The 72,089-nt window shown below is 43.5% G+C and overlaps 1 protein-coding gene and 1 long non-coding RNA gene across 3 annotated transcripts; one reads left to right on the forward strand and one right to left on the reverse strand.

Moving 5' to 3' along the window:
* Positions 1-248: 248 nt before the first annotated feature.
* LOC140499803 (uncharacterized) lies at positions 249-3,003 on the forward strand. The gene is made up of 2 exons (XR_011965544.1): positions 249-772; positions 1,420-3,003. It is a non-coding gene; the product is annotated as an uncharacterized lncRNA (long non-coding RNA).
* CCDC124 (coiled-coil domain containing 124) lies at positions 1,748-42,311 on the reverse strand. Of its 2 annotated transcripts, none has more exons than XM_072601684.1 (5): positions 42,222-42,311; positions 25,708-25,879; positions 5,947-6,133; positions 4,286-4,400; positions 1,748-4,102 (listed from the first exon to the last, which is right to left on the reverse strand). In XM_072601684.1, exons 2-5 carry the CDS (start codon positions 25,864-25,866, stop codon positions 3,898-3,900), a joined length of 666 nt encoding a protein of 221 aa, XP_072457785.1. In that variant the 5' UTR covers positions 25,867-25,879; positions 42,222-42,311; the 3' UTR covers positions 1,748-3,897. The 2 variants fall into 2 exon arrangements, with proteins under 2 accessions (XP_072457785.1, XP_072457784.1); XM_072601683.1 differs by lacking the exon at positions 42,222-42,311 and adding an exon at positions 41,604-41,808.
* Between the last annotated feature and the right edge of the window lie 29,778 nt (positions 42,312-72,089).

Genomic DNA, 72,089 nt, shown 5'->3' on the forward strand with positions numbered 1-72,089 from the left:
AGGATGCCGCAGTGCGGGGGGTGGGGGGCAGGGACTCCGTGCTAGTGCTGGTGCCGCGGAGGCCCCCTCAGGTTTGCAAGGGCGCCCCCAAAGCCTCTTCCCTAGCCAGACATCCCCGACGCACGTGTTCGGCCGTGAATCTCCGTTCCTCCCCCTCCTGCCGGGCTGGGCTCCTGGGGAGCAGTGCCGTATCTCCTGCTCCATCCTGGGCCTCTCCCTCACGTCTCCTCCTCCGGGGGCCCCGCCTGCGCCCCTCCCCCGCCCCTCCAGCCTCGTGCCTCCCTCCTGCCTCCTCGGGAGCTCTCTCCTGTCTCCCCCCGCCACAGCCCCAGCTACCCCTTTCCCGTGCTCGTGTGTCTCCCTCCGCCATGTCTCCCCTTCCTTTGTCCCTGGATCCCCCCCTCCTCTCCGTCTCCCCTCTCCCCGTTGGCCCTCGGAGCCCCGCAGTCCCCGCCACGTCACCGCGGTCCCTCCCCCTCCCCCTCCTCGGCAGGCCAGCACGAAGGGAAGCCCCGGCTCGTGAGCGGAGCGCCTCGCGCAGGCGCCCTGCGACGCTGGCTTTCCCCGACTTCAGCCGCCCCCGCCAGCGGGCCGAGGCGCCCCATCGCCATGGCAACGGGCAGGCCTGCGGAGACGAAAGGGGGTTGCCTAGCTTTCCCTTAAGCTCACTTCACAGCATCCCCCACCCCACCCGCGGGGATCAATAATTCATCGTTGCTCCGGTTTGAGCCGGTTTCCCTAACCACCTTCGCCGACCGACAGCAAAGAGGGGGTGTGTGGGGGGATTCCCCCGTCCGGAGCGGCGCATGCGCAGCAACCGGGGATTCCGCTGAAGGATGCCGCAGTGCGCGAGGAGGGGGTGGGGCGCCTCGTGCTGCTGCTGCGGCCACGAGCCTCGAGAGCTTCCTGGGACTTCCCCAAAGGCTTTCCTGGCCCCCACCCCCAACGTGCTGCCGGGCTTGGAGGGAGGCCTTCATCCTCCCGACGGCCTGGGGTGGTGGGTGCTGTTATCATCCCTGTCTTAGATTAGGAAACAGAGGCTGAGCCGAAGGGCCCCGCCCAGCGGCACCCCCTTAACGTTTAAGGCAGGAGCTGAACTCGGCTCTGGATTACAGGTCCGGACGCCATGCACGGCACCACCTCGCTGCCCCCGTGGGCGGGGCTGCCCCCGTGGGCGGGGCTGCCCCCGTGGGCGGGGCTGCCCCCGTGGGCGGGGCTGCCCCCGTGGGCGGGGCTGCCCCCGTGGGCGGGGCTGCCCCCGTGGGCGGGGCTGCCCCCGTGGGCGGGGCTGCCCCCGTGGGCGGGGCCCCCACCAAGGTCGGCCCGTAGGGTCAGAGAAGGCCAGGGATAACACCTGTCAGGCGCTGCTTACGAACGTTAAATCATTTGGTCCTCACCATTGAGACCCCCATTTTACAGGTGAGGAAACTTGAGACCAATAGGACACAGCCAGTACGTGTGTGAGCCCGCATCTGAGCCCAGGACCACCAGCCAGCCGCCTCTGGAAAGGCCTTTTGCCCACCTCATCCGGACATGAGGTCAGCTTCCCTCTCACAGGCTGTAAAATCACCCACTTGTCCATGTCAGGCTGTATCTATGTTGCTTTCCCCATGGGAGAGGAATCGCCCTGCCTGAAATCTGACGCTCAGACCAGGGCTCTTGCAGAAACAGCCATCTGCCTCTTTCTGGAGTTCAGCTGTTAAGCAACAGGTCAACATGGGACACATAACCAGACATCTACACAGGGTTGGGACCCAGTTGTTTATTTAATGAATGGATTGCACACTGAGCACCTACTGTGTGCGGGAACCTGTTACGGGCTACATAGTGAGGGGAAGAGAGAGAGAATGGATGACCCTCCACCGTGAGTCCTCGGGTGAGCACCCAAACTAGCTGGGAAAAGACAGGGGCGCATGTAAAAACTACAACAAAGATGGGATAAAGATCACAGGAAGGGCAAGACATGAGCTGGGGATCTAGTTTACTTCTTGTTGGGGAGTGGGGTAATTGGAGAACTTCCTAGGCATGGACCTTGCAGGATGGATAGGATTTCAGCATGGAAGAAAGAAATCTCCTGGGTGTGGAGAACAGGTTTCCCCACTCAAACCAAAAGGCTTTTAAAAATTTTTTTTTACCCCTTCTACCCTTCCAGTTTCCCCTGGGGACCCTCTAGTCCCTCTCAGCCTGGGGAGTAAAAGGTTTGCTCCAAATTCCCTGGTTCTTTCAGGGTTAAGCCTCCAAACAGTCTACGTCCTTCTCAGTGGGAGCCAAAAGGGGAGGAGTCTCCTGACACTAAGCAGGGTAGGCTTCGGCCTTGTCCTTTAGTGGTGTTCAATTGTCTGCAAGTTAAAACCAAAAAGACAAACGTTTTTATGCCTCTGATGAGGGGAAAGGGAGAAAAGTTGAGATGGAGTCTGAGGGCTATGCAGAGTGGTCACCCCACCTTTACCTACTTGCTTAGCTCCCTAGTGGCCTTCTGCTGCTGCTGGAGGTGACCTTGCAAGAAGAGTGAGAGAGTCTGATGCCCTTAAAAACTTGAGGATCCCAAAGTGCAAATGCTTTTTAGAAGCAGCAGCCATAGCCTTCTACAGCCCCAAACACACACACCAAGCCCTTGAGAAAGGAGGAAGCCCTTGCTGGGAGCAGGATCTCTCTAGTGCCAGGGAGGTCCTGGTACTACCTAGGCCCAAACCAGAACAGGAAAACTCTAGGTGGGGGCTATCCCTTGGCAAGTGGTGGACACTGGACTATGCCCAGGACTGTGTCCCTTAGGTTTTGGTGGGGAGGTGGGAGGTGGAAGGGGAAGGCAGTCAGTTAAGTCAGTAACTCAGTGCTGCCAAGAACTGGGAATTTTGGACCATCACTAGGGGTGGTAGGGGGGTTGGGTAGAGGACGTACTTTTACCTCTAAGATTTTAGTCTCTGGTTACTGATATTGGAGTGGGAATTATGCAAAATTAAGTTAAAATCACTTGTTATGAAAAAAATTAAATTAAAATACCCCCCCAAATCTTTTCTTGGCTAGAGTAGTTCAGCTCACAACCCCACAGTGGGAATAAGTGAGCCCCACGATGAAGGTCTTTGGAGGCAAGCTTCACCTATTACTGAACCTGCTCAGGAGGAATTGGGCATGAGTCAAGTTGGCAGAAATCCTGTGGAAAGTGGATGACCAGAGTGAAGGGGATGTGGGGTGTGCTGGTAACTGGTCCATCCAACTAGTTTGAAGGGGCCTTATGGAGGAGGAGCAGGTGCCCAACTGCTGAGAGGGAGAATTAGGATCTAGACCTCAGCTCTGGTAGAGGCCCTGATCACCTGGGACAGACTCAACCTCCCAGTTTAAGAAGAGAGGAAGAAGGCCCCTTAACTGCCTTGCCAAAGTCATTGAGGCCTGAGAAATTGATGCTGAGTTGTAGGGCCCTGCAGATGAAAGCTAAAGCTGTATATTCCCACTCCACTCCCAAAATGGGGGATGGGGAGGAGAGAGAGAGAGAGAGAGAGAGAGGGAGGGGAAGAGAGAGAGAGGGAGAGACTCTGTGTGTGTGTGTGTGTGTGTGTGTGTGTGTGTGTGTGTGTGTGTGTGTGACCAGTGCTGCCATGCTGGGTCAGGGAAGCTGGGATGGGGACTTTCTGCCTTGAAGTCAGAGAAGGGCAGGGCCTCGTTTCTAGGGAGGCAGCAGGAGAGGCCAGATAGCAGGAACCTTGGACGGGTGGTGACTCCTCTTTTAATCAGTAGTGCTGAAAACAGGGGAGGGAAATGTGTTTAAAAAAAAATTCCACTGGTTCTATCTGGGGCTGTTCTTCTCTGTCCCCCAAACCCTGAATTTGAGGGTCTGGGAGCCAGTGGTACAGAGTAGGATGGGTCCCCTCTCTTCCCCTGCCTGTTTCCATTCCCCAAGTTCTATTTCTGGGCATTATAGGCCATGGTCCGCTGGTTCATGGGGTTGTCAGGGGACCTCATCCACTCCTTCTTCAACAGCTGTTTCAGCTGGGACAGACGCATGTTGGGGTTCTCCTTCTTCAGTCTTGGCAGGTGCAGCTCCTCAAAGGCAGTAAAAGCAGCTTTCATGCGGCGCTCAGGGTGGCGGTCAGAGTCGTCATTAACACTGCAAGGGAGATGTGGCAGGGTGACGGCCATGCCCAGAGGAAGTCCACCAGTGCAGGTGGGCATCTCTCCAGGGAGGAACCCAAGGGCAAAGATGTCTGCAACAGCTCTTGGGGACAGGGAGGTACTTGCTTCCCACCTCCACTCCTCTCCAACCCACTCCCCTCAGAATCCCATGAGGTACCTGAGGACAGCTATGGCATCTTCAATCGTTCTGGCTTCCACACTCCCCTCCTCAGGGATGCGGCGGTTGACATTCTCCTCTAAAGGTACTTCAAGGTGACTTTTTGGTTTGTCCACTGTCATAGAAAGAATGGATGGAGAGGGGGGCATTTTAAAAAGGAGATTACGGACAAAAGAGTCACAGTACATTAAGTTGGCAGTTCTGAGGGAGCCCGGAAACTGCCCAGAGCAGCACAGCCTGGTACTCTCCTGAAGCCTCAGTGTTGGTGCCACACTCCCCCACGAAGGATGTGAGGTCCTTGAGGGAGGTTCTCACCACAGCACCTGGCACATAACACATACTTAATGAGAGATTTTGCTGAGTTGAAATAAAAGCTGCTAAGTTGTGTCTGTCTCCAAGAGGTGGATGTATGAGAGGCTAAGTGCACTTAGTCTCCCAGGCTCTCTGCCTGCATCGACCGCCCTCCCGTCTGGGGCGCCTGGCTCAGCCAGGCTCGATGACGAAGGCAGACCTCCTCCTCCCCCGCTCTGGGCAGCCAGCTGCATCCAGTCTAGTCCCAGAGGCAAAGATCTAAGCTATCTAGTGGGCCTAGAGGGGAGGAAAACTGCTCATGTGGGACTATGATCCCTGGGAGCTGCTGCTGCACAATCCTTGGAAGGCAGATGTTGGAGCTTCTGTGGCCAGACCCCTCTGGGCAGTGCCCGCTGCTGGCTCTTATGGGCACACTTTTCAGCAGACCTCTAGGGAACACTCTAGCACTTCTTGGGGAGGAGGCATGGTGCAGTGGAAAGATAAATGAATTTAGAATCCAAAGAACTGGGTTCAAATCATACCCATCAACTTATTAGCCCTGTGGCCTTGGGCTAAACACTCTGTCTTGCTAGGCCTTAATTTTCTCTTCTATAAAGTGGAGGAGCTGGACTCGATGGTCTCTGAAGTGTCTGTCTGTACTACCATTAAGGTCCCCTAGTCCATGGCACACTTTTGGCCTGCCTTTTGTGACTTTCTACCACACATTCTACACCCCAGTGACTCTATCTCCTGACTCTGTCCTCCATGCCTGAAAGGCTCTCCCTCCTGGCTTCCCTGGTTTCTTTGAAGCTAAAATCCCACCTTCTGCAGGAAGCCTTTCTTTCTTTTTGGTGGTGGTGGTGGTGGGCAGTTGAGGTTAGGTGATTTGCCCAGGGTCACACAGCCAGTATCAAGTGCCTGAAGCCAGATTTGAATTTGGGTCCTCTTGACTCCAAGGCAGGTGCTCTATCCACTGCACCCCCAGGCTGTCCCTACAGGAAGCTTTTCTGACACCCTGCAAGGTTAGTGACTTCTCTCCTTGGATTATCTCCAATCTATCCTGTCTCTGTCTTGTTTGTACAGTTGTTTGTAAGTTTTCTCCCCCATTAGATGGTGAGTGTCATGAAAGCAGGGACTATCATGTTTTTCTTCATACCTCCAGCATTCAGTGCAGTATCTGGTACCTAGTCGGCGCTGAATGATTTACCCAACATGGGGGCAGTGGGCCCAGGAAGAACGTGTCCCAACCAAACCATGGGCTAGAGGAAGAGCAAAGAAGGAGAGAAGGAGGCCTCCTTCCCTCCCTCCCTGGGGGGGTTGGCAGGCCCCTCCAGGACCACAGCGAGCAGGCTCTTGGACCAGGAGCCTACCTGTCTCCTCATTTTCCTTCTGTTGCTGGTCTCGGCGGAGCGTCTCCTCTATTTGGGCCCGGGTCACTTTGCCGGGGGTCAGGGGCTTGGGCGACTTCCCCTTCAGCTTGGAGTCTTCTTCTTCCAGCAGCCTCTGCAACTCTTTCTTCCGTTCCAGTTGCTCTAGACGGCGCTTCTCCTTCTCCTCCTGTGGGAAGAGAAGATAGGCCCTGGTTAATCCCTGCGTGCTCTGCTTCTGTCAGATCAAGCCTGTGTGGTGTCCTGGGCTCAGACCGACTGGGTACGACATTTTATAAAGGACACTGATCAGCCAGAGAATGTCCAGAGGGAGATGGAAAACCATGGCACAGAAGCATCGGTTCAAGAAAGGGCACGTATGGCCCAGAGATGACTGAGCTGACTGATGTCCATGGCCATTGAAGAAGGAGATCTGGTCTGTCCTCAGGGACAGAAGGACTAATGGTAGAAGAACACTTAGGTTTGATGGAAATAAGAACTTTTAACTATTTCAAGAACAGAATGTTATCTTAAGAGGGGCCAAGTTCCTTTTACTCTGTGATACTAATAGGTCCATACCTCAAAGAGATCACAGGGAGAGAAGGGCCCCATGTACAAAAATATTTATAGCAGCTTTTTTTTTTTTTTTGGTGCCAAAGACCTGGGAGCTAAGGGAGAGCCCCTCTCTAGGGAAAGGCTGTACAACCTGTGGTATGGGAATGGAACAGAAGAGGGCCATGCCACTGGAGATGAGGGAGGGCCAGGATCATTTCAGAGAAACCAGGTCAGTCTTTTATCAACTGACACAGAGTGAAGCTAAAGCAAAACCAGAACAATTTATACCACAACGTGACCATGCTGTAAAAGACAAACAATTCTAAAGGATTTCAGAACTCTGCTTGAGGCCAATGATCAGTCCTAACTGCAGAGGACCTACAATGTTCCCCACCCCGTGACAGAGAGTCAGCAGACTTGGAGTATCAATGGAGATAAAGCTCTTAGACATGACCAAGGCAGACATTTGTTTTGCTTGTTTCTGCATGCTTGTTAAAAGAGTTCTGTTTTACTTTTTTCAGTGTGTGGAGGGAGGAAGGGGGGAATGTGTGAGAGTAAACTGATTTTTGTTAATTAAAATACATTTTTAAAAAGAGGTAATGGGCAGCTGTTCAAGCAAAGGAGGCAGGAACAGGTTGGAGATCAACCAATAAGTAAGTATCAAGTGCCTACTATGTGCCAGGTTCTGTGCTAGGTACTGGCGATACCTGTACAAAGAATAAAATAATCCCTACTCACAGTTCCAAGGAATTTACATTCTAGTGGGGGAGAAAATAGGTACACACACACACACACACACACACACACACACACACATACATATGCAAAATAAATACAAACACAGGGAACCTGGTTATTCTAGAAAAGGAATTAGGGTTAGGGAAGGAAGGTATTAGCAGTAGGGGAAACTAAGGAAAGGTAGGTCCTAGAAGATATTCATCATCTCCAGACCTGCCAGCTCTGAAAATCTAAGACTGAGAGAGGGCCTGGGCTGGAGCCAGCACAACTAACCTAGCAAGTGAGCAATACTAGAAGAGGAAGTTCTAGGTGAGTCTAGTATTATCCTCTCCCCATACAAGGTCATATGAGGAGCCATCAAGAGAATGGGATGAGAGGCTGGAGCAAAGAGAATAGGACTGTAGGTGATGTGAGGGTACTTTGGGGGGGGTGCCTTATTCATTTCTGTATCACAAAAGTTTGTACATTGTAAATATCTTAGAACGTCTGTTGAATCAAAGGCTATGAATGAGAACAAATAGAGATGTTTGGTCTAGGGTCCTCTTCTCACCCCACTCCATTGCTACCCAGTAGAAGAGTCTTGCTCTGATTGGACTGGGAATTGGGGACTCTTCCAGGACCAATATGAAGATGTTATGGAGAAAAGTTTCAGGTCAATTTAAGAAAGAAATTTCTAACTCATAGAATTATTTAAGAATGGAACATACTGCTACCAATTTTTTTTTTTAACAAGAAAGGGCCAAAATATGTCTTTCTCAAGCTAACCTCATGATGAAGGCTGGGCTTCCCATCCAGCTGTTCTCCCAGACTTTATCACTATTTCCAGAAATCTCAGCATCTTGCAAGATCACAAACTCATACCTCCACAGTACCCCATGTCCCTGTGGCTCTTCTCTCCCTGACTGGTGAGGGAGGGTACCATGGAAAGCTCCTCCTAGATCCTCCATTTAAGAAGACCCAGCGGAGCCACCTGCTGGACTTTTGGCTGAATGACTTCATCATGTGCCTGGGGTGCTTCCTCCTTTCTCCCAAGCCCTTCACCTTCTTTCTACGTGTGGCCTTCCTCTATTAGACTGAAAGATCCCTGAGGGCAAGCACATTCCCGTATCCCCAGTACATAGCACATTGGATGGTATGTAGCAAGTGCTTAAGAAATGTCTACTGACTGACAACCACCGAGTAAGCATCTCTTCATGCACATATTCAGAGATAAATAAGTCATGACCCTTGTCCTAAAGAAACTCCATCTGGTAAGGGAGCTAACATTACACAAATGATTAGATTACAAAACAAAATATGGTAAAGAGCAGAAGAGGAAGGAATAAAGTGATAAGGAAGGCTTAGGGGTTAATGTTAGCAATGGCAGAGTTGGGAAAACAAGGATTTGTGAGCACTGCATGTAAAACCTAGACAGGAATTTAGAGAACCAGATCCACTCCCTCATTATGTACCCAAGGAAGTTGAGGCCCAAAGAGGTTAGGCCACTCATCCCAGACCACAGAGAGAGTAAGGAGTGAAGCTGGTGTTGGAGATCTGGGCCATATGACTTCAAATCCACTACTTTTCACTTTTCTATGCCTTTTTTTGGGGGGGGCGGGGAGAAGGGGTGAGTTGAGAGGGGGTAGCAAACAGTTCATTCCGGTTGAAATATAAGAATAACAATAGCATTTTCAGTAGTGTTTAACTTTTGCAGAATACTCTGCAAACATAACTCATTTTCTTCACAACAGCACTGGGGGATGGGTGCTACTATTATCTCCACTTTACAAATGAAGTTAAGTGACATGCTCAGGGTCACACAGCTCAAAAGTATCTTAAGTCAGGTCTTCCAGAGCTCCGTATTCATTGTGCCACCCAGTCATCTTACAGAAGAGTTAGTTTTGCAAAGCACAAAGACTGTCTAATTTGAGCCACAAGGCGCTGCTGGGAGGGAGGTGCCATTATTCTCCCCATTTTGGAATGAGAAGACTGAGGCAGATAGGGGCTAAATAATTTGCCCAAGGTAACACAGCTGGTACTAAGTGTCTGAAGCCAGATCTGACTCTAGGTCTTCCTGCGTCTAAGCCTAGTGCTCTCTCCACTCCATTACCTAGCTGTATAGAATGGGGGTGGTAGAGGTTGGTGTGGGAAGGGAAGCTCCATGCTTGTTTGAGGAATGGAGTCTTTTGCCATGGACCATGGAGCAGGTGCCATGAATGGGGGTGGAGTAATGCAGTGATGTGGTCAGAGATGGATTTTAGGGAGCGGACTGCTGAGGAGGGCCTGGAAGCTGGCCAACTCAGCAGATGTTGCAGCAGTCCTAAGTACACAGAGTCTTCGGCATGCAGAATGAAAAGAGCAGAGAGAGACCCTGGGCCTAAACCCTTTGGAGTTCAGTGGCTTGCCTAAGGCAGTGAAAGAGAAGATCTGAACCTTAGTGCTCAGAGTCACAGTAGTATCTCTCCCATTGGACCCTTCTTCCTCCTGGTTTTCTGCCCGGCCCTCTGGGTTCCCTGGCTCAGTTCTCTAATCAGATTCACTCCCAGGTACAGGGCAGAAGCTGTGTGAGAGGAAATGCTGCAACTTACTTATGAAGCCAAGATTCTGGGATTGGCCTTTAGCCCATGAGCCCGTGGCGCCACTCACAGAGACGTGGAAGAGCACAGAGTCTTTGTAGCCGCCTTGGCTGCTGGAGTTGGTCAGTTTGTAAGTGACCTCAGAGTAGTTTGTCAAAACCAGCAGGATAGAGATGCCAGGGCTACCATTTCTGCTGGGACACATTAAGCATTGGAAATGTTAAGCCTGGCTTGTCTGTCTGCTCCCTAGGCTTGCTTGGATGCTTGAGACACAAGGCCCAGAGAAGGACAGGAAAGTCAACCTGGAAGGCAGTGGTTAAGGCTAAACTAGTTGTTCTGCAGGGACTCTCAACTCATCTTTCTCAGGGTCACTTCAAAGAGCATGGAACCTCTTCTTGTCACAGCTATCTTTGCTTACAAAGAGAGTGGCCAGGACACACTGCATTTTTTGCTGGTGGGGGGGGGGGAGAGAAACAGACACCCCTTGAAAGCAGAAATAGTTTCATTTTTCATTTTTTTTTATGTCTAGATCTTAACACAGTGATTGGCACATAGCAGGTGTTTAATAAATGCTTGCTGATTGATAAATAATTTGTATACGTGTGTATGTATATCTTCATGTTGCCTCCCCCCAAATAATGAGAATTCCTGGAGGACAGTGTCTGTTTTATTTTTGTCTTTGTAAATTTAATTCCTGGCATACAGTGGGAGTTTAATAAATGCTTGCTGACTGATTTGATGATTATATTTAGGGAGCAGTGGCTGAGTCTCACCCCACCCTTGTGAGCAAAATAAAGAGAAGTTAGATGAACTTAGAGTCACATGAAGTTTGTAAGGATTTAGTTAGTGCCTACTATGTGTCAGGCCCTGTGCTAAGTGCTAGGGATACAAAGAAAGGCAAAACAAGCTGTCCTCAAGAAGCTCGCCGTCCAAGGGGAGAGACAACACGCAAACACCTGTGTACAAAACACAGCATTACAGGGGAAGCTGGAGGCACGAGGCACGAGCCACTAGCCTGAGCGGGCAAGGCTGCTTGCAGAAGGTGGGACTTAGCGAGGGCTTGAAGACAACCAACCAAGTCAGGAGGCAGAAATGAGGAGGGAGACAGATCATGACAACACCTGGAATCAGGAGATGGAGTGTCTTGCGCAAAGAACTGAAAGACTAGATGGGCTAGGTGGTAGAGTATGTGGAGGGCAGGCAGGTATAAGGAGGCTGGAAACGTAGGAAGGGGCTTTCTTTTGATCCTAGAGGCTTGGGATTGCATTGCAGCTCACTTCGATGGCTGAGTGGTGGGGAGAGGACTGAGCCAGGAGTACTAACCAGAAAGCTACTGCAATAGTCTGGGTGTGAGATAATCAGCACCTGTAGCAAGGATGGGTGGACAGAAGGGACAGAGGGAAGGAGCGGAGGAGGAAGAGGAGGGAAGGTAGAAGGAAAGATCACTGAAAGATAAAAACAAGGTTTCTTCTTCACAACTGTTAATCACCAAAGAATGTCCAATGTCAGCTTGCATGGAGATCTCTGATGAAGAGGTTCAGTTTGTCTGGGGTCATACACAGCTCCACATTTTAGCAATGGTCTGGATGAGCCATGGATGTCATGTTTGTCAGGTATGCAGATGACACAAAGCCAGGAGAGAGACTGGGCTGGGGAAGAATCACGCCTCAGTAAGGGCCTGACAGGCTAAAACAATGGACCACATCTGCTCTGATGGGAAGTTTCTACATGAACTCATAAAATTAACATCGTGGATAGAAGAAGGGAGAGGTGGACTAGACCACAGATTAGGGGGCTTTAGCGGACAGTGGGTTCAATCCAAGCCAAAAGAGAAGAGAGCAGTACAATGCATAGTATACAGACCCATCGACCCTGCCCTGGCCAAACCACAGGCAGGCAAGACATTTTGGAAGGATACTGACATGCTGCAAAGCATTCACAAGAGGGTGTCCAAGATGGCGAGGGACCTTTGCTCCATGAGGACTGGCTGAAGGAAGAGGGTGCTTGGCCTGAAGAAGAGAAGGATTAAAATGATGATGATACTTAACCACCATCATCGTAATAATGATAGCTAGGACTCATATAGCCCTTTGAGGCTGCCAAGGTACTTCACGTACGTTACGTCATTTGATCCTCACAACAACCCTGGGAGGCAGATGCCTTTGTTATCTCCATTTTACTGAGGAGGAAACTGAGAAAGAAAGAGGTCAAGTGACTTGTCCAGGGTCACAAAACTAGGAAGTGTCTGAGTCTGGACTGAACTCGATTGAACTGACTCCAGTGGGAAAAGGGGAGAAGAGGAAAAGGGAAGAGGCTAGCTTGATTATTGGAAGTGCTATTTTGTGGCAAAGAGATTTAAAGCTGTTTACACCTGTCCTGCGGATGGAACTAGGAGCAAAGGGGAGAAGTTGGCTGATAAATAGATTCAGGTTTAACTCCCAAAGTGGCTGCCTTGGGAAGTGAGGGAGGGCCCTCCTTGGATGTGGAAGAAAGATTATGGTACAGGTACCAAGTGAACTGGATGGTCTCGTAGGTCCCTTCTAATTTGGATATTCTGTGAGGAGGAGAAGTGTCAGAATATACCAAGATTACAAGTGTGGGGAACTAGAAGATGATGGTACTATTAACCGATACAGAAGTTATGGAAAAGAATCAAGCTCTCTTCTGAGCATCTCACTTTCCCCACGTGTCAAAAAGGAGGGGAGGCTAGAAGGCCCACACTGGAGTCCTAGTTCCACCCTATCCAGCCATGTGACCTTGGGCAAGTAATCACCACTGAGTCTGTAAATGAAGGGGCTGAATTAGCTAACTTCTGAGGTTCCAGCACTAATATTTTAAGTCAGCCTGATACCCAGCTCCTCAGAGAAGTCATGAAAGAGGAAACCAAGCCAGAGAGCTCATCTTTCCTGTAGGACAGACATAATAAACATGTCCATCCTTTGAAACCTGCCTGGATCTTTGGATGAAGAAAGGCCCTAAGATTTGCAGGAAATCAGACCGCATGTTTACAATGACTTCTTTTTTAAGCCTCCCACCTCCCCACCCCAGCCTCACCCAACCATCTGTTCGAGAGCTGTTTCCCCAAGGACACTCATTGTTTATTTACAAAGACACCAGGGAAGCAAGACATTAAGGCTTCTTTGCCAGCACAGAATGAGCTGGATTTCATTTCCTGGCCCAGGCTGCTGCCTGACACCTGCCCTGATCAGAACACATGCTTGTTCTTTCTCACAGGGATGTTCAGGCCAGGGAACGAAAGGGGCCCTTCCGGCAGACTTGGCTACGCAGTCAACCACAGAGACATTTTCTGTTATTCATTCTAGTCAGCACTAAAGGTCATGGCTCCCGAGATTCAAATCAGAAGGACAGAGATGCTGTTTTCTTAATCCTTTTGCAACAAGAGTAAGAGTTGTAAAATGGAAGGAACCCTGGTATGGGAGCCGACTTACTGCCACCAAACTCACTATGTGACCTTGGGCAAATCACTTCCCCTGCCTGGGCCTGGTTTTCTTTATCCATAAAACAAAGGGAGTGTGTTCCATGAAGCAGAGGCTCCTCCTTGCATGTAGGGCCTGGCTCAGTGCCACACATAGTAGCAGGTGCTTCACCCACACTTGAAGAGGCAGTCCAGGGGTAGGAAACTGCTGGCCTTGGAACACAGAAGATTGAAATCAAACCCTGCTTCACTTATTTCTTAGCTGTGTGACCCTGGGCAAGTTACTTCATCTCTGCCTCAGTTTCCTCATCAGGAAAATGGGGATCACACTAGTACCTATCTCCTAGGTATCAAATGAAACAATGTGAGTGAAGCACTTTGTAAAGGGACATATAGATGGAGGCTAGCATTCTTAGTATGACCGACTGCTTTCAGCTCTAACATTCTGTGTCCTAAGTCCTACAGGTCTTACTGCTGACAGTCCATGAATCATGGGACACTGAAGTGCAGAGGGACCTCAGAGGGCATCTTATTCAATCCTGTCCTTTTACAGATGAGGAAAATGAGTGAGGCATAAGGGGCCATTGTGCCCAGTCACGATGGTGGTAAATGTTGGAAGTAGCATTTAAACCCAGGTCACCAGCCTCTAGAGCCTGTGTTCCTTCTGCGGTACCACTCTACCTCTCATCTAGGAATCCCTAGGGCCTGAGATAATACCCTTTACACCGTGCACATACTTGACCTGCCAGGCAGCTTGAAGTCTCAGAATGCATGTATTGGCCTCCTAGCTTGGCTTCATGCCAGGTGACTGAACTGCAGGGTGGGCTGGGTGGGGGGAAGGGATGGCCAGGTACATACCATCCAGTGGTACTTTCAAGGGAAAGCATGTCCTCTATAAATATGGCTCCCAACAGCTGGTAACAGATAGGGCAGAATCACAGCTCCTAATGAGGATACTTAAGTGGAAACCTCACAGTTCTTTGGAACCAAAAGCATGTGGGAGACAAGCAGCTATTATTCCCATTCCCTTTTTGGCTGAACATCCCTGGAACTGCTGTAGCAGCTCTTTGCAAGGCCAGCACTTGGGTCACTGCATCAGGCCTTCCCAGGGGAGTAGCCACAGAAAATGCTGCTGATGGAGACTGGCAGAAGAAGAAGGTAATGCATCTGTGGACAGGCAGGCTGCCAGGAACGGAAGAAGGGAGCAGAGAGAGAGGTTTGAGCTGGATCCCTGGGGAACAAAACGGAGCTGCAAGAAAACTTTCAGCCTTAACCACAGAATGGAAAACTCCTTTCTTGACTTACTCTGGGCATCCATAGACAGGGTAAAGGGTGAATTAAATTTCTTACACATTGACCACATACCCAACATTCAACCATTCATGGCTGTACTTTGGCTAAACAGGAGGCCATTGACGATCGCTGTCCAAGTTCCACCGCCCCACACTAAGCTGAAGTATTGGAAGAGAAATGGGTTTAATCACTGGAATGAGGCAGCAGGACAGTGGAAGGAAGGCTCTCCACTAAGACGCCTTTCTTCTTCTACTGTGTTTTTTTATATGAAATATGTAGGTTTTATAAAATTTCACCAACCCTGAGAAAGAGCATAAATGGATTCCTTGCTCATCCTTCATTTACCCCTCTGCATCTTTTGGATGAAGAATGCTGAAAAATCAAACTGGAAAAAACCAGCTCACCAGAGACCTCTGCTTATCACATGTAATGATATATCCTATTGGGAAAGAAGGGACTTAATCCCCAAACATGGTGCACACCAGAAGGAAAGGAAAACCCTTAGAATGTCAGGACTGGGAGGGCCCTTAGAACACAGAAGGTCAGAAGTGCGAGGGCTCTTAGGATACAGAAGGTCAAAGAAAAAGACCTCTGAACAAAGAATACCAGAGTTGGAAGGGACATTGGGAAAAGTGAAGATCAGAGGGAAGGAGCTCGTCCAAAGTCATAAGGTTAAGTCAACGACAGAGCCAGGACTAACCCCAGGATCTCCCTTCCTTCTGTTCCATCTTGTTTTTCATCTTAAGGGCCACTTCATTTGACAGGAAGCCTACGTGCAGGCCCACCTGAAGCTAGCTTAGCCTGTGTGACAGTCAGCTCTCTGGGTTCAAAGGGATGGGGGTGTCAAGGAAGAAGAGAGTGTTATGGTGGAGACAAGAGTCATGGGCATCATAAGGGAAAAGTCACATCTACACCTCTCCTGAGATGGGTCCTGGCTGCTGAGAGTCTGAGTCAGGCTGAGTTCTACCATAGCACAGGCAGGATCCGCATCCCCCTATTTAGGCTGTAAATCATCTATTCCCCTTCCCCCCACCCCCCACCCCAACAGGGCAGGCAGCGAAGTCACTGACTTATTTATAGTGTACTTATTGTGTTTGCTGAGAATAAATCAGAAAGGGCCTCCTGCACTCCCTCCCCAGCCCCAAAGCCATCCCCCCTCCCCATTAACAGCTCAGCAATTCCATTTCCAACGGGTGCATTTGAGAGGGCCATAATTCCATTTTATGGGCAGGCTACTGAATGAATGAAAAAGGCATCCCCTCCTCTGAGAATTTCCTGGGCAGGATGGCATGATGGTTTTAAATATATCTGACAGCAATAGATTCACAGCAAAATCATCAGCTCAGGGAGAAAAGCAAAATGAGTGTCACTGCTGCTCAGCAGGGAGGGAGGTGACCTGCTTTCATCTAACCTTCCACAGGAGTTTTCCTCAGGCTCTGAAAGAGTAGCACGACATCACCCTGGCAAAGCTGGCCAACTCTCCAGGCCGAGGGGCCAGCATTAGGAGGGAGGGTCATATTCTAGAGTATCTATGTGGCCTTGTTATGAATCTCGAGGCACCTTTAGAGGCTAATCAAGAGTCCAGAGGCCAGATTCCTAGCTGCAACTTCCAGTTACTCAGTGGATGAGTTTCTCCATCTATGAAATGGGAAGATCAGTGGCTGTCAGCATAGGAGTGCAAACTAGAAGAGCCAGCTGTGTACAGAGGTTACTCACACAATGTTACAACTGGGACAAACCTTAGAATGCAAAATACTAGAGCTGAGAGGAGGATGTGTAGGATTGGGGCACATAAGAGAGAGAGAGAGAGAGAGAGAGAGAGAGAGAGAGAGAGTGTGTGAGTGTGTGTGTGTGTGTGTGTGTGTGTGTGTGTAAAAGAGACAGATCTATCTTTCCTAACTATAGCTACTCTATTCAGAAACAGGCAGAGGACAGTCAGTCTATGGAATTGTCTCTTTCCACTCCAACACTCTGATCCCTCCAACCTCCTCTTCCCATCCCGTGGCCTCTTAGGGAGGGTGTGTGTGAGTGGGAACAGCTGCCTGGCATGACTGTACCATGTGTGTGCCTAATTTTTCAGATGGTCAAAATACTCAGCTACTCTTACCAGTTTATGGGTTCCTGGAACCCAAGAGTCCAAGCCCCTGAAAGGCCCCAGGTTTCAGGTGTTTATCTTGGGTCTCCTAAGGTTGCAACCACAATTGCATAGCCAGTTTCTTGCTGAGAGATGGGAAGTGAATATGTAAAACCACCTTGGCTTCTGCCAGAGCTGGAAGGGACCTGGGAGTTCATCCACAATTATAAACTGAGAGCTAGGTGAGGCACTATGAAGGACCTGAGGTAAAGCCCTAATGAGAGCCCACTGCCCTGGATGTCAGTCCCCTCATGGACAAAATGAAGGGGCTGGACCAGATGATCTCAGGGCTCCTCCTAACCCTACCAACCAATGCATCTTTAAAACCTTTAATTTCCAAAGGAAGGCACAGCAAGGCCCAAGGTCACACAGCTGACAAATCAGAGATGGGACTGGAAGATCCAGTGCAGTAAATCACAGCTTTCTGCTGCTAACTCAATGTGTGACCCTGGACAACTCAACAGTCAGTCAGTACCTTTTACTAGCAAGCCCCTTCCTTCTTCTGAAGAGGGCTGCTCAGATCCAATCAGGAAATGAAGGTGGAAAGGGCTTTATGAACTCGATCACATTATATAGATACAAAAGTTTTATTTTCATTATATTTCAGATCAGGAGTTCTTAACCTCTTTTGTGTCAGGGACCTCTTACGGCAAAATGATGAAGCTTATAGACTTCTTTTTCAGAATAATATTTTTAAAAGCATAAAATAAAACATATAGGATTATAAAGGAAACCAAATACACTGAAATACAGCTATTAGAATATTTTTTAAAAAGCACCAAATTCATGAACTGGGCTCAGGTTAAGAACCCCTCTTTTTAGAGATTGTAGAAAATTCTTCATTCCCACCCAAAGACAGAATGTTAGGCCAAAGACAAAAGAACAATGGACTTATGTAGTGTGGTCATTTAGATGCTATTAAAAATCCTCACACAACTGATGGCCTTTGAAACACTGTGAAGGCAGGCAATTAAGACAAATTTGTAACCGAGTCCCTCAGGCTGCCGACAAGACCAGCAAAACAAGGTTAAAAAAAGGAACATGGAGAGAGAAGAGTATTCAGACACCTGGGGGCAAGGGAAGGGTAAGAAGGTAAAAGAGAGGTGGAAAGGGGGCTGAAAATATTCAGCATCTGCCTTCCCCACCTTGGCTTCTGCCAGAGCTGGAAGGGACCTGGGAGTTCATCCACAATTATAGACAGAGCTGGGTGAGGTGCTATGAAGGACCTGAGGTAAAGCCCTAATGAGAGCCCACTGCCCTGGATGTCAGTCCCCTCATGGACAAAATGAAGGGGCTGGACCAGGTGACCTCAGGGCTCCTCCTAGCCCTACCAACCAACGCATCTTTAAAACCTTTAATTTCCAAAGGAAGGCAGCAAGGCCCAAGGTCACACAGAGGACAAATCACAGAGATGGTGCATCTGATTCCCAGTACAGGGCCTGCTGCCCACCAAGTGGTCAGCTAACTTCTTCCTGACTGTAACTATAAACTCCCTCTCCCATGAGTCAACAGCTCTGGCTGGTAAGAAGTTTGCAGAACTTCAGTGTTAGGAGAGGTCTTAGAGATCCCATAATGAGGAAAGAATGAAGGCATCCTCTCCATATCCAAAAGCACTAAGTAGCCATACTGTGTTTCTCAACTGCACAGACTCCTGTTAGCAGGCCAGTCTCATTTCATCAGCCTCTGGAAGGTCCAAGGACTTTTAGAGGAAAGAAATAACAAAATATTCAGGCCAAGCAAGGGCTGCTCAGACCCCTAGCTACTCCCTTGCCAAGGGAAAAAACAGGGTTAGGGGGACACCAACTGGGCTCTGTGGCTTCTAGAACAGGGGCAGGTTGGGTGAAGTCCCCATCCCCCCACCTTGGCCTGGTCATTCTGTATGGTTGGATGCCCCAGCACGCCTGCGCACACAGCTTTGTCCTTGCCCAGTGACTGGGGCACTGACTCATTAACATTCTTGAAGCTCGGCTGCCTCCTTCCTTTCCCTCCCTTATGGGCCTCTGGCCAGAGCCAGGCTGTTCCATCACACTCAATCTCTAGGAGAGACCCCCTCCCCCCAGTCTTCTGTGGGAAGGAATGGGAAGACAAGGGAAAGGAAGAGAAAGGAAGGGAAGAAAAGAGAAGGAAAGGGAAGGGAAGCTCCAAGCCTCTGGGAAGAATGCAGAGATTTCACACCATTGTGGAAAAGGGAATGTAGCCTAAAGTCTGGCTTGATCTGGCAGCCTAGGAGACCTGCAATCTAGTCCTAGTTCTTCCAATCACTGGATGTATGATCTTGGGCAAATGATTTTACCCCTGAGACTCCTCTTCCTCTTCTGTCAATCAGGAATATTCCAGCTCGTCTAGGCACACACCCCAGGGAGGTCAGCATCAAAAAGGAAGGCTCCAGATACACCCCAATATTTATAGTAGCACTTGCTGTTGTAGCAAAGAACTGGAACCAAGGTAAATGGCCATTAATTGGTAATTGGATGAACAACCACAGCACATGGCTGCCACAGAAGACTCCTGGGCTGGAAGAATATGATGAATACAGAGAAGCATGAAAAGCCAGGAGCTGATACAGAGGGAAGTCAACAGCGCCAAGAAAACAATCTATGTGGTGACGACAAGTGACATGTGAAAACCCAACAACCACAAAACAACCCAAGTGGAAAGTTGCAGAATGACAAAAAGCACACCTAGCCCCAAAGAAGAGCTGAAAGCAGGCACTGCCCTCCCCTCCTTGGTAGGGCAGGGCTTCACACACCTTCACACGCTGACAAGCCAGATTATTCTCTATGCGTTATTTTGCTGACATTTTTTCTTCCTTCCCCTTAAAAAAAAAAAAAAATCTTAATTAGGGATGGCTCTCTGGGAGAGGGTAGGGATACAGAGAGACTGTCAGACTGTAAAAATGGAAGACATCTCTACAAGGATTTGTCTTGGAAAACACACAAGCCATGCTATCACTGTATTCCGTTCCCGGTGACCCCACTGCAGGACTCCTACACGGAGAGAGAGCTTTGCAATCTCTTAACTACCAGCAAGTGGCCTACAGGAAATGCCTGACTGGAGAGGGAGGTGACAGCTAACAGATGGCTGGCCAGCAGGCCGCGCTGGTACCCGAGAAAAGCAAAGGACTGAGGGAGGTACGAGCCCCTTGGGGAAACCTTCCCTAAGGAGTCAGTCAGTTGTTAGTGTTCTTTTCCTCAAATCACCTTGAATTTATTTATGAACAAGTCTAACAGTGAGCAGTGGCGCCACGCTTGGTATATGCTCTCTAATTCAAGCCTCACAGCAGCCTGGGGAAGGAGGTAAGATTACTCTCTTCATTTTAGAGCTGGAAAAACTGAGCCTGAGGAAGGTTCAGTGACTTGCTCGAGGCCATGCAGCCAGGGACTGGGGTCTGAACTCAGCTCTTTCTGCCTGGAAGCCTGGTGCTCTCTCCTCTACAAATCGTCACTATTTATCTTTATGCTGCACCCCCCCAGTAAGCTGTGTGCTCCTTCAGGGCAGGACTATTTGACTTCATTTTTATGCCCCTGGTGCCTAGGCCAGGGCCTTGCACAGAGCTGGTGCTTAATAAACACTGACTGAAATGAAGCAGTGATTCCAATAAAGGCACAGATGGCAGACCTGATCGAGTCTACAGATGACACAACATGCGAAGGAAGAGCTGGCAGACAGGATGACAGAAACTTAAAAAGATCTTAGCCTAAGAATTGAGTAAGACTGCATTTACCCCATTAAATGTCATGCCTTACACTTGGGTTCAAAAAGCTGACTTCACTGGTACAAGATGGGGGTGAGTCAGCTGTTTGCAAAAGATCTGGGGGTTTGGGTGGACTGCAAGCTCAGCCTCAGCTGGCAGCAGAATGTGATAGCCTGTAGGTGATCTCATGCTATGTGAAGAAAGGTGAGGTTCCCTGGCCTGACCACCTATTCATTTTAGGAAAGGCAGTGATAAGCTGGACAACATGGTAAGAAGGGGGACCAGGATGGCAAAGGGTCATGAAATGATCAGGTGACTATTTAGTTTGAACAAGAGAAGGGCAGCTGGGGTGAGGAATGAGAGAGGTCTAAAAGTGGAATGGCTGTCTTGGGAGGTAGTACACTACCCCTCACTGGAGGTCCTTGGGCTAAGGCTGAATGACTGCTGGATGACCAGGTATGTCACAGAGAGAGTATTTTACAGCTGTGGGCTGGACTAGCCAGTCAATGAGATCCCCTCCAACTTGGAAATTCAGGGATTCTGTGAACTGAGTAGAAGGTTCCAGGATGTAGGGTAGGTCCTCTTTGGAGAGTATGCAGCGACGGAAGGAAAACTAGCACCAATAACATTACAGATCCAGCAAAGTTATCAACTACTGAGCCAATTTCACCTTTTCTCTCCCTCCTCTCTAAGAGATCATAAACTGCCTCCTTCCAGGAAGGGCAAATAGGATAAGTCTCAAAATTATGCCATACAATGTTTAGTTGAAGGAACAGGGGATGGTTGAGCCTGAATAAGAGATTATGGTTGGGGAAGAAGGAGTTTCTTAATTATTAGAAACTTCCCCGCCCCAGACTCTCAGTCCTGGAAGACACCTATCTTCAAATGTGCAAGGAACCCTATAAACCACAAAAGGTAGATTTGGGCTGTGAGGCCCTAAAATTAGGGCAAAACTAGGACCTATTAGGGGAGATGGACCAAAGTCACAAGGAGACAGATTTCATTCTATATAAGAAAAAACTTCCTAACAAATAAAACTCTCCCAAAGTGAGAAGCTCCTACGTGAAAGTCCCTCCCAGTACTATCATCCTATAGTCTGTATTCCAACTTCTCATCTAACTCTTGACAATCTACATGTAGAATGTACAAATTGCAAGAAACAGAATGCAACATGGGACAGCAAGTGAATTCCCTACTACCGGCAGTATTCGGGCAATAGCTCACCTGGATGATCTCTCTAAGGTCCCTTCCAAGATCGGGAGTTCTGGGATTTTAAGCTGTAACTATTTTAAAAGAAGTGTAGTCCTGGCTCTTGAGGACATACACTTAAGTCAATGCAGCAATACTCAAGACACAGTGACCCTCGCCCTAGGGGTTCTTAACTTGGGGGATTAATGGACAGATTCAGACCTTGGAAGGAAGGAAAAAAATCACTTTTTTATTTTCACTAGCCTTGCTTCTATGTATTTTATTTTACACATTTAAAAACCCTATTCTGAGAAGGGTCCACAGCCTAGAGTGGACTGCCAAAGGGTTCGTAATACAAAAGAGTTAAGGATACCTGCCCTAATGATAGTCATGTTTTCTTGAGAACATATTGTCTTTTGGGGAAATCAGAAGTCTCTGCCTCTGTCCTTGATTCCATTTAGAATATCTGCAAATTGGAGGCCAGGAAGTCTAGCCCTGTTTCTAAATCAACATATTTATGAGGAGATCCTGAGGGTCAGAAATTAGAGGCTCTCAGCTTCTAGTTCTGGAGGATGGTCATTGTCTAGTTATCACCACCACCACCACCAGCTTTGTAATCCAGTGGTCAAAGATACTTCTTGAGTGTGTTCCTTCATCCACACTGGCAGGATTATGCCATCCTCAGTGGGGTGACCTGAAGTTTAAGAGGCAGCAAGGCAGCAGTGCTCTGAAGAAAGCCTCTAGAGAATAGCAAGTTTCTTTCCTTCATTTAATATTAAGTGTTTAGAGCAAGGGTGTGGAGGTGGGAAAGCCTAAGGTGAAGAATCAGTTGTGTCTTTGAGTTGAAGCATTGGTGCCCAAAGTGAGCCAGAGATGGGTAGATTCAGAGTAGAAATAAGTGACCACACCAGAGTCCTAAGGGGCCTGAGGAGTGTGAACACTTTTTATGGTAATGGCCAAGCTGAACAGAAGAAAAATGGGATCAGGGAGGGGCGCAATAGTAAGACTTGACTTCAGTAGCCTTAGCAGAAGTGACTGGATGGGAAAAGACTGGTTAAAGAGTGACCAGTTAGGAAGGTGAACCAAGAGTCCGGACAAGAGTGAACAGAGTCCGATCTCATTATTATCTTTCTCTCTCTCCCCTGACCCAAAAGACTGTCCTAGAACAGGGGCTCGTCCATTTATTTATCTGTCATTTGGCTCCTTTGGAGGTCTGATGAAACCTATGGATTTCTTTCAGAAAAATGTTCTTAAATGCATAAAAGAAAACATGTAGCATTACAAAGGAAATCAAGTATACTGTTATGCATTTATCGAGAAATTAAAAAAAGAGTTCATGGACCTCAGGTTAAGAAACTCTCAGCTCTCATCTTCCTAACGTCCAGCTCTCTACTCAAAACCCTTTGGTGTCTATTATCTATGGAAAAATGTGTAAACTCCTTAGCTTACTACATAAGGCCTGTCATATTCTGAGCTGATCCTCCATTTAAAAGATCATAGGGTTTAAAGTTGTAAGAGATCTTAGAGATCACCGAGTTCAACATGTTCATTTTACAGATAAAGAAAATGAGATCCAGAGAAGGGAAGGGATTTGTTAAAGCTCATACAGATGGTGAGTAGCTGAGCTGGGATTCAAACTCCAGATCTACTGCCTCTCCCAGTTTTTCTCCCACCACTACTCCTCCTTCACCCACTCTACATGCCCATCAAACTGCACTCCTTGGGCCTTACCAAATATTCAGAGCCAGAGGGGCTGTAGAATTCAACCCTCTCATTTCAGAGACAAGAAAAATGAGGCTCTGATTGCTAAAGGGACTTGCTCTCAGTCACACAGAACCAAGTTTGAAACATAAGTAATGGACATTCTCTGAATCTTTCCTGTCTCTTCTAGCTCACTGCCATGGTTTAGGACACACTCCCTCACAACTGGAATGACTTCTCCCCTTATCTCTCTATTCCCAAATCCTACCCACCCTCCAGTTGTAGGGAAAGGAATCAAGTGTGGGGGGTTGTTCATCCCTGTTCTTATTCTGAAGAACAATGCACCCCAGAGAGAGTCTATTCTCACAGAGTCCCTGAGACCTTGGATCAAAGCAACAGCATGGCTGGAAGGAACCACTGAACAGAATGCTCTCCAGGGAGCTACCTCGGACCCCCGATCCCCAAGCGACCTCTTCCTCCTCTGAACCCTGACAATGCTGCCCTTCTCTCTACCTCTGGATGATGACAGCAATGGTGCTACACGTTTGTCTCTAGACCATGAGTTTCCAGCACCAAGCTCTCCAACAACCTTCAGGTTCTGATATCTTATGCTCCTGTTTTAAGGGCCCACCTAGATCTGATATTCTATGAATATAAAAATGGAATACAGACTATGATGTAAAAATGTAATAAAAGGGGTTTAGAACATTACATTAGTTCAAAGGATGTGCATGTGGCTCTCCCAGGAAATCAGACATTCATTTGGGGACTTCCAGAATGAGAGCTGAAATGAGTACCAAATAAACAGTAATGTCTCGGTGACAGAAATCAGTCCATTAACTCTCCATGGTGTCGCCTCCAGGCATTAACTTCCCAATCTCTAGGACTTCATCCTTATTATGGGCCGTTTGTCTCCTAATGCATAAACAGGGCCCACCCGCCTGCACTGTGCTAAGCTCCACCGAACCCTAAAATGATTTCCCTCAAGTGGGGAAGCGCCAGCCAGGCTGGTGCATCAATGTCAATGTCATGTGGGCCAATGTCACATGTCAGAGGAGAAAGGAGAATTGGTGGCAGCTTCCTTTCCCCATAGGCACCCACAAGAGCCAAGCGCAGTGCGAAGTAGAGGACCTCTATTGGTCCTCTCCTGCCACCTTCTGGCCAAAGTTGGCAATTGTCTGAGAGGAAACAAATAGCATAAGGGGGAGATTGGAAAAGACGTCCTATTGACAAAAGATTAGATTTGTCCTCTTTGGTTCCAAAGGGCAGAAAAATAGGAATAATGGGTAGATTTGGGGCCAATGCCAGAAAGACCATCCCACTCTACCACAGACTTGGGTAGGGGCGAATGTATGTGAATGATTTTGGCCAAACTGAATCTGGGCCTCAGTTTCCCCACTTTGGAATTCAACAGATTCAAAAAAATATTTATTAAACGTCTACTATGGGCAAAGCACTGCACTCTGGGGAGTTCCTGCCTTCAATGTGAAGAGCTCACATTCTACTTAGGGTGTGATGGACAATGAAGACGCTGCACCAGATCCCAAAGGCCTCCCAACTCTTCTAATCTATGTTTTTATGATATAAATAAAGTCTATTTCTGATATCCTATGTTCTGAGATCTTTCTTACTCTGTCGTACGTCTGTGTGTTACACATATATCACACACACACACACACACACACACACACACACACACACACACAAGATACAATGTGAAAGTACAATAAGAGGGTTAAAATGTTGTCAGTGCAATGAGGAAAGTCACTTTACACTGGAAGAGATTAGGGAAGACATCAGGGAGAAGTGTCGCCCAAGTCAGATCTTATCTTTCTTGGTGTATCTATCCAGGCTTCCCAGCTAGAAACCCCTAGTTTCAGGGAACTTTCTAATGAATCTTTTATACCTGTATCCACTGGTAAACAGTAATACTTCAATAAGTATTGAGGATAAGATGGGAAATCACATTTTTGATGGTTAGAGAAGGATGAAAGAAACAAGTCTTTTCTATGGCAAACAAGGCCATTTGCAAGACTGTAGTTTAGACAGTATCAGATCTAAAGCAATGATCCTACCTACAACGCAGCTATCCAGCATTTTCTTGAGTGCGCCTGATTACAGGGATTTCATTTGCTCTGCAGGCAGCTCATGCCACTGCTGGACAGCTCCCATGGTTAGAACAGTCTTCCTTATACCTAACAGCAATCTGTCTCCCTGTAATTCCCTCTCCTTTTTCCAGTTCTGCTTCTCAGGGCCTAAAGAAAAGAATTCTACCCCTCTGTCCCAAGACAGTCATTCAGAAATGTCAACAGTGATCATATGTGTTCTATATTTTCTCTTCATCAGGCTAAAATTAAAATGTTCCCAATTCCTTCAACCCAAATCTGACTATGGATAGGAGGGGACTTGGGGAAAATAACACCAGAAAGTACAAGGCACGAATAGGGCGATTCTCTGCTCCATCACAGACCTTCCTCTGCTCCTTCCTCATGACGTGTTTGTCATCATCCTTCCAATAGGCATCCTCCAGTTCCTGCTGCCGCTTGGCATCAGCTGCTGCTTTGGCCTCGGCCTTCCTCGCTCGAGCAGCGGCCGACTTGGTGTTCTCGCCCTGGAACTTCTTGGGCATCCCTCAGCATGGACTTCAGGAAAAGAAGAACAAAGGTCAAAGTTTTGAGGAAGTTCCAGGGCTGGGCATCCCCTTCAGTTCCCACTGATTAAACACCCGGCACAGATACCCACAGCACAGCTTAAGGATGAAGATGTCATGGCCCCCTGTCATTGGCAAAATGAGGGAATTGGCCCAGAGGCCTTCTATGGAACCTCTCAACATTGATATCCTAGGTCCTAAGGACCCTTCCAAAACTATGAATGATACTTTGCTAAAAGCTGCCATACTGTAATCAGGTAGACAATGAGGGATAGGGCTGCTAAGGGAAAGTTTCCTGGACAAGTGGGGGTTCCAGGTAACTTACAAGAACAACTCTGCCAAGGTCCTAAGGAGCTTCTTTCCAACCTACCTGAGTTGATTTTAAAATTGTTGTGTGTGTGTGGGTGAAATGAGACCTATTATAGGCCAAATTGGCAACCCATTAGTCAAGCTTTCTCCACCTGGCTCCCAATCACACCTGCCAGATTCCTGGGGAGAAACTGGCCAACTATCCTGTTCCCACAGCTTTTCAAACAGATCTCAATATTTGGGTATAGTTTTGATATTTAAAATAAAAATCAACTATGTTAAAACTCCAATCATCCTTGACCCTCATTGAATGAGAGGCTGGAAACCTGAGACTTTCAGATAACTGAAGGTTTACCTCATATAAGCATTATTTAAAAATTTTAAAATCTTTTGGATGAAAATCAGTAAGATATTGATTATATATACACACTCCTGTCTTATTTAGCAGTATAAAGAGCAGAATCAAATGTGTCGATGGTTGAGGGTCATCATATAAACATCAAGGGTATAATGGAAAGAACTCTGAATTGCAGAGTTAGGAGATCTGGTTTCTAATGTCTTGGCTCTATCCCTGCTTAGAATCACAGAACAATCTGTCCTGGAAGGGATCTTAAAGATGATTTAGTTGGACCTCTTCATTTTATGGAGGAAACTGAGATGCCAGAGAATGCATGTATATTCCTTACCCAGGATCAAAAATGGATGAAAAGAAACCAAGATAAGCAATGAAAAGGCAACTCAGATGTACTTCTTCCACCCTACCACATTAGGGCCAAGGGTTTCAATCGCTGAATCTCCTTTCCTACAGCTACTGGGGGAACTTAAGGAAAGCATTTGCAGTTGATCAAACAGCCGGTTGCAAAATAATTGTGAATTTTATAATTTTATAACTGACAGACCTGGAAATGTTTACAAGGCCCAATGACTTGGGTAAGGACAGTAAGCACATCCCCCTACCAAGGGAAGCAGCAGCGTCAAATACGGCTACATGACACGACTTGCAGTTTTGCAAACATCAAAACAGAAGGCCAGAGGGGGATTTACTGGATGTCAGTGGTGTTATTACTGCAGTCCTGCTACCCAAATCCCCTGACTTCTCCCTGAAGCGACCAGGGAAGATCCCCTTAGGGACCCCTGGGCCAATCAGCCCTAAGAATGAGCCAGAGGAGCCCTAGGAGAGGTGAGGCTGGCTTCCAGCAGCGTACAGCCACCAAGGCAGAACAAAACAGCTCCAGGACCATCCAGGGAAAGGCATATTACAGCAGTTTCCGGAGTCTGAGAAATCAGTCCTTCCCCTGGTCTGGAAAGGTGTCTGTCTCCTGTCTCCAGGGAGTTAGTCACTGACAAGACTATCATGCTTGTCCCCTAGCTGGTAGCCAAAGGGCTATCTCCCACATGGAAACTGGCAGATGTTTTCCCCTTAACTCAATCTCATTTCAAGTGTTCAGATATCACTATTCATTAGACATGTCAGAGAAGCCCTTTGCTACAATGAGTGCAAAGAGTTCAACCATACTTCTGTTGGTTTAAAAGGTTTACACAAACTGGGATGCTATATTGCATTGTCAATACAATATTTGTTAAACACCTACTATAAGCAAGAAGGCACCGTGCTTTACAACCAGGATATAAAGATAAACCAAATGGTGGATGGGGGAAAGAAAGGGAGAAGTAAACATGTCCCAGGAGGGGTAGCTGAAAGAAACAGGGACTTTTAGCTTGAGAAGACTGGTGGGGCATGAGGTGGAGCAAATTCCCATCTTCACGTTTAAAGGGCTATTATTTGGTAGAAAGTGTGGCCTCAGATGGCTAAAACAAGACCAGAGAAAAGCATCTTAGCCATCAAAGCTGCCTAATGGCAATGGGTTCCTCATTCCCAGAAGCAAAAAGGAGTAGGTCGCATTGGCCACTGCTAGTCAGAGATGCGTGGAGGTGGTGCTTGGAGTTTGGACTTAGGGCCTTTAAATGTCTCCAATTTATGAAGTTCTTTAAAGAGCTCTCAACTCAATTACTTCATCCCAGCCTCCCAACACCCCTGGGAGGGACCGACATTTTTATCCTCATTCTTACAGCTGGGGAGAGGGCCTATGAATTGCTGCAGATGATATAAGGGAGCCAATGGCCAGGTCTTTTGCATCTGACTTTCCAGCTCTGAGACCCTATGATTTCCTAAAGACAGAAGGATGCTGAGAATCTAGAAGAGTAGCACTGCTCCTCTGATCTCATATGCCAGGAAAGTGTCCGTGTAAGGCCTCCTCCAAATGCCTCAGCACGGCCCTGGGTTGGGAAGAGGGGGCCAAGGTTCTAGGTGCCTGTAAATACTATTATTATTTGGCAATAATTCTGCCTGATGATGCTGTGGTCTAAGAAAGAGAAGTGGTATGATCAAAGGCCAAGGGAATGACCTCCAATCTCTCTCCTGAGTGCTGCTTCTGCATTTCCAGCTAGCTGATACACAGCTGTCTTCAGGTCATCTGCCTACACCTCAAATTCATCTTTTCTAAAACTCAATACACAGGTTGCCCACCAAACCCACTCCTCCTCTAGGTCTTCTAATTTCTATCAATGGCACCATCATCCTCTCTGACAGGGAGTGTCTGCTTGTCTCTCCTATGTCTTCACATGCAATAAACTGCCAAATACTGGGGATTCTACATTCAAAATGAATGCTGTCCCTTCCTCCATCTTTTGCCCTTATTTACTCATATTTTTTAAAGTAAATTTTATTTTGGATCCCATAACCAAGAACAAGTATACAAATGCGTAAATAAGAAAAAAAGCAACAAGAATGAACAAAAAGTCAAATCACTGTACAGCTGCAGAAAGTTCCTTGACTTCCTGATTATTAACAAGTGTGTACTGACACTCACAAGGAGTAACCAGTGACCTGCCGTTTCTATGAAACCTCATGAAGTTCTTTTCTGTTGACTGAACAGGGATTTGGGGCTGTTGTCTTACCTAGTGAAGTGGGCAGCCACAGGCATGCTGTCCTTTGGGTTCTGTGTTCACTTTACCTCCCAACTCGCTTCCCTGCTCTACTTCACCCTACCCAGGCTGGCAGGCCAGCTCAGGTCATGCCACTCCCATGCTTTGTGCACTGCTATCAGGGGCAGAAGCCCTGGCTCTGAGATGTACTAGCTGCATGACCCTGGGCTTCATTTCATGGAATTAATATTACTTATATTACCCCGTTCACAGGGTTGTGATGGAGATGTTGCTTCATATACCATCAAGCATATGGACGTGTAAGTAATTATTATTTAGGAATCTTCAATGGCTTCCCACTGCATACATTCAAGAGTTCTTAGTTTGGCATTCAAGGCCCACCATGATCCAGCCCTAAGTTCCCTTTCCAACCTGACCTTTTAATACTCCCTAACATATACTTTCTGCTCCAAGTAAACTGAATAGCTTAATCTCTAAATGTTCCTCTGCTCTCTAGTTTCCAATCCTCTGCTCATGCTGCTCAGTTTAACGGGAATGCCTTTTCCTAGGATATCGTCTTCATCTTCATCTCTCCTGGCCATGAAGACAGCAAAGACTCAACGAAATAGGGGGAATATTAATCTGTTCAGCAAATTGGGACAGCTGAGAACTGAGCATGCCCAATTTGGTGATTTTTTTTAAGGGTTCTGATGCGGTGAGGTCTAACATGGAAAGAGCACTGGATTTGGAAATCAGAGGATCTGGTTTCAAATTCTGACTCTGCTGGCTCCCAGAGGGATTATTTAATGTTTTCAGGCTTCCTCTAATCTTTAAAACAACGAGAATTGTTGAAAATGAAGAATTCAGAGAATAAAAAATACATATAAACATTTACATGGTACCTGCTATGTTCAGGTCACCATGCTAGGTGCTTAACAAATATCTCATTTGATCTTCACAATGACCCTGGGAGGTAGGTGCTATTATTACTATGCTCCTCTTCATTTTACAACTGGGGAAACTAAGGCAAACAGAGGTTTTTTTTGGGGGGGGGGTTTGTTTTGTTTTTTAAAGTAACTTGCCAAGAGTCCCCCAGCTAGTAGGTATCTGAGACCACATTTGAACTCAGGTCTTTCTGACTCCTGGCTCAGCATTCTGTGCACTATGGCACCACTAAGAGCTGGAAAGACATAAACTGATGCAGACTGAAATATACAGACTCACATGTGTGATTTCAGTGATCAGGTCTGACCCTATAAAGATGAGAAGCCTACCTGCCTGCCTCCCTTCTTCCCTGGGTGGGGAGAATGGAACATAGGAATTTGCTGCCACTCTTACTTACTATGATGAGGGGATAGCTGGCTGAGGAGGGGCAAGGGCATGAGTACACTCAGACAAGAAGGGCATAAAAAAAATGAAGATAAGAATAAACATTTAAAACCAGAAAAAAAAATGAAAGGGTTCTGTGATTCTGCGACTAGCTGACCTCTGAGGTCCCTTCCAGCTCCAAATCCTCAGCTCCAAATCCAATGCTACCTAGCACACATTCCTAGCAATGAACATGTAGAAACCTGATTACTACCAAGAAACTGGGAAGGCTGAAAAAAAACCCAAACATATTCAAGAGGGGCTTAAATTCATGGAAGGAAACTCCAATACAAATTAAGGAGAATGATGGAAAAAGGGTCAGAACAGTCTGCTTCTAGCTAGTAAGTTCTAGGTATGTAACATACAAGTTCTGTGACTCTGAGTCAGTAGTTTCTGATCTTAGTTTCCTCATCTGTCAATGGTTCAATACTTCTATCTAATGATAAAAAACAACTTTGGAAGAGTTTAGAACTCTGATCAATGAAATGATAAACTCTGAAGTCCAAAAGAATGAAGATAAAACAAGCATGCATTTCACCTTCTGACAGAGTCATGATTAATTTAAAATGCACAAAGGGACACATGTTCACACAAGGCTAACAGGGGAATTTATTTTGCCTATGCAGATATGTATTGAAGAATTTTTAGGAAAAAATTGCTCAGTTAATGTAGGGGGCTGTGGGAGAGCCACATGAACCAAAATCAAAACAACTTCTTGTTACTAATGGACTCTGAAGGTCACGCTTGATGAAAACACAGCTAGGTAGGCTCCCATCATTTCCTATGGGAAGGGTCTGTGCTGTGGTGCTGGCAACATGAGCAGAGCAGAGCTCACAGAAGGTGTGCTGCAGTCAGTATATCAGGTGGGTTTGTTTTTTTTTTGCTAGGTGTGCTGCAAAATTTGATTATTATTGCAAATAAAACATTTTATTACAAAATAAACAAAACTTGCATGAGACGTATGCTGCAACCCCTAAATACATCAGACCATGAACTTGCAAAGAACAAAAATTACTGCTCTCATTGAGGGGAGAATGTGCATAAATGAATTTCCCAACTGGCCCAGGGTGCTGCCGATCTAAACAGTGAGCGTGTGGAGATTTTTTGTGGCAAATAAGACTGTGCTGAGAACAAAAATGTCTGAGATCCACTCAAGCAGAAAGGAGTTGGATGTCAGAGATGTGGTGGAGAAAGGAAGGATAAAATGTTCATTTTCAGTCACAGAAATACTGTAGATAATTTAAAAAAAAGAATTACACGATTTCAGCAGTGTGGGCAGGCGTCATACCACTGGCAGAGGTCAGAGTTCTTGGAGACTTAAGCAGACATATGCAATGCTGTGGCTGGGCTGTGGTCCAGTTCTGGTGACAAGCAGCCAAGCTCAGCTTGGCCAGCCTTGGGAAATGCAGGCCCTTCAGCAGCCCCAGACTCATTTGCAGACTGGGGGGCCTGCTAAAGCTTGTGCTCCACTGGCACAGCCTTGGAGAACCCAGGGTGACCTTCACACACCAATGACAATCTGTCAAAGGGGAAGATTAATGCCAGCCCTATATTCCTCCCTGGATGATTTGAGGATCAGATGAAATAATGGAAGGGAAAGCACCACTTTGAGGTGTAAACATGACATCAGTGTTCACTTTGCTGTGCACTCGGAACTTGTGAAAACCTAGAATGTCTGAGGTCAACCTCAAGAAAGGAGACTATCATACCCTGATCAAAAAATGTAGTCCAGGGTCCCAATGGAACATTCTTTAAAGCCTTAAGGCATCTATAAATCAAACTGGGACATGCAAGATTCACGTGAAGATATAGGGAGTGATGCAGATTCAAGTCAGCAGGAGTAGGAAAAAAGCATACAGGACAACACAACAACCATGTAAATAGAAGGAATGTTTCACCATGAGGAAACTGAGGGAATTAAGGAACAAGTGGTTAGTTGCAGGAATTGAGTGGACCATGCTGACTCGATCATGTGACTCAATTCTGGAGCTAGCTAAGTTCCCTTTCTATTCAATTATGGGTCTTGTGAGCAAACTTTATTCAGTTGTAGGAACTGGGAGAAAATCTTATTGTATTGTTTGAATCTGGCCCTTTGTGGTTGGGAAGCTGGACCATCCGATCTACTGCTTAACCAGATCCTTAACCAAGGACCTAGGCTATGCTGACCAGAAACCCAGTCAAATTCAAAGGATGATGCAGACTTTTCTCACAGTTGTACATCCCAAGCAACCCACCTATCTTATCTAAAAACTGGCCCCACAATGATCAATCTTGTTTTCATATTTCTTTGACTGTTCACGGACACTTTAGTGGCCACTTCTTTTTCTGAATTCAGGGAACTGCACCTGTTCACTCTCTCCCTCCCAACTTGGAAAGTCCCTAATCTTTCCTCCAATTAGAAATCAGATTACTTAATGTTGTATTGTTTCCTTTTAATTAGTTTTATTTGATTGAGATGCCATATCAATGTAATGGGCATGCTTGACCCAGGAAGGAACCGGAGGAAAATGTACCTCTAGCCCCTTTGTGTAAAGGTGAGGGAGCGTGGGTATGTAATATGACATAAACGATATTGTCAGTTATGGCCAATTTGTTTATCTGTTTTGCTGAACTGCTTTTCTTCCTTTAAAAAAAATCTTTGTTGGTTAAAAGGGCGGCTTCCAGGAAGTGTGGAGAGACATATATTTAAAAATTCAGACATAAGAGCAAGAGATAACAATAAAAATACAAAAATGCACCTTTTTCCCTTTTATTAGAGATGTGGGTGTGGGGAGAAGGGTATTAGGGTGGACAACACGGCATAGGATGTCAGCTACAGTGGATGTCAGGTTTTCCAACCTGTTCTGATTTCCTTTTAAACCCTGGTTATAAGGGAAGGTCTGCTGAAGATGACATAGGGAAGAAAGGGAAATGGTATATTTAGAAGTGTATGTGATGTACAGATGAAAGGCTAAAATACTATACCACTAAAAACAAGCCTAAAAACAAGAAAAATGACCATTTTTCCTTCTTTCCCTGTCTCACAGACTCCACAGAGCAAAGCACCTGATAGTACTGTAATAAGAATGGCCCCATCTAACTACAACACTCTTGTGTCTGCAAAACAGAGCTCCTTTTTCAAAGCCCCAAGTATGCTCTTGGCTGCTCTTGGAGGTTCAAAGGGGAAAGAAGCCACGGACTGCCTTTCAGGTGTTAGCCCAAGTGTCCATCAGGAAGTCACAAGAGGACCCTCACCCTCTTGAGGAGTGCATTAGCATTATCCCAGGTCGATAGAGAATCAGGTAAGACCTGACTGAGGGAGGAGGAAGACTGATGGGCTGGGCTTCAACTCCAAAACAGAGTTCCACCTTTAGGATCATTCAGATCAACTAGAAAGGCCATCTTAAACTAAGACAAGGAAGAAGAACTCGGAGGGTGGGCACTAGGAGGGATCTGGAGAACATCTAGTTCTAACTCCTCACTTTACATATGGGGAAACTTAAGCTCCAAGAGGTCAAATGATCAAAATCATAAACAAGTTTAGTGGTAGAGTCCAGATTAAAATCGGTACAGAGGAAATCATGGGCTTTAGAGCTGGAAGGGATTTTAATCAGAAAGTACCTACTGAGTGACAAGCATTGTGCTAGGGACACAGAGACAAAAACAAAGTAGTCTAGATCCTCAACAGGCTTATATTCTGATGGGGCAGATAGAATATACTAAAATAAGTACATAGAGAACATAGAAAGTATATAAAAAGTAATTAAGTCCAAGAAGGATGATGCTACCAACTCTGGGGCTCAGGAGAGACTTCACTGTAGAAGGAAGGTTGGACTAGAGGTGAGCTGGGAAAGAAACAAGGGGTTCCAGGAATTGGGGGTGGGGAGATGGAATGTTATCCATGGCAACAGCAAGAAGGGGAGTCAAGTACAATCCAGTTAAAAATGTGCACTGGAACCAGGTTGTGAAGGGCTTAAAATAACCATATATTAGACCTTTGAGGTACCAGGTAGCCCCTGGAGTTTCTTAAGCACTGACACTCCTAAAGAACATTCTTTTGGCAGCAGGTGGGAAGGTCAGATTAGGGAGGGGAGAGCCTCAAGGCAGGGAGATGAAGCAGGAGGTTGGGGGGGAGCACTGTGGTGTTAGCAATGTGAGCAGAGCAGAGGCTCTCAGAAGGTGTGCTGTAGTCAGTGTATCTGGTGCGTTTTTTTTTTTTTTTTTTGCTAAGTGTGTTGTGAAATTCGGTTGTTATTGCAAATCAAACATGTTATTACAAAATACACAAAACTTGTAGCAGATGTATTGTTGCAGCCCCTAAACACATCACACCATGAACTTGCAAAGAACAAAAATGGTGGCTCTTACTGAGGGGAAAATATGCATAAATGAGTTTCCCAAATGGCCCAGGTGCTGCCGATCTAAACAGTGAGTGTGTGGAGATTTCTTGTGGCAAATAAGACTGTGCTGAGAACAAAAATGTCTGAGATCCACTCAAGCAGAAAGGAGTTGGATGTCAGAGATGTGGTGGAGAAAGGAAGGATAAATCTGGGAGCTGAATGGATATTTAGAGTAAGGGAGAGAGTTAGAAACAACGCCAAGGTGGCAAGCCTAGGAGTTTTCGAGAGTGGTGCCACCTCTGACAGAAATTAGGGAGTTTTGAAGGACAGGTTTGCCAGGAAAGATGAGTTCTGTTTTGGTCTTGTTGAGTCTGAGATGTCTGTTTTAAACTGGGACATTCAATTTGAAATGTCAACCAGGAAGTAGGTGATGTGAGACAAGAGCTAGATAGGTTTAGGAGTCCTCTGAAAAGAAATGATAGTTAAAACCATGGAAGCTAATGAGATGACTAAGTAAAAGAATGTAGAGAGAAAAGGGACCATAACAATGCCTTAGGACAGAGATGTCAAACTCCCTGCCAGCTCAAGAGTGGCCAGAACTAGACTGAAATCAGGAAACCAATCAGTCAATAAACATTAAGCTCCTGTTTTGTGCCAGTCACTAAGGGCTGGGGACACTAAAAAAGGTAAAAGGCAGTTCTTGTCCTCAAGGAGCTTACAATACAATAGTGGCGACAGCATGAAAAAAATACACAAAACAAGTTCCATACAGGATGAACAGGGAATTATTAACAGAGGGAAGGTATTAGAATTAAAAGGGGTTGGGAAAGGCTTCCTGTCAAAGACAGGATTTTAGTTGGGATGTAAGGAAGCCAGAGAAGTCAGTAGGTATAACTGAGGAGAGCCAGCCAGAGAAAATGCCCTGAGCTGAGAGACAGACTGTCTTATTGGTGGAACAGTAAGAGGCCAGGGTCACTGTTTAAAAGATGTTGGGGAGTAAAGTGTAAAAAGACTGGAAAAGTAGGTGGGGGCTAGGTTTGAAGGGCTTTGAATGTTAAACAGAGCATTTTGTATTTGATCCTGGAGGCAATTTTACTGGGAGGGGGAAAAGGGGACATGATCCAACCTGCATTTTAAGAAAATCACTTTAGTGGCTGAACAGAGAATGGGTTGGAGTGGGGAGAGACCTGAGGCAGGAGGACCAATCACTGGGCTACTGCAATAGTCCAGGTGTGGGGTGCTAAGGGCCTGGAAGAGGTAGTGCCAGTAGTGTTAGAGGACAGAAGAGGGCACATTTGAGAGATGTTGCAAATGAGAAATTGAGAGAGGAGAAACTGACAGAAATTGATACCAAGTTGTATATGAGGGGTGATAAACAGGACTCCAGGATGGGTAGCAGTAGTAAGGGTCTAACTGAGGTTGGGTAACATAGTTTGTAGCAGCCTCACAATGGCTGTTTGATTTTCTTCACCTTTGTTCAGAAGCACGTGTAGATGCAAAGAAGTCAAATGGGGAAGTCTTGGCAAGGTGTAATTAGTGATGTAATGGGGCTAGTTGTTCCAGAGAGGATAGTATAGCAATGAACTGGATCACCAAGGGGTCAAGGTAAGGAGAAGAGAAAACAGTGACTAACTCTAACCCTAACCCCAGTGAAGATGGCCTGGGAGAGAACTAAGGGGGGCAAGGAACTGGAGGGCACAGTGTGGACAGAGTAGGGTTTGGTAAGACAAAGCCCAGGGAAAAGTGAAAAGTCAATAAGTTATGGTCAGATGAGAGGATTTTGGAGTTCCTGAGACAGTGCACTGGGTGATGGCAAGATCAAAGGTATGACCATCTTTGTAAGTGGCTGAAGTTGGGATGGAGGGAAGTGAGTGGTTACAAAAATTGAGGGAAAGGCTCCTAGTGCAAGGACAGGAATTGCGGAGGAGAAATTGTGAGGCAGCTAAGGAAGAAGGGGAGTGATCCAGGGAGGTCTGTAGAAAATATCTACCAGGAGTTTGATTGGGTAGTAGGTATGAACAGCATGGACTTCTAAGGAGGAGAGATTTCTGAATGAAGGCAAATGGGAGAGAATCTGAAAATGGCCATCAAGAACAAGGAATATTCTAACCTGTCTCCTTAAACAAAGCAGAGGAGAATGAATAAAGGTACAGTCTGGACTGGGAAAAATAGCCAGGGAGGTTGTCATTTTGGGAAAGTGAGGTTTCAGTAAGAGCTAGCAGATGGAAGGAGTAGGAGAGGAAAAGATTCAGGATGAAGGGAAGTCTGTTGGCTCTAGAACAGGAATCCTGGAGGGCATGATGGAAAGGCTAGGGAGGGGTGTGTGTCATGGCAGTGATTGGTTGAAACTTTGGGGTGAGAGGGTTGAGGAGGATGGGAGTGTGGAATAGGGTTTGGAAGATGATCTAGAGGGGTTCAGAATCACTAGGATGGGAAGGTCATGACCAGGTGTGAAAATGTTCCTCATTGAGTGGAAGTTGTTACTCTTGGCAAGGGAGGTTGGATACTAGGGACTCTGGACAGATAGAAGGGAGGTCTTGATTCACTATTCCTCTTCCCTCTGAAGGGTAGAGATTAGGCAGAAAGAGGGCATAGAAGAAGACAGAGGTTAAAATGCATAACAAAATAAGTAAAAATACAATACAACATAGATAATGTTAATTTGTGGTTTTTCCAAGTCAACATAGAGATCCTCTTCTTGGTATAGCAAGCCTTGGGATAGCCACAGTTAGGGGGCTGGGATATGGATAAAGAAACAACAAAGGAGACTGAAAAAGAGCAATCAGAGAGGGAGGATGAGAACGAAGAGTCAAGTTATGAAAAAGAGAAGAGAGTATCCAGGAGGAGATAGTCAATAGTGTGAACTCTCACAGAGAAGTGAAAAAGGGTGACTACTGAGAAAATCTGGCAATTAAGAGAACACTTTTAACTTTGGAGAGAGCAATTTCAGTTGAGTGATATGGATGGAAACTAGAATGCAGACTGCTTACCAGCTCAGGGAGCAGGGAGGGAAGGGACAGACTCTGGAACTCAAAACATTAAAAAAAATGTTAAAAATTGTTTTTATCTGTAATTGGAAGGAAAAATAAAGCATTATTTAAAAAAAGATCATGGATCCTGAGTTGGAAGAAACCCCAAAGTCAATCTTAGAGATGAAGAAAATTAAGCCCAGTCAGATAGCGATCAGCCTGAGGTCAATCAGGTAGCGAGGGTGGCATGTTAGCCCAAGACCCGACTCTAGGGTCAAAGCTCTCCTTTATGTACAATACAATTTTGATGTGAGGCACAATGGCAGCCTCCATCACTGGTATGTAGTGTACCTTCAACTTCTTCTATATAGTAACTATGGCTCCCAGGGCTCTGAGGGTTAAGGAAGAAAGGCATATAAATCAATTAGACATATAAACTGTTTTATAAAGTTAGCTCTTATTAACATTATTAAAAGGGATCATCCAGGTTCTAAGGAACATTTGAATACGATTCTAACCACCAGTTCTGTGTGTTTATGACCATCAGAAGTACTTAAAGAAGCTCTTTATTACTGGGTATTTCCATCTAAAATCGTAGCCCACAACTTGTCAAAGCTGGAAAGGACCTTATAAATCATCTCATCAAATCTCCTGATTTTACAGATGAGAAAACCAAGGTTCTGAGAAGGGAAGTGGATACCTAAGGTTACACGGTGGGTTAGTGGCAGAGCGGGGCTAAAATCTAGGTCTCCTGACTCTCTGGGTTACACTATCATCTTGTAAGTCCAAATGAACAGCCCCTTCCTCCAAGAAGCAGGAGGTCTGAGAATTGGAATTTAAAGGGACCAAAGAGGATATCTGGTCTCACCCAGCCCAGAACAGCAGTCCCTTTTATAACATTCCTGACAAGCAGTCAAGGAGAATCCACTACCTTTGGAGGCAATTCTAACAGGTAGAAGTTTTTCCTTATATTGAAATGAGATGGTCCTCCTTCCCACTCCCAAGTTCTTCTCACTGGTTCTTGTTACCCTATTTGAGGAAAAGCAGAATGAGTCCAATCCTGCCTTTCCTAAAACAATGCCTTCAAATACTTGAAGGTAATGTCTTGGAGTCCAGGGGGTTGATGGCAGATTGCATGGACCTCCAGGCCAGAGGGTGGGCAGGAAATCCAAAGTAAATGTCCTGCTCTTGGCTGGAGTCATTAGCTGAGAAAAGAACTTCTGGGGGAACTTCCTGGGGGAAGAGACCTCAGGTCTAAGGGAAGGCAGGGTCTCCAGTTTTGGCTCTTCCCCACACTTGGAATACCCTCTCCTCCCAGCCTGCAAGGCAAAACTCAAAAGACTACCTCTTCTAAGAAATCTTCTGTATGTTCTTGACCTCAGCAAAAAGAGCTTTCCCTCCCTGAGAATCTCCACAGCTATGTTGCTTCCTCTCCTGTTGTCCTTGTCCTCAGTTTGGTGTAGTGCTAAAAGAACTGGACTGGGAGTCAGAAGACACCCTGAATTCTGCTTCTGATGTCTACTAGCCTGTATTTATTTCATAGAGATACACGATCAAACACACACACACACACACATTTTGTGCACATTATTTTCTATTACTCTGAGGGCAGTCTCTTTTTATTTCTATCTACATCCCCAGCATCGGGCCTCTTAATTTGTAAAACAGAATTAATACCTAAGTACCTAACTTAAGCATGATCACGTGTCAAGGAAGGAAACACCCTTAAAGCACACATCAGTATTATAGAGTCAGCATTCTATGTTAGCTACTATAAAATCATTTTAATCTCTCTAAGCCTGCTTCCTCATTAATGAATGAATGAAATGAAAAAAGCATGGTACCTGCCCTCAAAGGGTTTACATACTAAAGGAGGAGGGGTTCTTAACCTTTTGTGTGTCAAGGGCCCCTTAAGTAATCAGGTGAAACCTCTCCTCAGAATCTTTTAAATTCATAAAACACAGGATTACAAAGGAAACCATAATAATGAAATATAGTTATCCAAAGATTTTTTTTTTAAAGTTCACTTAAGAAGGCCTATAATAAGAGGAGGCAGCTAGGTGGCAAGGTGGATAAAGGATTGGATTTAGAGACAGGAAGGCCTGAGTTTAACCTCTGACACCAGCTGTGTGACCCAGGGCAAGTCAGCTTCAGTTTTCTCATCTGAAAAATGGGGTTAATAACCGCACTTCCCACAAACAAGTGTTGTGAGGACCAAATGAGATAATACAGATAAAGTTTTTACAAACCTTAAAGCACTATATGAGTGCTATTATTAACAAGAACATACTGAGGACAAAGGTGGTGAAGGAAAGGCACTTTGGTAGAGGAAGTTATAGGATGGTTGTAGAGGGGTTGTAGAGGAGTAGGCTGACACACTCCAACCTGGAACAAGGACAGAATTATTTGATCATGGGTTTCAGAACAGGGAGGGGAAGCACTTTGTAAACCTACTATCATATGAATGTCAGCTAGTATTAGATTGTTCCACCTCTCCAGGCCTGGTTTCCTCATCAATAAAGGCATAGGGACTGAACCTGTGATTTCAATGGGAAGTATAAGGAAGTAGGATAAACTCCCAGGTGAGGATATGCTCTCTACTGAAGCAGAGCCAAAATCTATTGGAAATTTGCAGTCTTAGAGAATTACATGGGGTTCTAAGTAGTTACCATCCAGAGGAGTCAACACTTCAGCATATGCTTCCTACTCTCCACAGATGCTACTGGCTGGTACAGGTCCTAAATCACCTTATATAAGGAGGCTGGTTGGCCCCCTTACAAGTCTCTCCCCACTCCAAGTCCACCCTCCACTCACCTGCCTAAAGTGCAGGTCTGACCCCATCACTCCCCCCTCCTCCTACTCAATAAACTCCAGTGGTTTCCTAACATCTCCAGGATTTGGTGGCATGCAAAGCCCTTTATAATTTACGCCTCCCCACCTTCTTACATTTTATATCATTCTCCCTATACTCACCTATCCACTGGCCTCCTGGCCATTCCTCAGACAGGACACTACACCCTCTGTCTCTCAACATTTTCAATGCCTGCCCTCCATGCCTAGCATGCTTTCCCTTCTAACTAACCCCCTGGATTCTGCAGCTTCTTTCAAAACCTCCCTAAAATCCCAACTTCCACAGGAAGTCCTTCCTGATCCTTCTTGATTCTGGTGCCTTTTCTCTGTTGACTCTCTTGTTCGACGGCACCTAGTCAGACCCATTAGATTTCGAAATCCAGGAGCTGTCTTTACCTTTACATTCTCAGCGAGCAGCAACCTGCCTGGCATACAGTAGGCGCTTAATCAATGTTTACTGGATGAACATCTATTGACTTCTAGGAGCCACAATGTCCTTAAAAAGGAGGCTATTCACAAGCGGGGAAGGCGGGGCGGCCTACTTTACTAGGATAACGACATGTCAGCGCCTACTACTTCGGCGAGTCCCGGGCTCTGCCAGCCTCCAGCTAGCCTGGGGACTCCCCAAGTCTCCTCAAGCCGGGTCCCCTCCCATCCCGGACACAAAGCACGCCTGACACACCGACACGAAAGAATGAATGAACGAGACCACGGAGCCCCTCCCCCGCCCACCACGCTCCCTCCTCCGGCTCTTCCCCGCGGACGCCCATCTCCCCCCTCCCCCCTCACATTCCTTCTGCCCCCCCTCCAGTGCCCCCTGCAGACACCCCTCCCCGTCCATGTCAAGGAGCCCCCCTCCCCACGGTCTCTTAAGGCTCCTCGGCCTTTGCCCCGCTTTCCCCTCCTCGGCCTGGCCCCGCCCCGCTCCGGACCCCCCCACCCGCCAGGCCCCGCCGCCGTCGCCTACTCCTCCTACCTCCTTCCCCGAGCTCAGGACCGCGTCGCGCGCAGGCTTCGTCACCAGCGACGAGAGAGCGGGGGCGGGGCCGGCGCCTTTTGTTAACGTCACGGAATTGGGCGGGGCTGAGCAAGAGCGCCGCCGAAGACCAACTATCGCGAGGCTTCCGCCGGGCCGGCTGAGAGGATCCGCTTTCTAGCTATCTACGGGCCAGGAAAATGGCGGCTCGGCCTGGCCTCACTCGCCCTTTCCTAGGGGGGAAAGGGTTAGGGTGGAGGTACTGCCCAGTTCCAAAATGGTGGGAGAAGCCTCACGCCGGCTGCCCTTTCCTGGCCGGGGCCTGCCTCCCTAGGACACCCCTTCCCCTCCTATGGCGTCCGACAGCGGACAAATCAGTTAAGAATTTTTAAAGCGCTTGGTCGCTTCTTTTGGGAAGTCCGCCTCATTCCTGGTAGCACAGCTGGCCCGGGCTTAGCCTCCCCTCTGCGTGGACTGCGACACCGAAGCCCCAAGACGGGCATGAACTTGATCTAGGTCCCACAGTCACCCAGGGCTAGAACTCAGGTGCCACACCCGGTATGGACAGCTAGACTTGGAGGGCTGAGCTGGCCAAAAAGCCATGGCCCTGTAGCCCACCTGGAGATGAGCCTCTCAGCTCTTGGCTGCTTTGGTCTTCCAGAGAAACCTTTGCAGTTCAGTCCCTTCCATCAGATCTCAAAACCTTCAGCTTGGCGTAAGCAGCGAAAGATTGTCAGCCATCGTCGTAGCAACCTTTAATGTTGCTCTCTCAGAGGTAGACAAATCTAACGGAGGGAAAACCTATTACCCTGCCTTTTGGCCCCGCCCGCACGGTGGCTGGAAAGACGTGGGTGAGGAAACTGACCTGGTTACCAGGAGGGTTGACCCAACATTTTCTGGTTTAGGGGATCAGCCCAGGTTGGAATGGGTTTTTGCAAAGGAAGACAGGAGGAAGCAGTGACAGATTTTAACTGGAAGGAGCTGTGATGGCCCAGCACAGTTTCGATGATTGGAGCTGATACGGAGTATTGACTAAGGGAGGAAGAAATGCTGACTTGCATTGCTGACCAGTATGAAATCCAGGAGGATCAGATGGTCATCCTCTCCTAATCGCTTTCTCCAAGGAAAATCAAATTCGCCTGCTTCTAGTAAAGAACCCTTTAATTCTTCATTTTGTGCCTTACCCTTGAGTGGGATAGGTTTAGTGAAGACTTCTCAGATTGTAATTCTTCTCCCAGGGGTGAGGTAAGACTGAGAGGCTCAAGGTTACTATATTTTTAGAACAGAATAATTCCATATAAGAATATAAAACTGTGTAGTACATTAGGGTCTCAATGATTGGATAAAGTTTACCTAATTCTTCAATGTCTTCATTTCAAAAGGGATTGGTTAGATTTCATGTCTAGAATGTAAGACCATATTCTCAGCTAATGAGGATAATGGTCAGTGGGGGGAGGAGGGACTTGCGTGTTAGGGTCTATATAAATCACTGCCTTTTCTTTGTCTTCGGCTTTCCTACTCCTACAGGTTAGCCCTGCTTCTCGAGAATCGAATAAATCTCTTTTCTGTCATCACTTTGAGAGGCCTCTGAGTAACTGATTTATGTAGGGACCTGAGCCATCCCACACACCCTGTAAGGCAGAAGGGTGAAATATTGCATCCTGAAGATCCCATGAAGTTTGGTCATTCCACAATCACTGAGCATCTTCTTTGGTTCTAGATCTTGACTACTGCAAAGAGTGCTTCTATAAACATATTGGTTTATATGGGGGTTTTCTTTTTAATAATGATCTCCTTGTGTTTTATGCCTGGCATTGAAATTTGGAAATTTGGGGTAGTTTCCATGTAGAATATGGCTATTTTAGTAATTTTTTTACATAATTCCAAATCACTTTCCAGAATGGTTGTATTAATTTTTAGCTCCCCCAACAATGCATCAATGTGCCTATCTTTCTACAACCCCTTGACAACAACCATTGACTATTCCAATCTTTTGCCATCTTTGCCATTTTTGTGAGTATGGAATTAAACCTCAGAGCTACTTTTTATTTGCATTTTTCTTAATAATTATTTGGTGCTATTTTATGGCTGTTAACAGTTTGCATTTCTTCTTTTGAGAGCTGTTCTGTATTAGCCATTTTTATTAGGGAATGGCTTCTGGTCTGTTAGTTGTTTGTACACTTTGGATACTAAATCATAAGAAATTTTATAGGAAAATTCCCCAACCCCACCTCCCAGTTGACTACTTCCATAAGGGCTAATTTTAATATGATAATCTAACACCTCTCTGGGGATACTTCCCCAACTCTCACTCACATTGGCAGGCAAAGTCCTCAGAAGATGGAAAACTAATTCTTTCCTCAGAGTTCTGGGGTTAATCCCAAGAGATCTTCAGGTCTGTAGTACTGTATGTCCTGAGCCCCCATTCAATGTGTTCTCCATTTATTTTCAGGCATTTAATTAACTTTTATAAAAGGTATTCACTAAGTAGGTATAGTAAACATATACTACAGAGACAGGCCCCCTAAACAAGGAGCAAATTCTCCACTTTCATACACAAAGTCCCTGAAAAGAATGGGTTCAAATTTAGAGAGAACACATGTAGTCACAGGGTAAACTCATGGTTCCTGATTGATAAAAGTCCTTTTCTCTTTTCTTGAGTTCTCATGAAGTTCTACTTAGGTGTAGCTCTCTTATTAAGCTCCAAGTGTTGATATCCTTGTAGAATACTGAAGATGCCTTTCTTCAGTATGTCTAGTTCATCCTTTGTATGTCTTTCAGACCCTGCCTCAGTCAATACTAGTTGCTTTGGGGGAAACCATTACTAATGCCAACAGAACTCTAGATTTTCTGAACTTTTGAAGTCCACAAGGTTATTACCTGATCAATGGGAGGGACTACTGAATCTGCTCCCTACCATGGGCAGTTCCCTCTCAAAAGTCCTTCACCAAAGGTGCCTTCAACATTTAACTATACTCTTAGAATCTGGGTTTTGAAACTGGCTTGTTGAGTTATCTAGATGTTGTTGAGAAAAATAGAGGTTTCATTTGTCTCATCTAACATTGAAATGCTTCCCTCCACTCAAACTGATTAAGAAGTTATTTACAAAGTTTATAACTGTGAGTGCTTCAATTGAGGAGTGAGGGCCTTCTTACTTAGGGTGAGGGTAGAAACCTACAGTTCCAATACTCTTGAGTATTGTATACAAACAAAAAGCATCAGTCAAAGTCATTCAGTTAAAATGAAAGGAAGAAAAGAAGGAAGAAACTAACTCCATTTTGAATATGCCTTTTGTTTTATTTTTATCTAGTAGTGGTCAAGGAAGTTGTTTGGATGAGGAGAACTAGCTACTTTATCTCTATACCCTGCCACATTTGTATGGATGGTGCCACTCTTTCCTAGCTTTCTAATAGGCATTTTGATCTTTGTCAGCACCCTCACTCTGCTCTTCAAGTGGGATGAGATTCTTTTAAACCTACCCTGGGGAGACATAGAGAAGAGAAATTGCCTGAGGTGACTGACTCAGGACTGATTTGTACTCCCTTATCAAGCCTCCTCCCAATAGAAAACTATTAGTTTATCCTGTGTTGAGGGTAGCCCAAATTCACTTATTCTTTGCTTTGGAATAGTTTTAATAACATTACATATTCATATATGTATACACATTATATGTTTCACAATACATGTATGTATATATATATATACACATACTTACATGTAGCTTAAATCTCTACCTGGTAGTTTTAATAATTAGAGAATCAATTTTCTTTTCCTCCTCTACCTGACTGATCATAGTCTCCCTCTCATATATATTTAATCCTTCAGAGACACACAAGCAACAAATGATGTCTTTTGAAAATACGTGGCAAAAGAACCAGGTGGCATTTATACCAGGAATGCAGGGTTGGTTCAATATTAGGAAAACTATCTATATAATTGACCATATCATTAACAAAACTAACAGAAATCATAGAATTATCTCAATAGATGCAGAAAAACTTTTGATAAAATACAGCACCCATTCCTATTAAAAACACTAGAGAGCATAGGAATAAATGGAGTTTTCTTTAAAATGATATCAGCAAGCATTATGTGTAATGGGGATAAGTTAGAAGCATTCCCAATAAGATCAGGGATGAAACAAGCATGTCCATTATCATTCAATATTGTACTAGAAATGTTAGTTTTAGTAATGATAGAGGAAAAAGAAATAGAAGGAATTAGAATAGGCAATGAGGAAACAAAACTATCACTTTTTGCAGAATGATATGATGGTAAACTTAGAGGATCCTAGAAAATCAACTAAAAATTACTTGAAACAATTAACAACTCTAGCAAAGTTGCAGGATATAAAATAAAGCCACGTAAATCATCAGCCTTTCTGTATATTACCAGCAAAGCCCATCAGCAAGAGACAGAAAAGGAAATTCAATTTAAAATAACTTTAGACAATATAAAATATTTGGGAGCTTACTTGCCAAGACAAACCCAGGATGTATATAAACACAATAACAAAACACTTTTCACACAAATAAAGTCAGATCTAAACAAATGGAAAAAAATTCAATTGTCTATGGCTAAACTGAGCTAATATAATCAAAATGACAATTCTATTTAAACTAATTTACTTATTCAGTTCCATACCAGTCAAACTACCAAAAATTACTTTATAGAGGTAGAAAAATTTATCTGGAAGAACAACAAGTCAAGAATATAAAGGGAATTAATGAAAATAATGCAAAGGAAGGTTGCCTAGCCATACCAAATCTAAAACTATATTATAAAATGTCATTCATCAAAACTATTTGGTACTGGCTAAGAAATAGAATGGATCAGTGGAATAGGTTAGGTACACAAGACACAGTAGTAAATGGGTATGATAATCTACTGTTTGATAAACTCAAAAGGGTCCAGCTTCTAGAATAAGAACTTACTATTTGACAAAAACTGCTGAGAAAGCTGGAAAATAGTATGGCAGAAACTAGGGATAGACTGATATCTCACACCCTATACCAATATAAGGTTGAAATGGTATAACGTTAATGGAACTTAAGATCTTCCCTGGCCATTAATAGGGCTCACATGAAGCTCATTAAGGGAAGTTTGCTTAGGGGAGGCTTGTTTGTATGAAATGTTTTCACACCTTTTTCTAATTTCTAATTAGGCACTGAGTCACCAGTGTTGTGATGACTAGTGGCTCTGAGAAGCATGTGGTGTGTGTGTATATATATATATATATATATATATATATATATATATATATATATATATATATATATATATATATATATATGTGTGTGTGTGTGTGTGTGTGTGTGTTTGTGTGTGTGTGTGTGTATACATACATACATACATACTCTGAGTTGGTATTTTGCTTTGGGGTTCGATTATAAGGATCTTGTGACTCTCTGGTCAAGACTCTGAGAAGCTGTATGTTCAGAACCCCAAATACTCAGATGTAAAGGCTCTTAATCTAGTGGTATATGTAAAGTGTATAGCAATATTGCTTTGATTCAGAATCCTGTCTATTGGTCTTTATGCTAATTTCTGTGCTTGTATTTTCTCTGAGGTTCAGGATGCTAACATTTCCCCTGACCTAGTGAATGTAATTAAAGAAGATAGCTGACCCCTTAGTAGTAGCTTTCCTTTAAGAAAAATAGATCCAAGAATTTGTGCTAGCAGGTCATCTTGGGTATGCCAGGGTGCTTGTTGCTACAAATGGGTACATGATTTAGACATAAAAGGTGATACCATAAGCAAATTAGGAAAGCAAGGCATAGTTTACTTCTCAGATCTATGGAGAAGTGAAGAATTTATGATGAAATGAGAGACAGTGAATGTTATGAAATGCAAAATGGATAATTTTGATTACATTGAGTTAAAAAGTTTTTGCGCAAACCAAACCAAGATTAGAAGGAAAGCTGAAAGCTGGGAAACAATTTTTATAACCAGTGTTTCTGATAAAGACCTCCTTTCTCACACACACACATATGTACATGAATATATATATGTATATATATACATATATGTGAAGAGAGAGAGAACTAAGTCAAATTTATAAGAATACAAGTCATTCCCCAGTTGATAAATGGTCAAAGGATATAAATAGGCAGTTTTCAGATAAAGAAAATAAATCTATCTATAGTCAGATAAAAAATGCTCTAAATCACTATTAGAGAAATGTAAATTAAAACAACTCTGAGATACCACCTCATACCTATCAGATTGCTAATATGACAGAAAAGGAAAATGATAAGTGTTGGAGAAGATATAGGAAAACTGGAATACCAGTGGTGTTAGTGGAGTTGTGAACTGATCCAACAATTCTAGACAGCAATTTGGAACTATGCCCTAAGGGCAACCAAACTGTGCATACCTATTGGTCCAGCAATACCACTTAAAGGTCTGTATTCCAAAGAGATCATAAAAAAGGGAAAAGGACCCATATGAACAAAAATATTTGTAGTAGCTCTTTTTGTGGTGGAAAAGAATTGGAAATTGGGGGATACTCATCAACTGGGGAGTGGCTGAATAAGTTGTGATATATGAATGTAACGGAACACTATTGTCCTATAAGAAATGATGAGCAGGCAGATTTCAGAAAAACCTGGAAAGACTTATATGAACAGATGCTGAGTGAAGGGAACAGAACCAGGAGAACATTGTACACAATAACAGCAACATTGTGTGATGATTAACTATGAAAGACTTAGCTCTTCTCTGATAGGGTCAGTTCCAAAAGACTCATGATGGAAAATGCTATCCACATCCAGAGAAAGAACTATGGATTCTGAATGCAGATCAAAGCATGCTATTTTCACTTTTTTTCTTTCCCATTGTTTTCCCATTTTGTTCTGATTCTTCTTTCACAACACAACTAATGTGGAAATATATTTAACATGATTGTACTTGTATAGCCTGTATCAGATTGCTTGCTCTCTTGGGGAGGGGGGAAGCAAAGGAAGGAGGGAGAAAAAATTAGAACTCAAAATCTTACAAAAAATGAATATTGAAAACTATTTTTACATGTAATTGGAAGTAAATAAAATACTATTAAGAAAACACATAGTGAAGACAGAAAATGAACTCTTAAATAAATTAATCTCAGGGCCATACGCTCAGCAAGAAAGTCAGGTTGATGTAAAGGACAGGGGAATTGTAACCAGTTTTTGTCCCAGCACCTTGGACAACTACTACCATTCTGCATCTTTTCTGAGTGGCTTCTACTTAGTTCAACTATAATTATTTTTTGTTGGCTCATTCCTGGTCAGGGCAGCAGCAGTCACAGTAATAGTGTCAGTGGAACTGGGTGCCCTCTCTCCCAGTCAAGGGGGACATTGTGTCCTCCCTTAAGTATACTTGCTCCTTTTTGTCTTTTTTTTTTCTTTTTTCTTTTTTAGATTTCAGTACTCTCCCTCTTTTAGGATAAGAGGAGAAGACTGACTTTTCATACACAGTTATGACACTGAATAGTCCTCCAATCAAAATACACCAAGGGTTTCTGTCTCATCCTGCAAGCACCCATCTCAGGTGCAGTCCAACTCCTTCAAGTAAAGAGATGGTACACATACTGTTCAGGTGGTCTCTTTCCCCACATTAGAATGTAAGCTTCTTCAAGACTGTTTTGTTTATGTCTTTGTATTCATAGTGCCCAGAACATATTAGGTGTTTAGTAAATGCTGGTTGATTGATTAGCAATCAGAGCTACCCAAGAATGGAATGGGCTGCCTCAGGAGTTGGTGGGTTCCACTTCACTGATGGTCTAAAGACCGGACAATCACTTACCGAATGCTATAGAGGAGATCCTTGCTCAGGTAAGAGTTGGACTACGTCATCTCTGAGTTTTCTTCCAATTAAGATTCTGTTACTCTCTGACTACTTCTTATAGGGTGTAGGAATTACTATTCTAGAATCTCAGAGTTGGAAATAACAATAGAGGGCATTTAGCCCAGTGAAGCATTTAATAAATACTTTTTGATTCATTTAGTTGAATCTGTATTGTGTAGGAGTAATTAGATCATAGATATAGGGCTGGGGAGGACCCCAGATGCCACCTAATCTAACCCCCTTATTTTAAAAGAAACTGAAACATGGAGGTCAAGGTCACCTTGAATGAAGGTCACCTAGGTGCTAAGTGGTAATGCTAGGATTCTGAGGTCCTCTGACTCTCTACTAGGCTCTCCTTCTTACAGCATCCAGTCTTCAATGATGGGAAACTATTTATGACGAGAGATGTTCATTTCACTTTTGGATGGCTCTTTTTATTAAGAAGTTCTCCTTTAAACCAAGAGCTGTCTCTCTTCAGTTTTCCTACTTCATCATGGGGCCAAACCTAATTTCTTCTTTCTGTGATAGCCCTTCAATTTCTTTTCCCTTCCCTCCTTTAGGGTACTTTTGTTTGTCATTTTCCCATTTATCCCAAATACTCTCTCTTTGTCCTCTCAATCCTCTCCTGACTCAAGTGTTCTTGAAACAATACCTCTTTCTCCAGCCTTGCCCCTGTCCCTTTCCTTTCCTATCTCTTCCTTCTGATAGTCATTTTGCCTTGGGGGTGGCACTTTTGATGAATGCGAATATTTAGCTTGGAAAGGATAAGTCTATAATCAGTCCAGCACTCTGCACCACACATTGCCTTTGTCACTTTCACATCTTGTCTGTCTCTTTAAAAGGTTAAAGAGGCAACATGGTGGGATGATCAATAGATTCAGAGGGAAAATGAGGAACTGGGATAAGTCCAGGCTCTTCCACTTACCACCTGCAAGCATGGTTACTCTGTCTCAGTTCTCTGGGATCTGAAAAAGGGAGGAGTCAAATTGCCTCCCTGTCCCATACTATGCTTCCATTAATTTCTTCTTCTTCCCCACTATATTCAACATGGAAGATAATTCCTATTTCTTTACTGACTTCTACATTAAATGTTCTCTCTTTATTCTCTCAATGACCTTTAGACAAAGCGAGACCTCTAAAAAGGAATGACTTTGTCTCCTTTGCTTGGGCCAGATATGAATGTGTTTCAGGAACCACTGTCTCCCTATTCCAATATCCCATCCCCATCCCTCTAGCTACTGGTTTGAGTGACCTTCATCTATGACAATTCCAAGAAATAGTAATTCAGCTTTTCTTAGCCTTACCTTAACCAGGGTTATTTTTGTTGACTTTCACCCATAAATGTTTCTTTTATTTGCTCAATGACTTTGTCTCCTTGGTGAAGAATGAAAACTTTTGCCAATTTATTGGAATACCATAGAAGAAAGTCATTCAAAACTAGAAATTGGGAAGATGGGGAGAAGACATAATAATATCTGCCCAGATTGATGATAGTCTATTGAGAACACTATGGATGTGTTCAGTCCATCTCTCTAGGTTCACGTCCTTATCACTAATCAATGTGGCTCCATCAACGCTGAGTAGTTGTAAGGCACCATAGAATTTTGGTCCATAGATAGCTTTCAAGGAATCATAAAAGAGCTTTGGATTGTTACTATCAGCATAAAACTGAATTTCATCTGCCTTCTAACTGAGCCAGGAATCCTGCATCTCTCTAAGTTTTGCATGTACTTTGCTTTTGATGGAATTAAATGCTGCCTTCTTAGAGGGGGATGAGCTATCCTGCTGGTAAATCTTGTGGAGTTCTCATTTTTCATTTAGCAGCTTCTGAATTTCCCCATCATTTTCATCAAACCAGTCCCTGTGTTTGTGAGTGTTCTAACCTAGATGAGCAAATGCAGTGCTGTACACCAAATCTCTGAAAGCTGTCCACTCCTTTTTTCTGCTCCTCTGTTGCCAACTGGGTGTTGGCCCAACTTTCCCTCCAAGTTAGCAACAAACTGTTCCCTCTCAGAGAAGAGCTGTAATGTGTTGACATTAATTCTTCTAGTAGTCATTTTGCCTTGGGGGTGGCACTTTTGATGAATGCAAATATTTAGCTTGGAAAGGATAAGTCTATGATCAGTCCAGCACTCTGCACCACACATTGCCTTTGTCATTCTCACATCTTGTCTGTCTCTTCTCCTTACAATCACATAGTCTATTAGATGTCAATGTTTGCTGCAAGGGTACATCCATGAAATTTTATTGTGTTTAAGTAAATGGAAAACAGTGTTGGTGATGAGAAGGTCATGTGATGTGCAAGTCTTCAGCAGTAAATGACCATTGCTGTTGCTGTTTCCAATTTCATTCCTCTCTAGGACTCCCTGCCAAGTCTGATAGTCTGAGCCTACTCTAGCATTAAAGTCTCCCAGAATGATAATAAGCTTGTCCTCTTTTGGCACATTGATGATAAGGGTCTCTAGGTCTTCATAAAATTTTTCCTTGACTTCATCAGGGTTTGTTATGGTCAGAGTACAGGCACTGATGATGGTAGCATGGCATTTTCCTGTGAGTGGCAATCACATTGTCATGAGCCTGTCATTCACTCCTTTTGGCAGACATATCACCTAGGCAGACCTATGCCACCTTCATGGCACTCCTCTTCACTGTGCCCACTCCAGAAAAATGTGTGTCCAGCTCCAACTTCAGTAAGCTGGCCTTCATTTGCCAACCTTGTTTCACTCAGGGCTGCTATTTTGATGCAATACTTGTTGAGTTCTCTTGCAGCAAGAGCAGTTTGTCTTTCAGGTCGACTGGATTTTGTGTTGTCTATAAGCGTGAGCGCATTCCCTGTGCCAGTGGCGAGTGGAATCGTCTTTGCAGATGTTTATGTACGTTTGGTACTTTTTTTGTGTTTTGACCGCAGAGTGGGAATCCTCGCCCGTGGTGGTAGTCAGGCCAGGGTTGGGTTTAAGGCATGTTTTCTAACTTACACCAGGAGGTGAGCAGTGCGATCTTTAAAATGCTGCTCAGATACCCGGGGGCTGCCAAATCCCACTGCTGCTTCCAGTGAAAAATGACCCTATGGCCTGGACTACCTGTGTGCAAGGTTGTGACTCCCAGTATACCTGCTGCTTCATCACTTGCCTATCGCCGCAGGACTTATAGATATATTAGGTATAATATTAGAGTGTGTTCAGGGAGGACCAGTATGATTCTTCTGTGCAACATGACTGGTATGTAAATGTATTTAATAGGAATGTGTGTGTATAGCCCATATAAGATTGCATGCTGTCTTGGGGATGGAGGGAGGAAGGAAGGAAAGAAAAATTAAAACTTATGGAAGTGAATGCTAAAAACTGAAAACAAATAAATTAGTAAATTTGGGAGAAAAAAGAAATTCTGCCATGATGAGATATTCCATTTTAAAATTTCTAACTTTTCTAACTTGTTTTCCTATGACCTAGAAATGTTGTGATTAGCACTTAATCTGTTAATAAAGACAACATATGTCTTAGGCAACATGTATTGTATTCTTTTAGCACCACCATTGTGTTCTTGCCTAATAAACATGATTCTTAGCAACCTAATTTGATAACAAAATAATCCACGCACCACTGTTGTTCTAAACTACAACATTTGACATTCAAAGTCCACTTTTTTCTTCTTGTGTTGACATTATACATTATAACAAAAGAGAATATCACGATACACAAGGCACTTGGAACACTCTTGAGCTATAACTGCATTACTGTGATTTGTTGTGATCCCATTGAGATGCAGTGAGAAGCAGTGAACACACCACTCTCAACCACTCAGCTCTGATTTTGTAGTTCAAAAGCAGCTGTAGACAGCACATAAATAAACGCATATCATTGGATTCCAATTAAATTTTATGGACACTGAAATTTGAATTTCATATGATTTTCATGTGCTCTAAAATATTATTCTTCCTCTGATTTTTTTTCAACCACCTAAAAATGTAAAAGCATTTTTAGCTTATGGTCTGTGCAAAAGGGACCCTTGTTTTATGTTCTTCTATGTACTAGGTTGTCGTAGGGTGAGCTACTTTCTCTCAGAGCTGCATGTTGGTATGTGCTGAACTCACTCAGTGCTACTGTCACCTCTACAGACCATGACAGTGCAGGCACTAGAGGTAGATGCTATGTTTTTTCATTTTCTCTGCAAACACAATATTATATCTCTTCAGTTATTTTAGCATAATCTTTGTTAAGGTGCCTTTATTTCCATTGCTCTTGTCCCTTCACCCTCAATACCTCTCCCCCATTTGTTAGTCCTTCTCCTAGTTTTGGAGGTTTAAAAAATTCTTTTTTTTTCCTTGATCTTTTCTGATTATTTAATTCTTTCTCTCTACTTTTTTTTAAATCAATTAAATAGTCAAATTCTTCCTCTCCTCTTAAATTGGTTTTATTTGTTAGTTTTTGAAATTTAAATTTCTGCACCTTTTTATATATTTCTTCCCTTTACTTTCTTCATTATTTATCTTCCCTTTCTGTCTTCTCTAGACTTTTATCCTTTGGTCTTTATACTTAATTAATCCTTTATTTTCTGCATTTCTCTTGGAACTAAAACTTTTGAGCTACCCATATTTGATTCTCCCTTTTATTTTCTGTTCTTGTCTTATACAGCTTGCCTTCTGATTCCCCTTGTTTGGTTATGCCTCATCCTTAGAAAAATATTAATTCCTGCAGGTGATAGAGAAGATATTACCCCAGAGTAGGATCTTTCCCATGTCCTTGGTTAGCAGTCCAGTGTTAATTTTTGTTCTCCTCCTGGTCATTTGTCTCCCATCTGCCCCAAGATCTCTTCCATGGGTCCATATCCTCCCACTCTTCTGGCTTTCAGTTGCCCCCAGGAGCTCTGATTCCCCCTCTCCTAAGGCAAAATGAACAAGCTCTTTAAACACCAAATTATTGCAAATAAAATACATTATAAATTCCTCCTCTCCTTTTATAGATTATCTTCTCCCATAGGATTCATCAGCAGTATCTCTCTTTCTTTCCTTCTTTTTCAATGCATCCCTTTGCCTTCTCAACCATTCTACCATAGGTTCTTTTATTCCTGAGAGATTATGCAAATTATTATTAGCCTTTGACAAGATTAGGGTAAATCACATATTCTCCTTTATATTTTTCCTCATTTTCTTTTTTTTTTAATGCACAATCCCATTATATAATTTAGTAAAAAAAATATTGATTCACCTGTGGGGATAGGGCAGTGTTGTGCCTATTTCTTCTTCATCACTTCTGTTGACTTCTGCTTTCACCTTTGTCTCTTTGTATACATTTAAAAAGAAGTCTCTTAATACTATGTCTCTTGTTTTATTGTTTCTCTTAGTTGCTGTATTTATTTATTCTTATGGTACTTCTGTTGTCTGGGATGTACGAGAAACGATCTCTTTAGGCCTGGTTTCCTTTCTATGTTTAAAATGCCTCTTTATTATTGAATATCCATCTTTTTCTATCAATGGTTATGCTCAGATTTGCAGGGTAGGTCATCCTGCTCTATATTTTGAGCTCCATTGCTCTTTGAAACACATTATTCCATTTTTTCCTTAATTTTTTTGTTGTTGCAGAATGGTGTAGTGTTATTAAAATGCCCTTTGTCTTTGAAAGTCATTCTCCTTGTCACTTGCAGAGTTGATTGTCTCTTTTTGGAGCTATAGTTTAATCACCATATGTCTTGGCACTTGCAGCCTCAAATTTCTTTCTAGAGATGATCTATGGATTCTTACAATTGGTACTTTGTTTTCTGTGTTCAGAAGTTCAGGGCAATTTTCTTGTATTATTTCTTACATAATAGTGCTCAGGGTTTTTGATCTATTAGGTTTTTTCTGGGGAGGGGTTCAGTACTTCTCTCTGCATCCTGTCTTTGAGCTCATTATGTTTTGCTTGTATGGAGGATATATTTTCTTTTAGTATTATTGGTTTTTGTTTCTCTTCTTACAGACTGTCCTGCATTTCCAATCAGTTATTTTTTCTTTTGTTTCTTTGGTGAGACTTATAGATTGAAGCTTTTCTATTTTTGCCAATGATTTCTGCTGTACAGGCCATATAATTCTGCTCTCATCATTCTTATTTCTTTTTCAAACTGTTCAGGAGCAGTGATTCTAGGATCTCCTCAAAATTCACTGTCATCTGTTTCATCAGATGTTGAGCAATTTTCCTTTGTTTTGCAGTACTTATTCATAGATACCTGAACATATTTAATTGACCTAGAGGCTCTATTTCCTTCTGCTGTTAATATCTTTTCTGTTGGTCTATCTACTTATGCTCAAGGTCTTGGAATTTTCTTTCTACTGAGCTCTTTGGTAATTTCATTCTTTTCTTCCCTTTACTTTTCCCCCCCTTTGCTTACTTTCTGACTCCTTCCCTTTCATGACAATTTCCTCTGGGGGTGGATGTTAAAGCATTTTAACCTCCTCCCATACAGAGCAATTCACAGTTAATAGATTAGGTCTCTGCCTCAGGTGACTTCTGGGAGAATAAAAGTGGCCCCATATGGATGCTTGGCTCTTTCAATCTTAGTAGAGCACCCTACAATTCCCTGCACATACATCCTACTCCATTCCCTCTGTTCCTCAGTTCTTTCTCAGTTCTCTGACCCAAACAGCAAATTTCCAAGTTTAAAATTTGGCTCTTCAAAGCACTGTGTATGTGTGTGTTTGGAGGGGGAGGCAGAGTGAACAGCTGAATGGGTCAGCTTGTGCAGCCCTGCTCTGAGAACCAGTGGGTGGGGGGATGGGGGAGGAGAGAAGAAGATGCTGAGTAAAGAAATGTGAGGTATTATTTCATAAAGTGTTTACCTTGTTTGGATTCTTGATGTCCTAGACCGCAGAGACAGGTCTAATTATTTTTAACACTGGTGCATAAATAATGTCATTTTTTGCTCCTCAGGACATCAATGTAGGTCTGGGAGCAAAACCCAGATTTTTTGGATGATGAGACTGTGTTCTTCTGCCTTTTTAAAACCCACAAGTTTGGAGTCTTCAATGTCTTCACCTAAAACAGAAAAGATCAAATGCTGAGGAAGGTGAAAAACCCAGCTTGCCAGCCTCTTGTTGGTGTGGGTGGGACAGTGTAAATGAGTCTAATGAGCTACTTCAATGTTTTACGTTTTCTTTATATATTTTCAGTTCAGTTCTTTTTCAGTTGTGTCCAACGCTTTATAATCCCATTTGGGGTTTTCTTGGCAAAGATGCTGGCATGGTTTGCCATTTCTTTCTCCACCTTCTTTTAGGCAAGCAGGGTTAAATGACTCGTGCACGGTCACACATCTAGTAAGTGTCTGAGGCCAGATTTAAACTCATAAAAATGAGTCTTCCTGATTCCAAACCCAGTTCTCCATCCACTGAGCCATCTAGCTGCCTGCATATATCTATGTATGCCTATAAGTCCCTTGCATCTTATTCATTTCCCATAGTGCAGATACTAAAGGCTATCCCCACTCTTGATATCCATATGGTACTTTGTATGCTCATATGGGAGTTAGGGAGATTTTACTTACTTTGAAGAAACTCCTAGAAACAAGCCATGCCTAAGCTTTATTTAGGGATTTCCTAGAATTTTACTTTGGCATGGGGACAGAGTGAAAGAGTAAGGCCCCAGGAACAAAACTGGTCCATGTGATCCTATAGCCCCTTGGGGGTTTCTAAGTGCCATTTAAATGTTACTTAGGTCATAGATGACATGTAAAAATATGTTTTACTGATATCTTTTGTCCTTATATCATAACCATTAAAATGGCTGCTCTCTTCCTCACAATTGAAATATTCCCTACAATGTAGAAAAAGTCAAGTAAAAAAATTCAACATAATATACAAATCTCATACTTTATACCACATTCTACCATAGTAGTTCTTCAATTTTCTGCCATGATTGGGATATTTGCTTTATTATATATGATCTCTTAGACCTTCGCTGGTTTTAAATTACTCACAATTCATTTTCCTTTTAGTTGTCTTTTTATTTACACTTACTCTGTGTGTATCTTGTATTCACCCAATTACTTAAAGGTTGTCTTACCCATTAGAAAGTAAGCTATTTTCCCAACTCACATTCACAGGTTGGGTAACTGAGAGGAATAAGTAAGTACCTTTTTGTGGGTTCAAAATCCTAAAACTATAGTTCACAAACCCCCAAGGTGTGTTTAACAGTCAGTCAGTTGACACAATTAGCATAAAACAAAGGTATTTACTAAAATGACACCATATGAACACTGATAATAAACCATTCCCCCCATGAAACGGGGGTTCATGTTCCTACAAATACTGCCAGTAGAAAGGCACACATATAGCCAAGGAAAATCATATCTCAGCACTGCAGGATTCCAATATCTTTATTTTTATGACCTACTCATAACACTCCCTTTATGGGAAGTATTTCTGTTGGGCATGTTTGCTCCACTGGGTTCCCTGGGCTCGCTCCTCTCTGTAGTCAGACTCTGGTCCTGATGTCTGCTGCTAGCAGTGTCACTTGCTGGGCAGGTCACTCACTGAAAGGTGCTATTGCCAATGAGACAGGAAGAAGAGGTGGAAGAAGTATTTACGTAGCACCTACTATGTTCTAGGCACTGTGCTAAGCACCCTATGATTATCATCTTGTTTGATTCTCACAAAAGTACTGTGAGATATGTGCTGTTTTTATCCTTATTTTATAGTTACGGAAACTGAGGCAAACAGAAGTTCAATGACTTACTCAGGGTCACATGTCTGGTAAGGGTCTGATTTAAACTCTGGTAATCCTGACTCTAGACCTAGCCTTCTATCCACTGTAACACTAAGCTGCCTCTAGAAAAGAGAAAAAATACTCTCTTTCTCCCACCTCCCCATTTACATTGTGAGAGAAGAAGAGGGGAAAATTACCTTTCAAGAGCTGTATTCTTCCTCCTCAGCTAATTCTTTCCTTGGTTGCCAAAGATGACCCAGGAGCTACTCTGCTGATTCAGAACTGACTCTTGCTTTTTAAAGGCCACCAGGTGCACCATTGATCCTCTAAGAAAGTAATGGCTAACCATTATATAAATTCATTAAAATGATTGATGAATTTCTTTATATCTCCTAAAGGAATAAAGTATAAATACCCACTTAGTTTCCTTTACACTACTTTTCTAGTGTACCATGTCTACATGGTACATGTCTACCACCCATCTCTTCAATGATCTGCTCTAGAATGATACCATGAATCACTTCACTTTGGTTCTAGTTCTTTGCTACCACAAAAAGTACTGTTATAAGATATATTGGACCTTTGTTTTTGTCATTGGCTTCCTTGAGATGTATGCCGATAGTAAGATCACTGGGCTGTTGTTTGGTCATTTCAGTTGTGTCTGACTCTTTGTGACCCCATCTTGGGTTTTCTTAGCAGAGGTGCTAGAATGGTTTGCCATTTCCTTCTCTAGTCCTTTGTACAGATAAGGAACTGAGGCAAACAGGGATAAGTGACTTGCCCAGGGTCACACAGCTAGTAAGTCTGAGACCAGATTTGAACTCAGGAAGATGAGTCTTCCTGATTCCAGGCCCAGTATTGGGTGCCACTTAGTTGTCACCTAACAACTGGGTCAAAGGACTAGACAGCTTAGTCACTTTTCTTCCATAATTCCAAACCAATTTTGGACCAGAATTGTTGGATCACTTCACAGCTCTGCTGAATATCTGTTGTGCCAGTCTTCACATAGCCTCCTCTAACATCGATTATTTCCATCTTTTATCATGTGTGCATATTTAATTTTAGTGAAGTGAAACCTCAGTTGTTTTTATTATTTCTCTCATGTTAGCAATTTGGAGCATTTTGAATAATATTGTTAACAGCTTGTAATTCCTTGGAACTTGTTCATATCCTTTAGCCATTATCTATTGAGGGATGGCTCTTTGACTTCCATATTTATGGCAGTTGCCTATATATCTTGAGATATATATGAGATTAAAATGTTACGTGATTTACTCAAGATTAAGTAATAAGGAAGATGTGGAGGTGTTTATCTACGATCTAAGGTGTTTTGGGAAAGTTTGTCCCAGATGGACACTTGTCAGCAAGTCTTGATTGTAAGAAGTCTCAGAGATTTTTGATGGAAAAATTACTTTGGTCCCCTCTATCTTTTGTTTAGTTGAGTTTTTTTTATCTTGTCATAATTATGAAAGGTGCCCCCTTCTGTTTCCTTTCCACTTCTTTTATCATGTGATTTTTAAATGTTAAGATGTTATATTCGTTTAGAACTTATTATTATAGCATGTGGACTAAAGCTAATGTGTGCCAAATTGCTTTCTAGTTTTCCCAGCAGTTCTTGTCAAACAGGAATCCTTCCCTTGGTCATTTGTGGTCTTGAGTTTTTTGAGCATTGGACGCCCATTGTAGGGCCTGTTAAACTGTGGTTGCAGTAATTTATTTACTTCACCTGGTTTGGTAGGTCACTTTTGTGTGGGATGACTAGGATCCTTACTTAAATTAATTACTCAGAGGCCTCTCAAAATGATGACAGAAAGATTTATTTATTAGATTCTCGAGAATCGGGCAATTCCTGTACCAGTTCACCTAGAGCAGGAAAAGACAAAGACAAAAGAGAAGCAGTGATATTTATAGACCCTAACGCAGGACCCACCTCCCTCCACTGACCATTATCCTCATTGGCTGAGAATATGATCTTACATTCTAGATGCGAAATCTCACCAATCCCTTTTGAAATGAAGATATCGAAGAATTATGTAAGTTTCATCCAATCACTGAGACCCTAATGTACTACACAGTTTTATATCCTTATATGGAATTATTCCACTCTAAAAATATTGTAACCTTGAGCCTCTAGGTCTTACCTCACCCCTGGGAGAAGAATTACAATCTGAGAAGTCTTCACTAAACCTATTCCACTCACTTTTGTGACCCTTTAAATTATATGTCTACAGTAAATATTTGCTTGTTAGAATTTTGTAACTGCAAGTGTTGTCTTTTTTATAGGGAATGTAAATGAATCAATATTTCCTTCCATGCAATATATATAACAGTGAAGGTAGTAGACAATATTCAATCTCCATCAATCAACATTTTGGAGTCTCCAAAAAATAGGAAGTGTTTGTAACACATGTCAAAGATGGAACTTTTCTTATTCAGAAAAGTAAAAAAGGTGAAGCTTGGGGATTTCTCTCGGAAGTGGTTACATCATTGCTTCACTCTGGGAAATTGCCACACCATTGCTCATTTGGAGCCCTGGAATGTCCCACTATCATCTCCAGCCAACTGTTGAGAATGTTCTTTAAACATTGTATACAGTAACACCACCATTTTTCAAAGACCAACTTTGATAGACTTAGCTCTTTTCATCTATGCAATGATCTAAGACAATTCCAGAAGATTTGTGATGGAAAATGCTATCCACATCCAGAGAAAGAACTATCGAATCTGAATGCAGATGGAAGCATACCATGTTCGCTTTTTTTTTTCTTTCTAGTGGTTTTTCCCTTTTGTTCTGGTTCTTTTTTCACAACATGACTAATGTAAACATATGTTTAATATGATTGTACATGTATAACATATCAGACTTTTTGCCATCATGGGGAGTGGGAAAAATTTCAGAATTCAAAATCTTATAAAAGTGAATGTTGAAAACTAAAAATAAATAAATAAAATTTAAAAATAAACAATGCAGCAACCACAAAAAGAATATTCTTCAATAAATTTCTTTTGGATGTGAGTCTTGTGTGAATTTCCCTTTTCCCTTTCTAGTTCAGATCATTCATTTGGAGAAGAATTTGCTGCCAAACGAAGGAATAGAAATGGATAGGAGAATGCTCATCAAGTCTCCTTTTCATGAAACCCTTCAAAATCATAGATCTCTTATCATCTATGGAGTGGCGCTAATTTAGTCCCTCATGCTCTTTTCATAGTATATCACTCCCTCTGGATGCACGCCCCCAAAATACACTTTCTCTCTCTCTGGAAGTTTGGGATCTCCAGAGAGATGGTTGTTACTACTCATTGAGAGTTCTAGGAATAACCCTGAAGGATTTTTAGGACTATTATTCACAAGCCCCCACTGGTGTACACCTTCATTACCAATCAATCAATTAAACTCCACTAGTTTTTAGGAAAGGGATTTATTGAGAAGGTAGAGTATGAAAAGTTGGTACAAAATATTCCCCCCAAACCAGGGGCTCACTCTCTTCCTGAACACATAGGACTCAAACCTTAAGTACGATGGCATTGAGGTACACGTATAGAGAATATGTATGGCAAAAGGGTTCATTCTGATTCCTGGCCCTGGAAGTACTTTTCTCCATTTTCAGAGCTCTCATGAATTTCATTGTAGGGTATGCTATTAGGGTTGATGAGCTGCCCCACCCCTCAGCTGTGGTTTCTCCTGGAAGGGCATAATGTCAAAGGTGATGGGTCAATCTGCTGCTGACCTAAATCATTCATTTGCTACCCTGTAATCTCTCTGGCTCTTGCAATGATCAATAAGCCACTGCCTGAGCCCACATCTGTCTCAAGGTTGTTGCTAGGTTACCCTAATCCTAAAGCTATTATTTCCAGGGGTCTATGATACCTCCTCCAATTACCAGTGAAGGCTTTGGGTTTCTTGAACTCATGAGGTGTTTGCCTAGGACATCTATCTCAGAAAACTTGTTTACCTAGGATTACAAAACAAACAAATACCAGAGACAGAGGAATCCATATGTAGGCTCACAATCTCCATGGGTAGGTGAGAGATGGGACTGATGCCCTTCTCCCATATGGTTCTCTAGACCACCTCAGACGAATCTTGTTTTGTGTTTGTGTGAACATTCAGATCAGACTCAGTACCTCTTGAGTTCTTCCATCTCTAGAGTCAATCAGACAAATTTTTTATCATCACATTCTACCAAACCCTAGTCACTCAGACTGGGAACTGGCTCCCCAAAGTTTCTGCCTGGTTTCTCAGACTGAAACCAGACAAGGAAATCTAAGATGTGCTTTAAGGATAAGCCCTCATGGGCCAATATTTCTCCAGTTCCCCATTACAATAAGAACTGCTGTCTAATCATTTTTCATCTATTTTTTATTTGTTTTTCTAATTTTTTTCTTGATATTTTTGGTTATACATTGCTTAAAATTTCTCTTGTATTTCTTATCCCTCCCCTTCCCAGAGAGCTATCTCTTATAACAGTGAATTAAAAAAAAAGAAGAGGAGAAAAACCAGCAAAATCAATAAAAACACTGAAAAATTATATGTAATGTTTTATATTCATGCAAAACTAAGTAAAAAGTAGGAAAGGTATTCTAACACCTCTTTTTGGGGGAGCCAAGCTTGTTCTTTTTTTATATATATAATTTTGTAGTATTCACTTTAGATTGTTTTGTAGTTCTTCCTATTTACATTGCTATTGTCATCTTGTATATTGTTCTCCTGGCTCTGCTCGCTTCACTTTGCATCAGTTCATCTAAATCGTTTCATGTTTTTCTATATTAAGTCCTAACTGAAATCTCTTCTTTTACTAGACGCCTTCCCCAGCTCCTTTTATTCTAGCTTCTTCCCTCTGTTAAATATTTCCTATTTATCCTTTATATAGATAGTCTTGCTTTGTATATATTTGTTTGTATGTTGTTTCCCCCTTTAGATTGTAAGTTCCTTGAGGGCAAGGACTATCTTTTGCCTCTTTTGGAATCCCCAGTATTCAGCACAGTGCCTGGAACATAATAAGTGCTTACTAAATGTTTATTGGTTCATTCATTCATCACCTTGTCTCTTACAGCATTATAACATTCTAAAATATTAGTGTAACCATAATTTATTGAGCTATTTCCTGATCAGTGAGTATCTACTTTGTTCAATTGCAAGTCATGACATTATCTTCCTGATGGTTCTTTTTGAGAACAAAGGACAAACCGTACAATGTTAACACAAAAAGTGTTCCTCTAAATATTTTGGTGTGTGGAGACTTTATTTTTTGTCAATGACCTCCTTGGGATTCTAATCTGACTTTTGGACTTTTTCTGCCTGGCTGAGCTAGGAGGGCAGAACCAGGAGCAGTAGCTGCGACTTACAAGGAGAATGGTTTTGTCTCACTGAGGAGGATCCTAGATTAAGAATTGGAAAAGGCCCCACCTGAAGTTTCTCTCAAGCCCACTAGATCTTCCAAGCAGTGGCCAAAAACATTTCCTAAACTACCGGCCTCACCATGTCACTCTCTTACTCAGTAAACTCCAGTGAATCCCTGTTACCTTAAGAATCAACAACAACCATTTATACAGTGCCCCCTTCCATCTTTTCATTCTTCTCATACGTTACTCACCCAAAAGATTCAGTGACATTGGCTTCCTGACTGTTCCATGAACAGGACATTTTCTTTGTTGGTTTCCCAGGCCTGGAATGCTCTCCCTTTTTTCCTCCAGTTAGTAACTTGGTTTTCTTTAAGTACTAATGAAAAGCCCATTTTTTACTGGAAGTCTACCCCAACTCCTCTTAATTCTGGTGCCCTACCTATGTTAATTATTACCTATTTATCCTCCATATGGCTTGCTTGCACACATTTTTGGCACAGTTCTCCCCCATTAGATTATAATTTCCTTTTATGAGGGGGCAGGGCAATAAATGTTTATTGATTGATTACTAGTGCCTACCATGTACCAGGCATTTTGCTAAATGTTTTATAAATATTACCTCGTTTGACCCTCAGAATAACTCTGTGAGGTAGATGTTATTATTATCTACATTTTGCACTGAGGAAGCTGAAGCAGACAGAGGTTAAGAGATTGGCTCAAGGTCACACAGCTAGTGAGTGTCTGAGGCTACGTTTGAATTCAGATTTTCCTGACTGCAGGACCAGAACTTTATCCACTACCACCTGTTTGCCACAAGGGGGAGACATAATAGAGAGTATCTCTGCCAAGTGCTATGGGCCAGTGAGTACACTTGTGTACTTTATAGCATGAAAGCATACGATCTCATTTTGAGTTACTTAATCATTTAGTCAACAAACATTTTATCAACCACTTACTCTATGCCAGGCACTGTGATAAGTGCTAGAGATACAAAAAGAAGTAGTTTATCTTACAGAGGAGACAACCCACAAACAAACATGTACAAACAAGTCATATAGAGGATTAATAGGGAATCATTAACAGAGAAAAGGCATTGGGATTAAGAGAGGACAATTAAATTCCTATAGAAGATGGGCTTTTAATTGATACTTAAAGAAAGCCAAGGAAGGCTGTAGGAGGAGATGAGGAGGGAGAGCATTCCAGGCAATGTGAACATTCAGAGAAAATGCCCCAAGCTGAGCGGAATGGAAACGATTCAGTTTCCTGGCATGGTGCTGGTAGACTGTCCATGTTTCGCAGGTATGCAACAGTGAGGTCAGTACAATGGCTCTGTAGATCTTCAGTTTGGTAGTCAGTCTAATACCTCTTCTCTCCCAAACTTTTCTTTGGAGCCTCCCCAAACTGAGCTAGCTCTGGCAATAAGTGCATCATCCTCATTGTCAATGTGTACATCTGTGGAAAGTACACTACCAAAGTAAATGAACTTATCCACAGCATTCAAAACTTCTGCATTTGCTATAACCAATGGTTCCATGTATGGGTGGTGTGGTGGTGACTGATGAAGCACCTGTGTTTTCTTGGTGTTAATTACTAGGTCAAAATTATTAAAGACAGCAGAGAATTGATCCGTACTTTGTTGCATCTCAGCTTCAGAGGCTGCATTGAGTGCACAATCATCTGCAAATAGAAAATCATGCACCAACACTCCCTCCACTTTGGTGTTGACTTGTAGCCTTTTCAAGCACTTGCCATCAAGTTGACCTTGATGCTGGGTTCATCTTCATTGAAAACATTTGGCAACATGGCTGAAAACATTCTAAAAAGTATGGGAGCAAGCACACAACCTTGTTTCACTCCATTGGTGACTGTAAAGGCACCAGAGCATTGTCCACTATCCAGAACCTGGATAAACCTGCCATCATGAAATTGATGTACAATACTGATGAACTTCCCTGGGCAACCAAATTTCCATAAGCTCTCACGACTAAGTGTCAAAGGCCTTGGTGAGATCTATAAACATTGTGTACAGACGTCTGTTCTGCTCCTGGCATTTCTCCTAGAGTTGTCTGGCAGCAAACACCATATCAACTGTTCCTCGGTTCTTTCTGAAGCCATGTTGGCTCTCAGGTATATAGCCATCTTCCAGGTGAAGGATCAGCCTATTAAGGAGGACTGTAGTAAGAATCTTGCCAGTAATGACTAAGAGAGAGACCCCACCTGTGATTGTTGCAGAGCAATCTATTCCCTTTACCTTTATAGAGATGGACAATGGAGGCATCCTTGAACTCCTAGAGGATAACTTCCTCTTGCCATATAACCTGGAAAATTTCAGTCAGCTTTTGTATGACCAATGGTCCCCCTACCTTTTAAATCTCAGCTGAAATAGAATCAACACCAGGTGCTTTGCTGCATGAAAGGAAGTCTAATGGCCCTCAAAACCTCTTCTTCAGTTGGAAGTTCTGCTAAGGAGGGATTGACTTCAACCTGAGGTAAACAGTCAATGGCCTCAGCATTGACTGATGATGATCTGAAGTGTTTATCCTACCTCTCTAGGATCATATCCTTATCACTAATCAATGTGGCTCCATCTAGACTGATGGCAGAATCAGATGTGTGTGTGTGTGTGTGTGTGTGTATGTGTGTGTGTGTATGTCTTTCGTTGCCGAAGACGACCACGCCATCAGAGAAATAATGACATGACTTGCACTTGACTTTGTTTTGAGTGAGGGAGGGTTGTACAAGTCACTAGCCTCACTTCTCCTCCAGAGCCATCTGAATCCAGTGACCAGATATTCATCAGTACGACTGGAGATGACCCAGGATGAGGCAATTAGGGTTAAATGACTTGCCCAAGGTCGCACAGCTTGTGAGTGTCAAGTATCTGAGGTGAGATTTGAACTCAGATCCTCCTGACTCCTGCACTGGTGCTCTATCCACTGCACCACCTAGCTGCCCAGCAAAATCAGAAGAGAGAAATAGTATACTTCCAGTCTAAAATCTTTCTAGACTTTTTTTGTTTTGAAGTATACTTCAAAGAAGGCCAACAAAAGTAAAAAACCTTTCTTTGGGGAAATATTTTATGGTGCTCACTAAATTTAGTTCTAAATTTAGTTCTAGATAAGATCCCTAGCCTTACTTAACCCCAGAAGGGATAGCCCTGTGACCCACCTACAAGTACCTCCTCCCCCTGTTATTTAGAAAGGATTAAAATATTGATCTGAGGGAAAGAACCTGTCAGGGAGTGGCCTACGGAAAAAAAGGAGTGACTACTGTTTGGAGAATATTAATCTGAAACTATATTTAACACCATATGAGGCTCGACTTGTTCAAGCTTTTTATAATTATTAACTCAAATTCTCTTAAGGTAGAGAGCCATGTCTGAGGTCATGGGATGGGGTGAGGGAGAAGGAGGGGAGTGGAGACCAAGACAGCTTGAATATCTTTCTCTCTGTCTCTGTCTCCCTCCTTCTGTCCATCCCTGTCTCTCTCTCCTTTCCTCTCCTTTCTTTCCCTCTCCCTCTCCCTCTCCCCCTCCCTCTTCCCCCTTTCTCTCTCCTTTTCCTTCTCTCTCTCTCTCTCTGTCTGTCTCTCTCTCTCCCCACACCCCTACCCCCTTGCATAGGCTTACGTATTCAATTAATGTTAAATTAAATTGTTTCTGGCAGACTTGTACCTGCAGTGCAGAGCAAATGGTTCTTCCAGAAAAATTTTGGGAGACTTCAGCTGGTTTTATGCATGAAAGCAAAAAGCAAAGGACAACTTCCCCGTGATGGGATACACACCAGTCACACGGTGTGAGTGCTAAGATAATGGCTCTGGATTATTTCCTCATGGACAGAAACAAAAGCTTCATAGATGTATTTAAATCCCCACCCCCACCCCCCCATTTCCCACCCCCCCCCATCCCAGCCATGTGAAATGCTAACTGAATCTTCAAAGAGGAGGTAGAATAAACTTGCAGTACACGAAGACTCTCAACAAAACTAACCCTTAATGATCAATATACTCAAATTCATCTGGGATCTCCCTGATATAAGGGTTTCCTTCAATGGTACAGATTGCCATCCATCCCCGCCTTTCATCTTTCCATTTGCGTTGATGTCCCAACAGCTCACTGCCAGGGGGCGGGCTGAAATGCAGCAAGGTAGTCTGGCTTTCTCTCTATGTTGTGAGTGCACCGGTGGGACACTGGCCACCCTCACTCCATCTGTTACTTTCACCATGGGATAAGGCTACCTTCCTTTTCTATCATGCAGTTCTTTCACGCATACTTTGCTTTTTTGTTTTTCTTTGGCATTCTTGATTGGTTATAGATTATAGGCTGAACTCTCACCATGACCCTTTCCACTACCCTCTGTGCAATGGTCATCTTGAATTCTTAGAAAGCAATGGGGTTCAGGTCTTGTTGTCATAGGGCAACCCTGACAAAATGTACATACATGCATAAATATATAGGCATATATATGCACACATGTATGTGCATATATACCTGCATGTCTATATGTACATGTACACACATACATGCACACATATATGCATATATACCTATATATGTCTATACATATATGCATGTAATACATTTTGCAGGGTTTCTGCATGGCAACAAGACCTGGAACCCAACCATCTTTTATTCAGACACATGCAATAGAACATATATGCATGTATAAATACACACAGGTGTGCACATACACACATATACACATGTGTATGCTTACAAGAGTATGACACACTTGTAAATATATACATGCACATACATATGTATATATATATATATATAAGCAGCTGGCAAAGTAGGTGGAGCATGTGACTTGAAGTCAGGAAGACCTAAATTCAAATCCTGCCTCAGATACTTACTGGCTTCGTGACTCTAGGTAAGTTTCTTTGTGCCTCAGTTTCCTCATCTGTAAAATTGAAGCTAATAATAGAGCTTTTCTCACAGGATTATTCTGTGGATTCATTGAGCCAATGTATGTAAATCACTTTACAAACTTTAAAGGACAATGTAAAAGTTAGCGATTATTATTCTATAGCAAGCAATATTGGCTTATTTATATTCAGAATTCTAAGAAGCAAAATCCTACCCCTATACGCAATAAAAAAAGGGACCAAGAACTGCTGAGATCAGATAGTATGGAAAGCATATGGTGCAGTTGTAGGACAGTGCATTTCAGGGAAACTGAAGAAATGTTTTCTTACTGTTGCTCTTAAGATGTCATCTCAGGCAATGCCTTTGCTTGGAGCTAATTATGTCTGTTGGTTGTCTGTTAAAGGCACTGTTGGGGGTTGAACTAGCCACTCCCTGGGAAATCAACCTGGGAGTACAAGTTGGGGGGAGAGGCATAACTCCATAGATTTTTGCATAAGCAATGTAGGTACATGTTCTTTCCTGTCATGGGAATTTCCTTAGCCTGAGTTCCTGGAGAGCCCAGAAAGAATTTTACCCATCATCTGGATCTGCTGACTGGGGAGTGGTGGGGGTGATTAAATAACTTGAGTAGCTTTAAAAAATGAAAAGAATGAAAAATAAGAAGATTTATTAGTTCCAAGCTGCCACCTTGGAGACCTGACTTACTGGTGCTCCCCACCCATCAATGCTTAATCTGCAAAATGTTTGAGAAACCAAATATAGCTGAGATTCAGAAATCTGGTAAGTCTAAACTGAAGAAGACAGAAACATAAGAGAAAAACTCACTGTCTTCAAAAGAAACATTTGAACAGGAAAAACAGACAAGGTGAATCGTAATAAAACCTGCCCTGCCAATATGCACCATACATTCCACGATCATTGGCATAAGTGTTTTTCTTTTCGCTGTGTAACTTTGTAAGATGCAAAGAAGCTGGATTAAGTTTAAATGCCTGGACTGCCCCTTTCAACAACAAAAGAATAAAGAGCTATTGACATTGAATTTAAGGAAGGCTGAGCCAGCTCCCTCTGTCCATCTACCTGCCCTGGCTAGTTTGGGTCAAAACTAAAGAGCTTGCATGTTGGTGAAAAGACGAACCCAGACGGGACTACAGAAAATGTAGTTAACAGTAAAATGCAAAGTTGTATAACCAGGACTTGTATCCAAAGTCCTGGTAAGGTGGTGTTGTATGGTAATTTCAGTGGAACCTGACTTTTTGTGACCCCATTTGGGGTTTTCTTGGCAAAGATACAGGAGGGGTTTGCCATTTCCTTCTCCGGTCCATTTTACAGATGAGGAAACTGAGGCAAACCTGGTTGTCACTTGCCTAGTATCATAGAGCTAGTAAGTTTTGAGGCTGGATTTGAACTCAGTCTTCCTAATTCCAGTCTACCTTCCTATCCGCTGTACCATCTAGCTGCCTCCACAATTTTTAAAATATGCAAATTAAAATTTAAAATCTGAAAAAAAGAAAGAAAAAGATTTATTAGCACTAAGGAAGACTGCTCTGGTTAGTAGCAGCTTTAGCATCCTAGGATACAGTTTGGATTCTTCCTGTTTCTTAGTCTCCTTGCTTATTAGCTGTACTCTGAGACAGAAAAAAGAATGAGATGGAAAGAGAGGGAGGGAAGTGTAAAAGGCCTTGAATCATCAAAGTTGATAAAGATCAATTGGGATCTTCCTGTTAAGTTATAAATTTCTCTATAGTTAATAATCTCTAGGACAGTAGAGCACTTCTTAAAGATTCAAGAATCAGACTGACTCATCTTATTGCCAGTAAGGAAAAGAATAAAATAAAATCTTAAAGCTTCTGTTGATTCCTATAACTGTTGCTTTGGCCTTAGTGGTTTCTTTATCTGGAGAAAAGACATTTCCCCCAAATTCAGAGTACTCGTGTTCATCCTCCTTCTCCACACTCACTGACAGAAATGGCCTTTGAGACCAAGGACAGTTTTATTTTAGTCTTGGTATTCCTAGTGCCTGAAACACAGTAGACCCTTAATAAATACTTGTTTGTTTGATAAATCCCAGTCTTCTCTTTTTATAGGTGAGGAAACTCAGGTCTAGAGAGAGTAAGTAACTTCTCCAAGGTCACACAGCTAATAAGTAGTAAAGCGTGATTTGAACTCAGGTCCTCTCTAGATGTAGTGTGCTTTCCATATACCATACTAAGCCTCCCAGTTTTTTCTAACTTCCCAAAGTGGAATGGACTAACTCAGGAGGGGTTTTAGCTGCCCCTCCCCACCATTACTGAAGGTCTTCAGCTGGGGTCTGGGTCACCACTTCTAGAAGATGCTGTGGATAGGTTCACTGCTCAGACTTGGGTTGGGATTAATGTCCTCTGAGGTCCTTTCAGTACTGATTTCTTTAGAGGTTACAATTCTAGGGCAGGGTCAAACCTAGTCTAGTGACCACACCCATTTTAGCCTATTGATGGGTGTTCCTGTCCTGTGAACTTGGGAGTTTTTGTTTGCCATAGTGGCCCTTACCTCAAACATGTCCTCAACAGGGGAAAGTTCACAGGACTTGGGGTTGAGTCTTTGTCAACAAGGAAACTTATCTGGTCATTAGGATCGGCTCCTACGCCAGTCTTGGTGTTTCTGGCTAGTGTTAATGTATAACTGCTCTCTGATTGTAGAAATCAGACTGACCAGTAATAACAGAAAGTGATAATGAAGTATTAGCCTTGTCGTAGACCCATTATCAGGGTGTGATACACAATTATCAGGAAAATTTCTTAATCTTCCCAATATTTTCTGTTCTAGTATTGATTTTACCCTTGCCCATATATTTTCCAGTGGGATGTTAATCATGGTTTCCTCCTATTCAAACATGAGTCCCCATCAGCTGGCTGACTTAGACCTTAGACAGCCTTATTCAATATGAGAATTTAACCCTAGAATCTTGGGCTGCCCCTGATATGAGTTGTTGGCAGCATAAGTTAGAATAAAAAGTACTAGAGATTCATCCAGATCACATAAGTGATAAGGAAGAGGACTAGATATTTCCTAAGACTTCTCAAACCTCTCCAAAATAGAAATCATGTGCCAAAGATAAAGCAACTTCAGCTCTCTTTTTGCTCTGGAACACCTCAAACCCACAAGAAGATTAAAAAGTACTCAGGAACTGATGCTCAGTGACCCTGAATTCAGTCAAGACCCTTCCCCTACTTCCTATACTACCACAGTGGGGCTACACTGGCAAAACCAGGAACCCAAAGTGAACTTACAACGAACACCCCCAGAGGCACTCATTTTGCCCCCCCTTTTTTCCAATGCTGTGGAAAACCTGGCTTCAGGCTGCATAAATTTGCCCTAAAAAATAACTAGCACAGTCATAGCCTACAAAGAGCAACCCTGTAAAGACAGAGCTGCAGATCTATGAACTTTTTGTTCTTGGGCAGGAGGGTCAGACAACCCCATAGAACCATTATGACAATTCTGCAGATGGTGGATCAGAGAACTTAGAAACAGAAGGTTTGGGACAAGACACCAGAACAGGATACCAGGTATGTGGAAGGGCTGTGTAGCACTCCATTAAGCCCAAGGGAAAGAACACAGAATCCAGTTGAGATGCGTTATGGCCACCCAAAAGCCAGTTTGTAACAGTGACCTAGGCTAGTGAACCATGAATTGCCCAGCACAGGGGAGGCTGAAATGCTTTGAGATCCAACCCCCAAGTAAAACACCAATGGAGGGGACAGAAAGTGAATAGGGGAAAATCCAGGGGAAAGAGAAATTGCC

The sequence above is a fragment of the Notamacropus eugenii genome, chromosome 4 (assembly GCF_028372415.1).
Source record: "Notamacropus eugenii isolate mMacEug1 chromosome 4, mMacEug1.pri_v2, whole genome shotgun sequence".
Classification (NCBI taxonomy): domain Eukaryota; kingdom Metazoa; phylum Chordata; class Mammalia; order Diprotodontia; family Macropodidae; genus Notamacropus; species Notamacropus eugenii.

Bases quoted from the DNA above. Each gene is read 5' to 3' on its own strand.
- CCDC124 (XM_072601684.1), bottom strand. From the start codon at position 25,866: ATGCCCAAGAAGTTCCAGGGCGAGAACACCAAGTCGGCCGCTGCTCGA. The intron at 6,134-25,707 runs GTCTGTGATGGA...CTCTTCCCACAG, and splicing joins TGAGGAAGGAGCAGAGGAAG to GAGGAGAAGGAGAAGCGCCG. The intron at 4,103-4,285 runs GTACCTCATGGG...TCTCCCTTGCAG, and splicing joins GATGCCATAGCTGTCCTCAG to TGTTAATGACGACTCTGACC.